General features: G+C 35.0%; 3 protein-coding genes across 8 annotated transcripts; 2 read left to right on the plus strand and 1 right to left on the minus strand.

Moving 5' to 3' along the window:
- Positions 1-1,033: 1,033 nt before the first annotated feature.
- LOC132280141 (phosphoribosylaminoimidazole-succinocarboxamide synthase, chloroplastic) lies at positions 1,034-10,301 on the plus strand. The gene is made up of 12 exons (XM_059782270.1): positions 1,034-1,424; positions 1,808-1,909; positions 2,074-2,203; positions 3,690-3,782; positions 3,873-3,961; positions 4,826-4,906; positions 6,086-6,175; positions 6,319-6,408; positions 6,661-6,711; positions 6,799-6,845; positions 9,736-9,793; positions 9,863-10,301. Exons 1-12 carry the CDS (start codon positions 1,092-1,094, stop codon positions 9,920-9,922), a joined length of 1,224 nt encoding a protein of 407 aa, XP_059638253.1. The 5' UTR covers positions 1,034-1,091; the 3' UTR covers positions 9,923-10,301.
- A 1,335-nt stretch (positions 10,302-11,636) lies between these two features.
- Positions 11,637-38,076, plus strand: LOC132280140 (chaperone protein dnaJ 1, mitochondrial). Of its 6 annotated transcripts, none has more exons than XR_009471476.1 (19): positions 11,637-12,093; positions 12,170-12,260; positions 13,852-13,938; positions 14,255-14,346; positions 16,707-16,790; positions 16,957-16,995; positions 17,208-17,318; positions 17,445-17,486; positions 17,597-17,684; positions 19,167-19,231; positions 19,375-19,437; positions 19,690-19,762; positions 20,438-20,529; positions 22,645-22,716; positions 28,451-28,507; positions 30,133-30,181; positions 30,287-30,356; positions 34,842-34,917; positions 37,595-38,076. XR_009471476.1 is itself a non-coding variant. In XM_059782267.1 (19 exons), the coding sequence occupies exons 1-19, from the start codon at positions 12,037-12,039 to the stop codon at positions 37,620-37,622; spliced, it is 1,341 nt and encodes a 446-aa protein (XP_059638250.1). In that variant the 5' UTR covers positions 11,638-12,036; the 3' UTR covers positions 37,623-38,076. The 6 variants fall into 6 exon arrangements, 4 of the variants coding, with proteins under 4 accessions (XP_059638250.1, XP_059638249.1, XP_059638252.1 ...); XR_009471477.1 differs by having other exon boundaries at positions 37,633-37,706; XM_059782267.1 differs by having other exon boundaries at positions 11,638-12,093; positions 34,837-34,917.
- Positions 38,077-44,206: 6,130 nt separating this feature from the next.
- On the minus strand, positions 44,207-46,826 carry LOC132277677 (protein TRACHEARY ELEMENT DIFFERENTIATION-RELATED 7A-like). The gene is made up of 2 exons (XM_059779518.1): positions 46,682-46,826; positions 44,207-45,192 (listed from the first exon to the last, which is right to left on the minus strand). The coding sequence occupies exons 1-2, from the start codon at positions 46,824-46,826 to the stop codon at positions 44,207-44,209; spliced, it is 1,131 nt and encodes a 376-aa protein (XP_059635501.1).
- Between the last annotated feature and the right edge of the window lie 25,263 nt (positions 46,827-72,089).

Here is a 72,089-nt window from a genome sequence, read left to right on the forward strand (position 1 = left end):
GAAGGAAGACAAGAAAATATAAATGAAATATTTTTAGAAAATAGATCGTGTCATTCTTTTTTGGTTGGACGGAAGGAAGAGAAGATAATAAAATAATACCTTATTTTGTTTGTTATGAGTGAATAAAAGGAAAAGTGTTAATTATAAGAAAAGTTTAGTTAATTTAAAAATATTTATAAGTAAAATTTTGTAATTTAAAAACATTTATAATAGCCTTACCCTTTTTCCTTCTTATATTCCTTTGTATATTACGTCTATATTTGGGGAGATAAATAATTATAAAAAATAAATGATGACTCATGCATTATCTTTTATCTTCTCTCCTTACCATCTATGTACTAAACGAAATAAATTTGTTTCTTCATTCTTATCTTTCATCCACCCTCTTCTTTCATTTTTTTATTTATTATTTCTTACCAAACAGAACATAAAACATTTTTCAAACTATAATTATTAACATTGATTCAACAAACAAAATTTTCAAATTTGTTGATTGAATAAAGATTTCCTTAGTTTGTCACTTATAAAACAATTTTCATTAACTAAAAAAATAAAAAATTGTTTTTAAAAAAATGTAAACAACTACTTTAAAATCAAATATTTTTTAATTAATTTTTAATTTTTTTTTTTTTTTTTCAAAAACTATCAACCAAATAAATTTTGTATAAAATTCTTGATTTTCAGTTATTAAAAAATAAAAAACTGTTATAATAAAACTGGACAAAGCAAATTCTATTATTTTATAAACTTTATATTAATGGGTATTTTGTTATTATAACATTATTTTAATGGTGTGTAGTTTTTAAAATTTTCTTAATGCTCTATTTGAAAAAAAATAAATAAATAAGTAAGAAAACCTAAATTTTCTTAGATTGATATTAAGAGGCATTTTCCACGATATAACATTTATGCAACAGCAGCTTACCATCGTACGATTGACATAGCGCCACATCAGCAACTTAAATTTAAGAGTAAGACGACGCCGTTATAATAAGACCTAGCGTTAAGACACGGCATCCCAAACTGTCAAAATATTGTCTGGTTCTTTTTTCTCTTCCTTCCCCCAGCCCCAAATCTAGAGAGAGAAACAAATGGCGCATCACTGTGGCTTAAACCCTCCCAAAACCCTCAACACTAACTTCTCATCAATCAACAAATTCTTCGCTCCAATCTCATCATCTTCATCTCTCAAAACCACAAAAATAACATCTTTCAAGAAATTCCCCACAATCTCTGTGTCAGCAATGTCGAGCCAACAACAACAGCATCATCATCAACAACACCAACTCTCACTCGAAGCTTTAACCAGCAGTAACCGCAGAGACGAAGTCCTCGACGCTATCGGAAGCTCACTGTCTAACTGTCTCTCTGAAACAAATCTTCATCTCACGGTCCCTGGTCTCAAATCTAAAACCAGAGGCAAGGTAATTTCTCTGCTGACCCTAATCAATTCGCATGTATTTGTATTTTTATTGCAATAATTAAGACGTTGAAATTTATGTGTTTTGTTGTTAATGAAAATAAACTAGAAAAGCCTCCATTTCTATGAATTTGCATGTTGTTGTTGTTTTTTTATTGCAATAATTAAGACATTGAGATTTACGTTTTTTGTTTTTAATGAAATAAACTAGAAAAGACTCCATTTTTTTTTGAGGTTGAAATGAGATTTCTTTTTGTCTTTGCTCAATAAGAAAAATTATTATTTTTTTAAAAGAATTAATTTGAGTTAATCTTCATGTATTTTGTCGGAAACAAAATAGTGGGTTATTATTTTGGATGAAAATTGACCACTGGATTGGTTTTGAAGGTCAGAGATATATATGATGGTGGGGATTATCTTGTTTTGGTTACAACAGATCGGCAGAGCGCATTTGATAGGATTCTTGCTTCAATTCCATTTAAAGGGCAGGTAATTATCAGAAATCATCAGCAAACTAGAGACACCTTTGTTAAATACTGGACTGTTTTTATTGAACAGGGGATTAATATATAAGCATTGTGATTGAGATTTAATATGGTAGCTGAGGATTTTTGTTTTTTTATTTTTTGGTTTGATATTGGGTGTTCTTAAAGGTTCTCAATGAGACAAGTTCGTGGTGGTTCAATAAAACTCGGCATATTACACCAAATGCGGTAGTATCAACCCCGGATAAGAATGTTACAATTGCAAAGAAATGTTCGGTCTTTCCTGTTGAATTTGTTGGTGAGTTACTGCATCTGTATTCATTTTTTAAGTTATCATTTTCCTTACTATATTAAAATGTTTACCATTTGCACCAAGGAATATTTCACTTGCGAGTTGTGGCTAGAAAGAAATAGCATCTCATACATATATCTCTATCATTTTCTGCAGATATATCCTAATCAATGTTCCTGTTAAGAATATGGAAATATATTCTCTGTTTCCTTTAGAAATTTTAGTTGAACTCTAATGTTGATCCAGAGAAAACTGTATTAGTGCTGCAAAAGTAAATTGAAATGTTGATTTTATACCTACCTTAATATATTTTTTAATACTTCAATGTCTCTGTAGTCCATATTTGTTTGCTCCAGAAGATGGGTTGGCGTGAAACTGAATCCATATGATAATTTGTCTTTCACTTGTACTTTATGTCTGGAGTGAACAATTATTGATTACTTGACCTTTTGTTCAAATCTTGTATTATTATCGTTGATATTTTTTTTGCGAAGTGTGGGGTCTGTATGTGGTCATGCATGAGTTATTGCAAAATTTCAAGCGTTTTTTTTTTTTTTTTTTTTTTTTAAAATAAAAAAATTCCATTGCTTTTGAAGAAAAAATTAAATTATTTTATATTTATTTTTTCTTAAAAGTTCTTTTAATTTTCTCCTTTTTTTTTTTTAAAAAAAAGAGTTTGAAACTATTCAAGTTTGTATCAGGCTGGGGTGTCATGGTGATGGCTATGAGCTACCGAAAGAGCTGGAAAGTAAAACGAACCTCTCAAAAACTTCTCAATCAGTGAAGATGTCACACATTTTTATATTGGACAGGATTTATCTCTTACCCAATTCCCATAAATATGCAGTAATTCAAAGACTGCCAAATTATCTTTCCTCTATTTCATCTATGCAACAATTTTGATCCTGATTCATCGTTAGCACGGTATAACTGAGTGAGCTAGTACCTTCTCTTGCAATTGCCGTTGGGTTCTCCTAAAAGTCTCAATTCTATAATTTGGTAAAGAGAGAGGATTCTTCAGTTCTCACATCATTAGAACAGGCCAGGGGACTTATTCACTTAACTGTATACGTTGTTTAACTTAATTCAAGATGATACAAGAAAATAAAGGAATTTGGTAGTGAAATCCCTTAAGAAGAAAATGCTATAGGAAGGTACTTCCAATGTTTCTCAGTCTATCATTTTACAGGCACATTTATGTATTTTGTTATAGTTCAGCAAAATAATGGGATTATAATTATTATGGAAGATATAATTTTGGCTGATGTTACTCAATACTCATAAATAATTCTTGATGGTTAATATAATATGCATGTATTCCGAGTTTCTTGTGATGTGTCAACTTATTGTTCCTGTTGGCTGATTTGATTTTGTGTTAAATGAAAAAAGAAAACTTGTTACTTTTACATACGTGGCATAGTGAAATAGATCTCCTTATTGGAGTGTGGAAGCATATTAAGATCTGCGTATTAATTTTGGTGGTTATTTGTAGTCAGAGGTTATGTGACTGGAAGTACTGATACATCACTATGGACTGTCTACAATAAAGGCATCCGAAGTTACTGTGGCAACGTCCTCCCTGATGGTATGGCTGGAAATTGATGTATATATTATCTCGTATATTTTTTTCTGTAAATCTTTTCACTATTTAATGGTCTATATTAATATGTAATAGGCTTGGTGAAAAACCAAAAGTTACCTGCAAATATTATCACGCCAACAACTAAAGCTGCGGATCATGATGTTCCTGTCACTCCAGAAGAGGTTTGCTTGTCCTAATTTTCCTTTGCTTGTCCTAATTTTTTTTTCCCTAGGTTGTAGCTGAGTAGTTAGTTCTGTGTGACCATCCTACCTTTTCAATTTTAATGTTTCCAAAAGATGCTAATCGGATTACAGTTTTAGTTTCTCTACCCAAAAGGGAAGCAAATAAGGAGAATTATAATAAAGAAAAATTGAACGATGAGAGAAGATGAAGAAATACATTACCTATTGAAAGAGTAGTCAAGTGACTTATGATATTATTGATCAACTAGATAGATTTCATGGGATGAGCTACCTATCTTACCAGTATTGGAAAATTAATTCCCCCTCATGCCTTACCCCTATTCCCCTCATATCTTAATTTCTTCACTGTTTTGTTGTTCATACAAATTAGCTTCGGATTTCTTGTAGGAGTAACTGTAATATTCTACCTATAACTCAGCTACTTTGAACAGACTCCGCCCAATCCAAATGTACAAACTTATAATTTTCCACTTCAGTCGTGGACTTGTAAGCCAAATTAATACATGAATAACCACAAAAGGGTAAGAGATACTAGTTCAGAGCTTTTCTATTTAGGGGCAGTGCTAGATGTTGCAGATTTATTTATTTATTTTGAGTCGCTTAGGTGTCAGTTGGAGCATACTTACTTCATAGTGTTATCCTTTTCCAATTATCTACCCGCAATCATAACCCAATAATTTCATAGGGTAAAGTTTCAGTGATGAGAAGAATTCATCTCTTTTATGCCTTAGTTATAATCAGATACATCTAAGGTAATTTAAACTAATTTTAGATACTCTTTGTTTTGACCTTATTTCATCTACTTGACCGAATGACTTTCTTATGAATTATTTGTCTTTTCAGATAGTTAAACACGGGTTGATGACTCAGGCTGATTACAACGAAGCAAGTACAAAAGCATTAAGCTTATTCGAGTATGGGCAGGTGACTAATCTTGGGAAATTATATTCGGAGTACATCGATCAATATCGAGAAGTTTATTTTATAGCTTTTATTACTACCGTCAATCCAAATTTAATGAGCCATTCATATGGTAGTATCTTATTAAAAAAAGAAAGAAAAAAAAAAACATTTGGAAAAAAAGAGGACAAAGTGAGAATGCCAAAAATAATAAGGCAAAGCCCAAGTTTTTCTTGTTTGCTTAGATTTTTCAAAGCTATATGTATCATTACACACTGTACAAACTGATGTCCTGCAACTATTTATATGCTATGATGTTATTATAGCCTTTTTATTTCAATATGTATATGGAATATCTAACGGGAAATTCACCATAAACTAGACTCATGAACTTGGCTATTAGAGTATGCTTGCACATGATCTCTGACCTTCATACATGGTTATGTTTTAAGTGTATGTGTACAAGGAGGAATCACAGTAATAAAATTTAAGAAAAACGGGTTAATTGTTTTATTAATTGTTATTTTTTTAGCAAGAACATGATGTAGCTGTATTGCTATTAATTTTTTAAAAGCTAAATAGCTAATATAAGCAAGTTGTGCAAACTAAGTTGGATGCTGTGCATCAGCTGCATCAATAAGCGTCCATCGCAATCAATGTTGATTGAGAAAATGTGTTCCATTATTGGTTTTTTCTTTTATTTTATGAATTGCTACTCTTGGTCTCCATCCTATTTTCAGTTTTACGTAGTTTTTTTTTTCTTTTTATTAATTTTTTAATTTTTATGCTTGTGTGTGTGTGTGTGTGTGTGTGTGTGTCAATAACACCCAGTTAAGAATAGGTAACTTAGAAGAATATCACCTAATTTCTTCTGTTAATACATTTGTTGCTGTGTGCCATCTTCATTATCAATCCCCTTTCACTATTAATAATGATTGAACCATTTTCTTGTGCTGTATGCCTTTATTTTTCAGAACCCTAAGTTTGAATAGTTGACTTGTTACGTTTTAGTTATCACTTGTCAAGGGGCTTCTACTGTTAACTAATTTTGATTTCTAACGTTGCCTACTGTACCTGTTACATATTAATAGCCCCAGAATCAAGAACTTATTTATTTTTATTGTGCCTTACAGTTAAGGTTGGTAGATAACATCTCTTAGATTGGCCAATTTAACTAGCTTTGCTATGTAATTGAAATTGCAGCGTGTGGCTTTGGAGCATGGCTTGATATTAGTGGACACAAAGTATGAATTTGGAAAAGGAAGTGATGGTACAGTGCTCTTGCTTGATGAGGTTAGTTTCATATCACTGAATCAGGCCTGCATCACATCTCTCTCTCTCTCTCTCTCTCTGTCCTCCTTCTCCCTCATGGATGTATGTGAGCGCATATACTAGCAGTATCATGATGAGATTGACTTCCTGTCTGTCAAATTTAGGTGCATACACCTGACTCGAGCAGATATTGGATTGGCCGTTCTTATGAGGAATGCTTTCAGAATGGTCTTGAACCTGAAAATGTTGATAAGGTTCATTAATATTCTGTTGATTTTTGCTTGTTATCTCTTTTGCATGTATGTTAATGCATTCATTTTGTGCTAATGCCTCAAAAGGTGTGGGTGGCAACCTTAGATGAGAATGTTGCTTTTCTTCTTTATGGTCGTGTGGATGCATTCTTGTGTTATCTTCCAACTGTTCCATTTTTTAAATATAGAATTCTTGACATGCCTAACGGAGAATTGGGAATTTGCTGACTTCCTAAATAATTGAAATCTTTCTAGGAATTTTTGAGGTTGTGGTTCAAAGATCATTGCAATCCTTATGAAGATGAGGTAAACAAATTCTTCAATTGTGTTTTCTGTTGGTATTTCTTCATCTCATAGTCTACTTCAAATCTTACATGAAAATGCAATGTATAGGTCCTCCCTGATGCTCCTGAAGAACTTGTTTCTGAACTGGCTTGGCGGTATGTCTTCCATGTCATTTTTCTATTTAGTAAGGTCATACTAATGTTTTCATAGAAATGGAGTAAGATGGTAAAAATCTATGGTCGATGGCCTTTGTGCTAATGCTTCATTTCCCTAATTTTTTCCATTCATTACCTTTATACTTCTATGATATCTCCTCGAAGTATTACTCTATAATGTTCATACTTCCAACCATATTATCTATGGTTCATGTTTGAAGTTAGAGCAGCCCCATCAGATTTTATTTTCTCCTCATTTGGTCTTGCCTATTTTCTCTTTGCAATTGTGATTCCTTTTAATTGGTCTCGGTCTTGGTCTTTGATCTTTTTGAGATATTTTAGCCAGCATTTTGTTCGACATTAACATGCCATGGTGAATAAAAGTACCTTATAATTCAATGATGCTCCCTCTTATAAAGTTATAAGACACGTGTGTGTAACACACAAGGGTGCATTTTTCAATTATAGACTGTTCAGCTTTTTCCTCCAAGTTTGAAATGTTGTTAGGGCTTCTTTTTTCTCATGGTTTTCATTAAAGATGACTAAACCAAAGGAGAAAAAAATAAAATTTTAAGAGGTTGTACTGTACATCTAAGTGAATTAACTATTAGTAGAATGAAAGGCCGAATCTGTTTTGCAAGTTTGATAGTGCAATAACACTGAACCCCTCTCTCGCTCTCAACAAATAAGATTTCAAAGCCAACCATTGAGCAAATGTCTTTGTCTCATCACCAAGGGCTTAGCCCAAGTGGTATCCTCTCTTCCTTTCAAATGGAATCCTGGGGATTTGAGTCCCCAATGAGACAAATGTGCACGCGTGCATGACTTACCTACCAAAACAAAATGTCTTAGTCTTTGCAACGGCCCCACTAACCTTTTCTTTTATTTTATTTAGTTTTGATAAGTTTGCTAACTGCTTTTTATGATAGATTTTTTGAAACATCTTGCTCCCTATATTGTTTCACTTGTTCTTTTCTCTCGGCCAGATGTGAAGATACTATGTATGTAATGCAGAATTGACTTGGTGCCTAAATATGAAACAGCAGCAAGAACGAGAGAGAATAGAGTCAATAGACCTTTGTGTCTAGGTAGTCCCCAAGCAGAAGTGCAATCAAAATATTATAGAAAATTTTCAAGAATCATATTTCAGACCTAATTTGAGTAGCTTTTGTACAACGAATGCTACTTTGCTGAAATTTTTCATAAATGATATGGATTGTTCAACTCCCATCACTTAAAATGGAAGAAATGACTCTGCAACATCATTTTGGATGATTAGTTTATAAAAAATTCTGTATTTATTACTTTTTTTCTCTTAAGTTAGTATAAGAGGATTGGTTAAGCTTTTGTACATTGAAAATTTTAGGGTACTTCTGTTTCTAGATTTAAAAATCAAGCAAGAACATAATCACTATTATAAAATTTAATATTAATATAAAGAGTATCATTATTAATTTATTAGTAATATAATTTTATCCAATTTGGAGTTTACTTGTAACATTTTACTGCTTCTACTGCTTTTCCTCTGCATAAAAAATTTATGGAAGGGCTGGAGTTTGTTGGTAACTTTGTATCTTGTTAATCCATAGTTCCATCATGATTAAGGGTAGAATTTTCCTTTCATTTGCATCAAAACGGCTAATAGGTCCATTTGTTAGCGAGACCAAAACAGCAGACATGGATGTGAGTTGTTTCTATTGCGAACAATTGTGGAAAATTGCAAAAGATTGATACTTCGCATCGTTGTGAGAACAATCACACTGACCAGCAAAAGCTAATATCCATTTTTTCCAAAAAGGGGGAGATTAACTGCAATGCTTATTTCCTAATTGTTTTACTTTCTTCTTACTTTACTTGAACTTACAAAATGTTTACTTTGTGTACATTATATAGTCCTTCCCTTTATGTCATTGTGTTATGTTTGAAGAAAATATTTCAATATTACATGAAAAAATAGCTTTATGATTTTTAAACTTTTATTAGTGAAGGATGGGTTTACATTGTCTTAAAGTATTTCCATGCACTTATATTTTTTCTTCTCCTGCCATTTGCATTGCATTTCCAAAATGTTTTTTATTTTGAGCCATTGGAATGACACTCCAAAATGAAATTTGGGTTCTTGATTATAATGCTACTGTAGTTTTGTGATATGCAGAACTTCTTTTTTTTTTTTTTTTTTTTTCAACATTATAAGTAGGAAGTGCAAAAACGTGGTTTTAGAGGGGAACTTTGTCCTTGTGGAGAAGATTTTCCATCAAGAGTATTGTATGCCACAAAAGTAGATTTTCTTTTGGTTCTACCTTATGGTGGATTGGAGGAAAATTGTTCTTGTAACAGTGATATTCTCTCTTTTATTCATGAGGAATCCCTTTAGCTGATTTAATCTGGGTAGTGAAGTTCAAGTCTTTCAGAGGTGATACTTCTTGCTTGCAAATCTGATATGCCAGTTTCCCTTAAGCTTGTGTGTCTGCACACGTGTGCTTATATTGTTTCAACTGAGTTCTTATTTTATTCAATATTGCTATTCAAGGTTGTCTTGATTTAGCATGTCCTAAAAAAAAAGTTTGTTCGTACCTAGTGCACAAGGCTTCCATGTCAAGTAGGGTTTGGGAGATGTAGATGGTAGGCAGCCTTACCCCTATTTCTGGAGAGGCTGACTCCAGGACTTGAACCCGGCACCATTGCAAGGGGTGTATGAGCACTTGACCATCACGCCAGGTCCGACCACTCTTGATTCAGCATGTCCTGAAAAGCAATTTTTTCCCTCTGATTTTGGCCTTGTTTGTTTAAACTTATTGAAATTCTATTGAAGTTTTGTACCATTTGCATTCAGGTATAGCAGATAGCTCATTCATTCTTTATTGGCACTGATATTCCCCTTTGATGGCAGATACATTTTCTTGTTTGAGACGATTACAAAATCAAAATTTGAGATACCAATGTCGAAGGTAAACTTTGCATGAGATACCCCATCATTATATGATTATTGGTGATATAATATTGGTTTCTCCATGCAGGAGCCAATACATGATCGAATATCTCGAAACGTTTCACTGGCGTTGTCATCTCTACAGTAGTTCCATCGAAGTCAACTTATATTTTTGGTGTTCTATGGTGAAACTAGTGTGAGAAGTAGATACAAAATTTTACTGGCACTGCTATCTGAATTGCATTTTTGCTCGTGGGACAACTCTCAATGATGGAGTGGGTTTAACCAGGCCGGATTATTCTTAAACTAGCATACCTTTTGTACATTAAGTTGCACCACGAGTGACTGTGTCTTTCATGTTTATTAGCAGATGATGGTCTAATTGCTGCGCGTGTAACCAATAAATAGTGTCGGTAGATTTAAATTATCAATTTCTCATCTGTTGTTTGCAGTTAATCATGAGCGCTACAATTCTTGTTAAATTTTGCCTCCCAAATGTAGTGGTGAGATCCTTCCTTCCTTTGTTTCTTCTTCTCTTTGTCAACTTTGGATCAATGGTTATGTGCTTAGGTGCTAATAGAGAACAAATGACGATAACCGTGGGTCTATAATGCGACATTTGAGCAACGTGTATGGCATTTTTCTCAAAAACTTGTCATGCTGCTAGGATTTGGGCAGTGTTTTTTTTGATCCAGCAGATTTTCAAGCGAAGAAGAGAAAGTGGAACACGGTTTAGAACAGCTTTACTGTCCCTTCGTCCCTTCCTAGTACATTTTGGTGGCTTGGTCGTCATGATCTCATTCCCTAATTCAGTCTCACCACATGTTTACAAAACCATAGGTGTTTAGGCTTCTCCATGATACCAGCATGGGAACAACAAGGTTATCCGGTATCGCCTGGTATATATTTTGATACATGTATATATTTGTACGTATATTTCGTTTACCTAAAAGCTGTATTTGGATTAAATGAATGGGCAATTGAGTTAAAACAAGTGCTCTGTTTGTGATACAATGGACCAAGTTGTGAACTGCTATAGAGTAGTCATTAAGAAGCCAGAAATGCACCTGACTCGGTTGTCCTGGCTTGCGCATTTTAAGATCTCTGAATGGTAGAATTCTCATCAACCATGCATTTGAATGAGATACCCTCAAACAATTCTTCAGGGCAACATAGTGAAACCTCTTCTTTCATTGCGAGTTTGTTTCCCCTATTTGGAGATTCATTCAAGACAAAGTACAGGTTTTATACAATAAGTAAACAATTGGAAGAAATTTGTATTTTGGACACGCAAATGCTAGAACCAAAAAACCCTAGGATTGGGATTTGTCGATTAACTCTAGCGTCAATGGTCTACAACATTTGACAGGAAATGAATAACAGGGGAATTCACCTTCCTCACAATCTACTGATTGTGGACTCTGTTGTCAATACTCAGCGATCGTTGAAAATGGACATCTTTATAGAGCCTGCAAGGGAATGGTCCTCTTCTCCAACCAACAATCGTTGCCTCTAAAGTCTAGACTGAATGGTTTGGCGAGAATTTACTCTCCCTCGTCGCAGATTGGGCATTAATGGCCTTGAAACTGTAATTAGTTGGACTAGCCATTCATAATTGGTATGCTTATTAACGGATATTTCAAACTCATGTCCATTGGGTTGGGTATATATTGGGCCTGAAGCTGGTCTTCTTGTACTATGTTTAGATATAGTTATGCTACTATGCTTGTGCTGTCACTTTAAGGCTTTTTAGCCCACCTTGGCCACCATTTACATATATATATATATATATATATAGATTTGCTTGACAGTTCGAATTTTATTTATTATTATTTTTAAGTTAAAAGGAAGAACTTTTAAATTTCATATTAACACTTTGCAACTATTCAAAATAAGTTAGATACTGTATTATAAAGTAATATTATTATTTTAAAGAAAAATTGCAATACGTTTCTCAAATTGTCCCCAAGCTGACACAGGGAAGAAGAAAGAATAAAGAAAGGATGTCACTACTTGATGCGTTTGAATTGTACACGTCGTCGTTTCTCTGACCAGTAAAAAATAAGCAACAGTGTGAGAATCTCTGTTGATTCCAAAACCCTTCCTGCAAGACAACGGTTACATAAAACCCTAAATCCCAAATCAAGACTTTGTCGCTCGGGAGTTTTTATTCTAACACCGAATCATCATCTGTTCATGATTTGACTGATGGTTCTTCAATTGGAGCCCTAATTGAATTACATCTCACATTTTCGACTTCAAATGGGCAGATTCAGATGGTTGGCAATAAGCTCTAAGCCTTTGTTGCAAAATTGGATGGTAAATTTAAGAATCATTTGTATTGATCTGATTAGGTTCCAGAAAATGTTTAATTAATTCAACGTATTCATTGCAGTGTCGGCGACATTTGCCGTCTCCTGCCGCTCTGGAATCATCATTTTATCGAGCACACTTGGACAGGAGAATTTCAACGCTTTACCATCGGAGTAAGCAACTGTTCACTATACTCAAGCTCACACACACACACACACACACACATATAGGTTATCATATGCATATTTGAAATACTATAATGTTGGTATTTTTCAGTAATTTTTATTAGTGGCAATTTGGCCTTCAATTATTAGTTCAATGTATTATCTATTAATAAAACACCGATAACCTAAAGCTATAATATTATCTTAATTCTTACGGGAAAAAAAGAGCCAGAGTATGGTTATATCTGTGCTTGTGTTTGACACATTACACATTTTGGAAACCAACAAACTCCACACTCTTCAATAAAAGTCTTATAGAGCTCAAACATATAATAGTCTTAGAAATAATATTATGAACATACGTCAAAGTATCCAACCTCTTTTTCTTTTTTCAAAAAAAATTGACAATATGCACATACCATAGCATCTAATGACACTTTATTTATTTATTTATTATTTTTATAGATGACAAAAATACAATTAGAATGACGAGGTAGGAGAGTAATTGAATATATAATATATTTTGATGACATTTGCATAGATCTTCTAACTTATGTAACTTTAATATAGAAATTATAAATTAATTAAAAGTTTTATTATTGTCTTATTCAATGGACATAAATAAAAATTTATATTTATATTAGTTGTGTCCACGATGTGTCCAAATTATATTTTTAGGATTTGACATATCGTCGTATCCGTATCGTATAGTGTCAGTGTCAATGCTACTTAGCTTGCCGAATTCTCTCTCTCTCTAAACGTGACAATTATATCAATTTGGTTGAGAAAAAAAAAGTGAGAATACACACACAAAAAAGAAAAAAAAAAAAAAAGAAATGAAAAGAGAAGAAAGGTTTTGACTTGACTATTATGACACTATGGGCTGTTTACTGTTGTGAATTATTAATGAATGGTTGTAATGTTCTGTACTGCCCTCTGGCAATACTGTTGGTCCACTACATAACGGCCGTTATGCTTATGGGTGATCTGTATTACAATGTGTCAAATATAAATGAGTTGTATTGCGTAAAGTAAAGCACTTAGGGCCCGTTTGACAACCGTTTCTATTATGCGTTTTTGATTTCATATGAAGCAGAAACAATTTTTGTTGTGCTGTGTTTTATTTCGAAAAAAAAGCATGTTTAGTAATGAAAATTTATTGCACAATGTTTTAAGCAAAAAATGAAAAAAAGTTTGGATAATTGTAAAAAATATGTGATAACATTATATTACCTTTTGAAAGAAAGATCTCTACAGACGTTTGGCTACAATAGAAAAACACTTGAAAACATCTTTTTGTGTTTTTGTTTTTGTTGTTATTCTTCTTCTTCTTCTTCTTCTTCTTCTTCTTCTTCTTCTTCTTCTTCTTCTTCTTCCAGATTTGGGCCATTTTTTGAAGCAGATGTGGTACTGTGTCAAATGTAACAAACATTACCAAACACACTTCTACCACTTTTTTCTGTTTTTATTTTTATTTTTTTTAAACGTATTTGGCAACTAAAAACACGAAACAAAAACGTTGCCTAACATGCCATTACAATAATCCATTTTGTACTATATTTATAACTCACTAATGCTGTGTATGCGCTTCTTTTCTCAGCTTTGTACAGTTGCAGTTTTGTAGGAAGGCCTGCTGATATTGCAACCACAGGAATGCCACAAATGAAGTGTTTTATACATTCTACAGGTTTCGATTTTCCAAACATAAAGGCACTTGTTTTTCATATGAATTCCATTATGATTATCATAGCCTTTTTATTATAATTATTAATATTTGTACTATTTTCTTACAATTATTACTACTACCATCACTTCAAATTCTGAGATTACTAGCTTGTATTCAACTATTTATATGCTTCCTAGTTAATTGATTTGTTTCCAGGATTTTGTTACTCTATTACTCTTTTTTTACTGTTATTACTACTACCATCACTACAAGTTCTGAGATTACCAGCTTATGTTCTACTATTTATATGCTCCTTAGTTAATTGATTTGTTTCCAGGCTTTTGTTACTCCATGGAACGAGATTACTATGAAATTCTTGGTATTTCTAAAGATGCCAGCCGAGATGAGATTAAGAAGGCTTTTCACGAGGTGAGTATATGTTAGTGTTTCTAACTGGACCGTCCTTTAATCTTTTTCCTGGGTTCCTTTATATATAAAATATTTATTATTATTATTATTTTTTGAGTATATTCTTTATATCTGTATCATTTTAGGGTTGCTAGTATGCTACAGTATATATTTATTTTTTGTAGGAAGCTTTTACGTTTTGCTTACGATCACATGTGTTGTTGCATTAGTAAATGTATAACTATTACATGATGTTTTGGGAAGATAACTATTACGTGATGTTCTGAGATCATCTCATACAAAACTTTGGTCAATTCAATCAAGCTTTTACATAGTGCTCTGTATGGAAAATCTTCTGATAGCCAATGCCATCGAATGACCATTGTGATACCTGGTGGTTCTTTTTGGGAGAGAGAACTTGCTCGTTTTGGGGTCTTGGGCTCTAGTGAGAGGGTGAGAAAATCCTTAGTCTTGTGAAAGTGGAATGCATCGCTCAACAGTTGCAGGATATCTCAAATATATTTTAGATTGCGGTGGATCAATCAGCTCCAAAAGGAGCTTCTTACATTCCTCCCCTTTTTATCCAATAGAGGAAATGAACTAATGAAAACAAATTTCTCTCTATCACTTAAACATCAAAATGCCTCCCTTATACTGGTTTATTTTAATTGTCTCTTTCGTATCTAAAGGGCTCATCACCTTTTACAGATTTTGTAGTGGAAGAACTGAACTGAGTGCAGAACAAGCCGCTGCAAGAAGCCACTCGGAATATTTTAGATTGCTATGTAAGCTTCATAGATAATTGTAATTGAAATGGAGAAATCATACTCAATGATAAATAGGGAACAACGTATGATGACTGGATGACATGAGCTAAATGCTTTTAACACTACACTCAATGAGTTCTTGTTTAATCCATTTCCAAATGTTTGAATCTCTTAAAATCACAATAACTCAAAGTAAAGAAAGTATAGTGTTTAAATATAAATCATAGAAACCCAAATTCCCTATAGCTAAAATCTTTTTCTTGGTAAGTGGAATGCCTAAAATCTTTATGTCCCATATGGATGGGTCAGCCACATGAATTCTCTTTTTTCCATTCTTTCCTATTATACACTTATGTGGTATGAGGAATATTTTTGATTTAGCTTTGATTCATGTTGAAATTGGGTTAGATTGCAGAACAGTGTGATTATATATATATTTTATTTATTTATATTGATAAAAGTAGCATTTCATTAAAAAAGCGCTCAAGAGGGGAGCGCACCCAAGGAACAAAATATACAAAAAAGAATAGCTATAGGTTCAAGCTATCTACATATTCCAAAAGACGACCCACGGATTCACAATTTTGCCTGTTAACCCAAAAGAATAAAGAACTCAGAATAGTATATTTAAGATGAGATCAAATAGGAGTTTCCTCCCCGTCAAAAACTCCTATTCCTTTCTCTCCACAAACCAACCATAAACAAAGTGGAGTGATTCTCCAAGCATGTCGGGCTTGGCTACCAGTATGTACCCTCTCCAAGCCTCTATTGTATCCACCGTGGAACCAGAAAGAACCCAACAAACTCCAAAGATAGCAGAGAACATGGCCCAGACATCACGCCCCACAATGCAACGCGAAAGGAGATGCAAAAGGTGTGACTATTTGATTTGGGCATTTGGTAATTAACAGTTTTGGTTCGGCTAGTTAACATGCATGAGCATTGGCAAAACAGGCATAAACCAGGTTGAATGTTGCTAGTCAACCTTGGCTTGAGCTGAAACATCAGATGGTTAGTTTGGCTTGACTTTATTTTACCCTTTGTAATTAATGTAGTTCTTTCATCTAATTCTGTCTTTTCATGCGAGTTTGTTTTCAATGTGGTGTGTGTTAGGCCTACATAAACTTTCTGTTGCAGTATGTTGAAGCTTCTGAATATATATGTGTGTATATATATATATATATATATATATATATATATTTATATTTATATACATATATTAATTAAACATTGTTTTCTTGGTAAAGCTAATTGTAAAAAGAACCAAATTGTATCATTACTGTGCTGTCACCTTATATTGATGGGTACAATTAGTAGTTTATAGCATTTATTGAACTGCTGTTTTTTTCTCTGAATAGCAACCCAGTTTCATAGTTTTCATCACTAGATAAAGGTGAAATTAAAAGTAAACTTGTTGATGAGAGAACAAGGATTGCTTAGTCAATGATGTCAAATAGAATTGGTAACAACCTGCAAGTCTTACATGACATGTATTTATTACCAGTTGAAAAGGCTAATGTTCTTTTTCTTTTTCTTTTTCGTTTTTGGGAAATATCCGTGATTTCCTGCAGTAATTAATTTTCAAGGTTCTAACTTTTATAGCATTTATTGCAGCTTGCTAAGAAGTACCATCCAGATGCAAATAAGAATAATCCTTCTGCAAAGAGGAAATTTCAACAAATAAGGGAAGCTTATGAGGTTTGTGATCCATGTTTTGAATAGTCTTTGTTTTTACTTTCCGATTTTAGAGCCTGCTCACATAGTATCACAATCTTTACAATCTAAAGATTGTGAATAATTTTGCTCTTATATTTCTTTATATGATAATTCCATGCTTCCCTCTGTCGTGAATGTTGAATTTCAGACTTTGAAAGATTCTGAAAAGAGAGGAAAATATGACTGGGTAACAACTCTTCTCATTGTACTATTGTGAATTACAATCTTGTCATTTACATTGCCCCATTTCCTCCTCCCCCTTTCTTCTGCATTCGAATTTGAGGGTTGTAAATTTTAATCAGTAAAAACTTGAAAAATTGCTGCCCCTCAATGTATGTTCCTTCAATTAATGTTTCCAAACTCACTGAGTTATTTTCTTCATCTGTTTGCCAAATGAAGGAGCACTCCAGAGGTCCAGAGGATGTGAAATATGCCACTGGAGATGCAGAGGGGTTTAGATATGCTCATAGAACTCATTTCTCAGAATCATTCCATAAAATTTTCTCTGAGGTATTCTTGTTTTCATCTTCCATGTTAAAATTTCTGTACTGATCTAATTATAAAATACTGAAATCTTCTTTTTTTCCTAGGCTACTGAAATATTCAATGTATTAACAATTTTTTTGATCCTTACAGATCTTTGAAAACGAGACTGGAAATTTTGCAACTGATATTCAGGTACCTTGTGCCTCTGGCCACCACATCACATGAGATTGATTTTCACGATATGTTGGATGAGATTATTTTCTCTAAGGCGCTTGTGCAATATATTGTTTTGGATCTTATAGGTGGAGTTATCCCTTTCTTTTTCTGAAGCTGCTGAAGGATGCACAAAGCATATGTCTCTTGTGTCAAGTGTTCCCTGTGATGTTTGCCGTGAGTAAAATCTGAATCATCTTTGAACCATGTCTTTAGAACGTCCTTTGCCAATAAACTGATCTCTTTATCCTTTGTCAAAATCTGATTTTGGCTTATTATTATAATTATTTTGTTTATTTTATTTTTTTCAGTTTGGAATTTGCCTTATTGTTTATTTATGGTTCTTAACATGAACTAGAAGAAGTATATATTCTTTAAGCCACATTTAGTAATTTGAGAGAGCATTGAAGAGGCTGTGGAGATAATAGGTATAAAAAGGTAATAGGACGTGTCCATTCACAAAAAAATTATTGGTTGTCATGTAATTATAGATGTGTGTCTTTCATTGGTGTATGTTCAACGTGAACATATACTTAGCCTTGTCAGACATTTGCTCATAGTGTCCCCATTCTCTTATTTGAGAAAGCTCTGTGCTGTGAATCTTTGAAGAGGCTTGGAAAACTGTTTATGTGATAAATAATTGCAAATGGTGGTGGATGAATTGTTCTTGATTAAATCCTATAATGTGTTGTGGACTAATGTTCGAGTGAGTGACTTCATGGAGAAATGGTTTAGGTTTCTATGGTACCATCAAAGGTGGCATCTTTCACTTGGATGATGTTGAGGGACAGATTTTTGATTCTATGGTACCATCAAAGGTGGCATCTTTTTTCAGGAAAAAAGAAAAAGAAAAGGTGGCATCTTTCACTTGGATGATGCCGAGGGACAGCTTTTTGATGGTGGAAATCTGATTAATACAAAATTGGATAATTCTGAATCTGTGCATAATGTGTAGTTTAATGGCAGAGACAGTTGATCCTTTATTCTTTCACTATGATGTGGTGAACATTTTGGAATTTCATTTGCTTTCTTTCGTAATTTGGTGGGGTTTTCCTTGATCAGCGTGGGCCTAATTTGGGTTGGTGGGTGGGCATTTGTAACCAGTGATAGTGCATTAGTGATATTGCAAATGCCGCTCTTTTTCTTTTTCTATATATATTTTTTTTTTGGTTGCTTCTGCTGGTGTTTTGGGGGTGGTATTTGGAAGGGGAGTTATAGAAGAATCTTTCACTATATTGAGACTCTGGTTGCAAAACTCAAGCATTGTTATACTATAGGAAGCTTTTTATTCCAGATATCGGAGAACTTTGGGTTTGGATCTATCTTTGTAGAGTTTATGGACTCTTGTGAATTGTTATTGTTTGATGTCTGTTACACATTTCTACATGGGTTTTGCCCTTTCTATGTCTTCAATAAAATTACTATTTGGAATTGATTTAAAAAATCAAATTTTTATTGTTTAGATATGGTGTGATGAAAAAACTTTTTTAGGCTAATGGATGCATGAAATCTAATATTGTGTAGGATGTGGTGTTTCAAGTTAATCACTGCTTTGTTCTTATTTAGGCCAAATTATAGTCTTTTTGTGGTCAGTTGTATACTTGTTTCCCTGTCATAGTAATTGAAATTTTCTTTTCCCTCGTCTTTCTTTGGATGCAGATGGCCGTGGCCACCCACTTAATGCGAAAACAAGAATTTGTCCAACTTGTGAAGGCGTTGGGAGAGTAAGTGCTTTGATGATCCAACGCAATGATTCTTTTTGAGAAAGGAGACTTTGTGAGGAAGACTTTTTGTATTTATCATTTTGAAATCTGACAAGTAATTAAATTATTTCTTTGTTTCCAATACTACATGACTCTTTTATTAGGTTACAGTTCCTCCATTCACAACAGCATGCCATACTTGTAAAGGACTCGGTCGGATTGTTAAGGTCTGATGTCTGAACCTTTTTTCTTTTTGGGCCGAATTGTTAGGATCTGATGTCTATTCTGTTCTTTTTTTCCTTTTTCTTTTGTGTCGCTAAGCAACAAGTTTTGAGCCCCATAGCCCAACTTCAATTTGGATATTATGGTTCCTTTTTTTTTTATTTATCCACAATGCTACAATAGGTTTTGTGTGACGTAACTCCATTGGGTTTGAAATCTGGATGTGATTAACCTTTCATTATAATAAAATGGTGCAGGAATCTTGTACGACGTGCAAAGGATTAGGGGTGGTTGAAGGAATGAAGAAGGTTACAGTTCAAATACCAGCAGGTTGGTGTTGAATGTATTTTCAATCAAATGATTACAAACACTTTAGCCTTGTCTGAAAAATCCTTAAGTACTGAAATTTCTATTTATATGATATCATCAGGGTCAAATCTCATTTTTTTGGTTGGATTAATAAATCATGGCATATATATTACCTTTTTTAGGGACCATATTTGCATGAATACACAATCCTTCCTTCATAAAGCTTGTAAGTTCAAGTTGAGGGGTTGTATGCTGCTGTTGTTACATTTTTTTTTATTTTTTTGAAAGTTACTGCTGTTGTTACTTGTTCTGGTTGTTTAGTTGGCAATGCAATATTGTGGCCATAGTGTAATACTTTTTCATTTTATCAAATATTCTCAGTAACAAGAAGTCAATAACAGACTTTTTTCCGTGTTTAAGATAAATGATAGGTGTCTAAGATGGCTACTTCCTAAAAAGTGAAAAATATTGCTGGAATGGACAAGATACTATTGATTTTGATGTGATACAATGCTCCCTAAATGGTTAAAAAGATTGAAAAACTAGTATATCCTTATGTAACTTGCCTTTCTATATGTGTGTATACTTGTGGCATTTTTATATAATATTAAAGACAAAGAACCATTACGTTTCATTATGACCTTACATTATGAGTTTTTGTTGTTTAATTCACTGATGTCCTTTTAAATGGAATAGGTGTAGATTCTGGGGATACGATCCGTGTACCAAAAGCTGGTAATGCTGGAGGCCGAGGAATACAACCTGGCAACCTATACATAAAATTAAAGGCACAATATACTTTATATTCCTGATCGATTAAAATTCAGATGCTATATGATTTTGCAATTACTACACACTTACTCCTCTGCATAGAAAAGTTATCTTCTGCAAGCTTATCCTTTAGTGATATTGAGGCTGGTGGGTTCAATGACATTGTGTGATAGTTGATACTTGATGGCATGCACCTTCTTTTCTTCTTCTTTTTTCCTCTGTTATGCTCTAAGTTTTAACCTGTGGTTTATTTATATAATTAAAGCAAGCAAAAGATGGCTATTGCGATTTTGCTCTTTAAAGGTAAGAAGCGGTGGACGATATGTGCTCCTCAAATGTCCAAGTGCCAGGCTTGATGATGCTGAAGTAGCATTTGCTTCATAGAACAACTTCCACAAAGAAGTCTTAATAATATTGACTCGAAACCTCTCTTTCTCTATTTCTACAGTCACCATAATGAAGATAAATTAGATAGTAAAAATAATAAATCAGAGATGAATTAAGAAATTCAGAACTTGATAAATGTAAAAGAATAGTTGCTTTATGCCAGTGAATGATTCAAGTGGTGAGATTTAAAATGGTTCAATAATAAAAAAATTTGTAACGTTTAACAAAACTTGTTTGTCCTTGACTTATGCCTTGCCTAGTTATGACAAATGTGTTTTGTAGTCTGATTGGGTAAACATTTGCTCCAATAAGGATGTCAATCAGTGGGACTTTCTTTAGGTTTTTCATCTATGCTTTTCGTGGAACCTCATCTCATGATCACTCTTGCACTGTTATGCAATCAACTTTGATCTCATGAGCTTTGTTGCATCAATCCTGAGTTGGTTTGTAATAGAAATATATTATTATTACTCCTTCCATCCCAAATTATTAGTCCATTTCAGAAATTCCATTTTTTAAATATATGGAAAACTAACCCTTCATAATTTAGAGATTCACTCATTAGCATGTGCTTGGAAGTTTGTGTGTCTGAAGAAGTTCTAAATTTTATGGGTCAAATTTACAAAGGGGACAACTATTATGGGCATCTGAAAAAGGAAGATGGACCAACAACTCAGAAGGGAAGCTGATCTTTAAAAACATTGCTGTTTGAATGACCTGAATTAACAATTAAGTCATTATCAACTGACTCCTAACAGCCTCAACTACCATATAATGAACTAAATTAATAGATTTGTTCAATTTTAAGTCTGCTTATTTCCAATATTTGGAGTGTTGGGGTCAAGATGATTAAGTACTTTTTCATTTTTTTTCCCTATCCAAATCATTCAGTTTCCAAAAGACTGTATCCACTTAAAGAGTTAAATATATTTATGCCAATGTCATAATCTAATGTAATCATAACATCTGACTCCCATCGTTGTTCAAAATTATCTCATCCATCAATTGAATAACATGCTATTCATTTTTCAGGACTCCTTATTCACCTGAAGCTGGGAGTGTCAATTTACACTCGCAATAAAATTTAATTGAAATATTTTCATTATTGACTTCCATCATTTTCCTTGTTTCTCTTTTCCTATTCCTCTCGTTTTCCTTTGTATCATTTCAGTATTGCCATATTTTAGTTACAGGGCTTTATGTATTGCATATGCAGTAATTGTGTGTTTGAATCCAAAGGAAATTAAAGGAGGTAATGCTTGGTTTCCATTTTTATCTTTTCTGTATTACAATTACCTAGAAGCTGTAGGTTTTTATGTGACCTAAATTTATCATCAACACCGGTCATACTCAGAAGATATTCAATTTTGTGATGTGTAATAATTTGCTTGTTTTGTTCAACGTGTATAGACAGCTAGAACCTTTCCCATTCTTTCTTTTCATCGATCTTATGTTCTTTTGAGTTTTAATATATGCATGCTTTCAATTTTAAGTATCTAATGAACTTGTCCAATGGAAGTATGCTATATATGTGATGTATGGAATCTTGTTGTGAGTCCTTTAGTCCTGACAAATCTGAATGTATTGTTCAGCTGCATTCCTACTTAAAAACATTTAATGTATTTTTGTAACAGTAGTTGACTAAAGAAGACTTGTACCTTCAATGTGTTGTTGCTTTTGATTGACCTTTCACCTTTGGAGTTTCAGTATTTGCCTTTTGAATTGTCCTTTATTTTGGTATTTAGGTCGCTGAGGATCCTATTTTTGCTAAAGATGGCGCAGATATATACGTGGACTCTAATATTAGCTTTACACAAGTGAGAACTATTCCTTTGGCATGTGTGTGTGTGTGTATATATTTGGGTCTAATTTTCTGTTTAACAATATGGTGTCATTTGGTTCGCATGCAACATGGTAGTATATTATCTCTCTCTCTCTCACGTTTCTTGATGTGCTTAAACCTATGTGTGTATATAGTTAACATTTGGATACCTAATGATCGTCGGTCAGTGAGAGATCATATTTTATTTAATTGAATCATTGGACTTTGCTTAAATAAAAATCTTCCTTGCGAGCTCCTTCAAGTTGTTTATTTTGTGGTCTCCCGAGTCTACTGTAAGGGGCATCTGAACTTCCCACCTTTAGTGAATAAAAAGAAGATGAGCACCTTATGTTTGTTTTTGTCTTTTTGTGTCACAACTTTCACTAATTAATTGATGAAGACATAATTTGTTTTGTCTAATTATCCCGAACATGCTACCGAGTTGCTTCTCTTTAATTTGATTTTGGATGTGATTTTTTTTTTTGGTGGTGGTGTTTGGGATAAGAGGAGGAGAGAAGAAAGAAGGGGGGGGGGGGGGGGGGGAGGATAAAGAGAGTAATCACTTTTTTGCATGACAAAGCGGTGGATGAATGAAGAGTGGTTGGGCTTCTTATCTTCTACCTTTTTGAGGATATATTGGATTATGTCTAGCGTCCAAGCCCTCACTGTTCCCCAGCAACTTCAAGGCAACCAAAGGGGACGTAGGAAGGCGGGTATATTATAGAGCTAGGGGCAAATCGAAGGTTTGTCCAGTGGGATTGGGCATGGATGAGCCTCGACTGGACAGCATTGATGAAAATATAGGAAAGAAGGTGGAATAAGTTGGTGAAATTTTTTAATTGAATAATATTACCCTTCAATCATTACTTATCAAAAAAAAATTATTACCCTTCAATCATTGTTAGATAGCTTTAAAAAAAAAAACAAAGAAAAAGAAGAAGAAAAAAAGAATGTTGGGGACTTGTTATTAGGACAGCTAATTATATTTTTGTGCACTAGAGATAGCTAAACTCCACATCTTTAAATGAAGGAGAGAGAGAGAGAGGGGAGGGGGTGGGTGGGTTGTGGGATGGGGCTAAGGTGTCGGGCTAATTATTATTTTTTACGACAAACGCAATGAACCGAAGAACAAATCACGATAGAGAAACAAACACACCACACAAAGATTTACGTGGTTCGGCAAAGCCTATGTCCACGGTGAAGATCTGGCGAAAGGTTTCACTACACAAAAATCAGGAGGTTACAAAATTTAGCCCCCAAACCCTAGCTCGCTCTCTCACACCTATTTTTTTTTTTGCGATTTTCAATGTTTCTCAATATCCCACTCCAAACCCTAAACATCCTTAAATATTGGATTACAAGAGAGTACTAAACAGGGTCCACGAAATGCAAGCAAAAGATGGGTCAAAAATTTTCCTGGGGGGCACTGTCCCCGAACCCCTAGAACATTGTGTGGGCTTGGGCCCACACAAAGCTCAATCAACGGGTCGCAATGCAACCCGGAACCAAATTCGGACACAACATCACATTATCATTCAGTAATCTTATCTTTAAGATAAAGATGATGAGGGGGAGAATGAGATATGGGGGGTGGGGGGGTGGGGCTGATTACTTACTAGTCCTAACGCTATGAGATGGCTTACTTAGGTAAGAAGAGGAACAATGATAGTGGTTCGAGTCTTATTTTTTAATTAACTATAGTATTTCATACAGTAATATAGCTTGTTTATCTCAGGCTACAAAATGGTGGTTAATGTCAAAAGGCAATTAGCTCCTCATTTTATATTATATATTTTGGTAATGATACTATAATTTCTTTGGCCAAGGACATGAAGAGGGCTGCAATTTCATCTTGCCATTCGTAATTATTTAGCATATGATAATATATTTAGGACTTAAGTGTCATTATATTGGCTAAATTCGTGTCAAATTGAGTTTTCATTTTGGTTTTATCTTGAGTTATTTTTGGGTCACTGAGCTTGTTGGTCGAGACAGTTTTCTTTAGATTGGATGGTAATTATATTGAAATTGAAATCAATTTAGAATCAAGTAATTAACAGCTTTGTTCACTTGGATTGCACAATAGGAGTAAAATTGCACGAGCAAATCTAGGATTATTGGATTAATTTAAGGGATGTGATTTTCCCACACCACTTTTTTAAACTTGCATTCCACTTGATTTGTTTAATCACTTCAAAGGTTTAATATAATAGGACTTTTTGGTATAATCATGGAGTGTGAGAGTGCTTTTGAAAGACAATTCTGTTATTTCCATTTTTAAAGAAGCAGGTGGAGTGCATGAGTACAAAAATGGCGTTCGAATATCATTTTTCTTATAATTGTGTTTAATATTAGTTCATGTTTGTTTTAGAGGTTTCTGAAGACTTCTAACTTGGCAAAACTAGTGTTCTGAAGGTCTTGGGTTGGTTAAGAAGTGTTTTTCTTAAACATTATACTTGGAAAGATTTTTATTTTATTTTATTTTATTTTTATGGATGCATAGAGGCTATATCAAACTACAAACACATTATTTCCCAATTTTTGGAAAATATACAGTTGATGGGTCTACAACTGATATGCTTTGATACCAGTTGTTGGTACCTAAGATCGTTATCCAAGGCTCTGATGCTAGAGTTAGTGCAAGGTCCAAAGTAGTTCGAGAGAGAGGAGGGCGAGGGGGTTGATTAGATCTTGTCCAATTTCAATTAATAATAGCTAATTATTGAATTATCACAATTATATTTGAAACACAGCTTTATGAATTAGTTAAGTATATAGAGGAGAAATAAAGAAATCATGCAATCACACAAAAAAATACGATTTTTACATGAAAAACCCCAATGGGAAAAAAAAAAAATTGATCTAGTCCGGTCAGATCAAATCCACTATGAGAAAACGATATTACAAGTAGGTTAACAGTTTCCATACTCTAGAATCCCGAGTTACCTCTTGACATAGAGTCTGATCCTCCAAACTTTCTACTTGAGTCTGGCACATTGTCCGCTTGTCAATAGCTCCGCTCCTCACGTGATCTGCTTCTCCAACTAATGATTTGATCTCCAATGACTAGTCTTCCAAGTTATGTGTTTATTGTATAGAAACACTTCGATGTTGATGACGATGTAAGCTGCACAAGAGGATGATCAACACTCTAAATAATAACTCACCATCTAATGCAATATGGTAGATGATGAAAGGCTGACACATTGTCCGCCCGTTCACAGCTCCGCTCCTCACGCGATCTGCTTCTCCAACTAGCGATTTGATCTCCATTGACTTGCTTCCAAGTTATGTGTTTGTTGTATAGAAACACTTTGATGTTGATGACGATGTAACTCCACAAGATGATGATCAACACTCTAAATAATAACTCACCATCTCGTGCAATATGGTAGATGACGAAAACAAAAACATGCTGTCTATGTGATCTCTCTCTATATGATCTCTCAATAATGTCTGTAGAGATCTCTCTGTATTTGTCTATCTATTTTATTTTATTTTCAGGTAAATATCTGTCTATCTATGTTATGAGAGCCTAAAGGTCTTTATATAGTGCTTCAAGTCTAAAGGTATTGGGTTCTTTACTTGTAATCAATGTGGGAAAACCTGAACCTTTTAGGAATCTGTTAAAGTAGTAGCCAAAAGTTGTTCGCGTACAGGTTGACAAATCAAGCGACAACTGGACAAGGCTTGATCGGTGGACAGTTTGATTGACAACCTCATATCTCAGACTTTTCATTCAGACTCAACTTTCGATTGATTGATGCTCTCTGGAATTTACGTGATCTATCAACCTATTTAAATATATTTAATCCAGAACATCCTTTTCATGAATCAAACCGTGTATGCATTGTGCTTTAAAGAATGTTTCTTTAATTTGTGTTCATTTGGGAAAAAAGATTTTTAAAAGATATAAAAAGCATCGTAGGGCTTCCATAACAATAGAAATGAAATGAAGAATGATATCCTAGACTTGAAAGGCCTTTTACACTTTGTGAGATATTTTTGGGAGCTTGATACACGCATACGGTTCCTGAGTTTGAGTGAAAACTTAGAACACGTATATGGCTCCATAAGTTCTATTTGTGCTTGATTGAAGATTTGGAAGAATATTAGTGGCAGAGATTCCACAGCAATTTTACATAGATGATGGTCTGTCTCTCTTTGTCTCTCTCTCTCTCTCTCTTTCTCGTGTGTGTGTGTGGAGTACGAGAGTGGTTCACGTGGCAAATTGGTTGGCCACCAATCACCGTGTAAGAAGGCAGGTTTAAAGTTGTAGTTACGTCGACCATTAGCAATGGTTGGACTTGTGGGGTAGGTGCCTGAGAATGGACTGGGACTACACATGTCAATGTGGAAAAGGTGGGAAATATTGCACGTTAGAGGTAGAAGCTGATGATTCCGACTCGACAACAATCGTTCTGCTTTTTATTTGGCACAGTTAATTGGTTAGCTCTTGATGAACATGAATTCTTCTTCCATTCTTTTCTTTATAACTTATGCTTTTATTATACCCAATTTCTTAAGATATTTTATGAATTTCATCCCATGTTTGTATTGGTCTACCTTTTTGCTTCTTATCTTCTATTTTACTAGTTCTTTTTCTTATTAGTGCATTTTCTGATCAGCCTTATATGGGTGGATTTATGGTAACATAGTGAATGGAGTTATTTAAAATGCATCAACAGAAAGATTTTAGTTTCTCAAGGACCTCAATAAAATAATTTTCCTTATCCTTTACTCTGTCCTCCCTCTTACTTCTTAGTCTGACTCCAATAGCTACTCTTTCTATATATTTTTGAATTTGAATCCCGAATCCCGAATCCCGAATCCCTTCATCTTGAATCCATCCATCCATCCATCAAACATTCCAACTTTAGTCTTTTATGTTAAACTTACTTGACTAGAGGTTTATTATCTCCAAGTTCTCTCTCTTCCCTTCTCACCCAAATGATATACAATCTCTGACCCCCTGATCAAAGTGCTAGGTTTTTGTCACCTCTGTGGGTTTCATTAGTTTGAGTCAGAGCTTTCTCCATACCACTCAATTAATAGGTTATTAGTAATGATGCCCAATAATTTTTGGGATAAAAGAACATTCAATTCTTTTCCAAGTAAAGACTGATGTTTAATAAAAGACAGGTCTAAAGGACATCATACCTGAAATATGTCTATCTGAACTATGTTTGCCTAAAGAGTTGGCAGTTGATGTAAGCTTCTACACGAGTAGTTGTTAACATTATAGTCCCCCTTGAATCAATGCTTTGTTGTGGACTAGAAATTTTTTAAGCATTATTGGGACATAGCCACGTCCTTCGATACAAATTGCCTTTTTGAAGTGAGTAATGTGATTGTCCTTGTAGCTTTTGAAAATTTCTTTGCTCTAGTCATTTTCTTAATTTACCTTGCGGTGGTCATTTTTTATACTTGATTAGAATTCTTTGATGGTCTTCTGCTTATATTTGACATTATTGTTGAAGTGCTAGCAATGTGCTTTAACAAAACTTGTGTTTTTCTCCCTGGTCTGATAGCTTCTCAGATTATCTTAATGTTTTAATTCATGATACATACATATGTATATCCAATCCTAGTTGACTTTACCATATTCAATAGTTTTGACATGTCAAAATGTGGTTTCATGTCTTTCTAACCTAATATATTTGCAAGCAAAACTGAAGTAGTTTGCTAATTTAGTGACATCCAAATTTTTATTTTTTATTTTTGAACAGGCTATTCTTGGTGGTAAGATTGAGGTGCCGACTTTATCCGGGAAGGTGCAAGTGAAAGTATGACTTGTTTCCTTTTTTGCTTTGACGTAATCAAATGGTTTTTTTTCCTTTTTATTTTTGTGTGTGTTGGTTTCCTTAGAGGATACTGCTGGAATGATTTCATGCATGTAATATATTGCTGATGAATGTTTACTTTGTGGGAAGTGCAGTTGAATGTAGCTTTGGAATATTTCATTCCAACTTTTTATTTTGCAGGCTTGACAAAACCTTTTGTTTTTTTGTTTGGTTCTTATTTTTTTCTTTGTACTCCCCCCCCAAACCCAACCCCCAATAACATGAAGTTGAAATTGTGGATAAAATATAATCTCGAGGAACATTGTCATGGCTTCTGCAATCAAGATTAGGTGTTAGAACTAGACAGACAGTAAAGAACTGAATTTGATCTTTATTGTTGAGATATTTACTTGAACTTAAAGAACCTGATTTCAGATGGCTAGGACTTCATGGAGGGTGGTCAATTGAAGGAAATTTGATTATTAGCACTTTTTAGCAAAACCTGGCGGGATGTATGGTGATACGCAAGCTGGGCCTGTATCTCAGAGCAAGGTGCTTTGGATTAGGATCTTATGTTGGAATTTTTTTTTTCCCTTTTTCTTTGGGTGGGAAAAACAATTTGTTTTGGGTGGGTGGGTGGGGTGGGGTGGGGGCGGTGGTTGTCCATAGGGGGTAGTTGAGTATTGTGCATAATGATTTCTTATAGATAGGGAACAAGTCTAAAACACACTCACATATACAAATATAATTTTGAAATGTATATGCATAAGTTCACCAAATAATTGCGGATGTAGATAAAAACGTCTAGCCCTCGCATCAACATTGGAATCTACAGAGTTCTAAGGTAGTGCATGGGAAACAAAGAAGAAGAAGAAGGAGATTGAAAGTGAATTTTAAAAATATGGATTCCTAGATATTATTTCTGAAGAGAATTTTGCTGTGTTGGTTTTGCTCTTTTCCTTCTCACTACATTGTTTCTGAGTTTAAAAAGAGAGAAACGGAGGAAAACTGCACTCTTCATGAAGAAAGGAGAAGTGAAACATGACACTGTTTTAGACTGGATTTCGTTCAAACAGAATATTAGATCCATAAAATATTTCACAAAAGCCTCAATGTGGATCGTCAGAATTGTTCATACCGAGTCCATGGTGATCCCACTAGGATCCTACCTCTCTGTTATTTTTCATACAATCCAGATCTATGTGACAAATTTGAATCATAGGATCCTAAGATCCCGCAGCCTGGGTTGGATGCTGATTACCGTGTATTAGAGTGGTTTATCATGTTAGACCCACAATTTTTCAGTTGGATTTTGTTATTAAAACATTAGTTATAGTAGTTTGATTATTTGACGCCGGACTATTTGCAGGTTTCACTCCTTTTGGCTTCCCTTCACTTAAGTTCTATTTCCCTTTTTATGGCTTTCCCTTTCTTTGTTTTTGTCAAATTATGTATTTATTAAACTAAATTCAATTGATTCTCCATTCTTTTTGTTTATTAATTTTCATTTAAAGCTTATTTTGGTGCCTACTGCTGCCAAAGTTATTTTTTCAATACTGTGCTTCATCATGACAAACATTTAATATAACTGTGATCATTTTTTCTTGCTTTGTATTTTGTCCTATTAGATACCCAGGGGGGTTCAGCCTGGACAGGTTATTGTGCTAAGAGGCAAAGGTACAATAAACCAAACTTTTGCTCTGCTGAAATCTACTTTGATTCGCACTCTCTCTCTCTCTTTCTAAAGTGGACTTAAACTTATGAGTTGTGGTGTTCTGGAAGGCTTGCCAATGCATGGTTTTCTAAAAGACCATGGAGATCAACATGTGCGCTTCCGCATCACCTTTCCTACGTAAGCATTTTCTTTTCTTGCTCTAATCTGTAAGGTCTGTATAGCCATAATATGTTCACACGTTTTGTTTGCTTCTCTTCACTATTATTTTGTCAACCACAACTTCCAGCTGAGCTGTGCATTTGCATGCTACATTAATGGATTATCAGAAGTTGGCATTCGATCATTTTAAAAATTTTATTGGAAGGTAGATCTTCATTTTAGTGTATGGTCTTTTTCGGTTATATTTAAAATTATGACAATGTAACTCAGGAAATGTGAACACTTGATTTTGTTGCTTGTTATGTATTTGAGTGTCAATATCTGATCATGGTTTGTGTAGACTTGTATTAATCAAATCAGTTCATTTGGGTACAAGAGACCAGTATAGCATGCAACTATGCATGGAAATTAGAAAATTAAAAGAGAAACAACTCTTTTACAATGATGTCTGTATAATTGTGAGTTGCAAACATTAAAATTCGAAGTTGCAAGAGAGATATTTCTTTTGGATAGACAGTTCCATATGGTATTTTGCTTGACTGTTTGTCTTTATAAGAAAGACCCTGAACTTAGGATACCTGTATCAGAACTCTGTTCCTTTTCTTTGACCTTTTACCTAAGTTAGATTTTCTATTTTGCAGTGAGCTCTGTTTTTATTTAGTCTAAAATCAAAATAATGCGTCATCATATGATTTATACCTGCATGGGTTGCAAAATCCAAAGGATATTTTCATGGGCAGGCAGTTAAATTTTTTTTCATTACAGTAGAAGTTCTAGTTGCTTAATTGGGTATGCAGATAAAAATTTCAAGGTAGACAACAAAAACATAACAATAAAACCTATCAATTGAAGAGCTAGGGTTAGCAATCCGATTAGGGCGCTTGGCTGAGAATTATTTATGTGTAAGAAGAAGGTAATTCACTGAGACAACAGCCTCTTTGAGGCCTGGAGCAGAGGCTTTTAGAGCAAAGATCACTAAATCAGACCCCTCTTTTTGTCTTCACTGGCACCCTCTTTTATTCCCCTTCTTCTGAAGAAAGTGCTACTTTTACTTATATTATTGATGAAGCCCTAACTTCTTTTGTTTATTGCTGGGTAATCTGGTAGGTTTTTTTCAGTTACAAATAGTGCCTAGCGAATGAATCATGTGAAGGTAACATAATAAGGGATGTAGAGTTACTAATTGTAAAAGCTATGTGAGCTGTGAGGGAAAATAATACTTCAACTTAAGTGTGTGATTTTGAGATTCCCTATTGAATCAGTGAATTTCAATGTGTGCAAAAAGGAGCTGTTTGTGAACAGCTTTATTCCAGTTACTTTTTGATTAGGTTGTTTGTCTAGAAAAGTGAGCTTGAAATCCATGTTGTTTGCTAAAAATGCTTACTGAAAGCACCATTTGGCTTGGTTAATCACTTAACACTGCAAAAATTGAGATGCTAACGTAGGATTGTTGCCTTTTGCATGAAGGTGCACTGTTGCCATTAAGAAATCACTCTCAATTTGTTTGATCAATATAATTTCAAGTTTAAACAACCTTCACATTCCAACCAATAACAGAAAGACATTATCAAAACCACCTTTTGTAGGTATGCTCATTTTAAACCCCCCCCATAGGTTGTTACTCTTGACACTGGGAAGTAGAGAAGCAGAATGTAATTCAAGGGAAAACTTAAAGAATAGGTTGGCTCGCCACTCCTAAAGAATTCATGGGATGGATAAACAGAAAAGGACCTTAATTCTAGCAAGCCAAAGGCCCAAATTTCTTTCAAATTTCATCGAGTCTTACTTATGTTACTTGGATATAACCTTGAATAACAGTAACAGTAACAGGAAACAATTTTCCATCCATAAGTGTATATCAAAAGTAAAATAACAATTTCAAGTTAGACAATAAAAATTAAGCAAGAGATGAAAATTGAAAGCTATATAACTCGTGTTACTACCAGGGACATTGGGACTTGAAAGGGCATCACAAGAGGCAATGAATATACAAATTATATAAAACAGTGATCATTTTGGAAACCAGATTTATTTCTCTCCCCCAACCATATTGGTCTTTCAGGGTAAAACTTCCCCAGTGAAATTAGTTTTAATTGACAAGGTGAGAGAGAGACAGTTTTTGTATGTTGTTATTTGAGCGTCAAATTGCTTAAGCTTTCAGAGCTGGCTATACACACTTTTCTGAACATCATACAGTGCTTTTACAAATTGGTGTGATACTCCATTGACCTACTTTAGCTGCATTGGCAGTGTAGTAGATTTGATCTATAGATGAAGTCCACTTGCCCCAAAGTTTATCCAGCCAGGTTCCCGCTTGAATGCTGGGACGATATTGTCCTTGACTAGTCTTATCTTCCCAGTCTTCATGAGGAAAAGTTTATTTATAAATTGCCACATTTAATAAGTAGTGAATCACCGAGTTACCAATGGAAGTACAAACTCCAAATCTGAAGTTGGATTCAAGATTAAGTACTCATTATCCAAGTATTCATCAAAGCTTGGTGGAAAGTTTTAATCTGTACGATTTTTATGCTTTTGCTCTTTTTTTTTTTTTTTTGTGCGAGATAAATTTAAAAAAAAAAATTCACAAATTTCATTACACAGTACAACCCAAGTTTTGAGTAGGACACATGACTCAATATCCTACCTAACAAAGTTATAATTTATTGAAATTAATAAACTTGATTTCTAAAGGCTTGAATGAGATGAATAATATGTAAATGCTTGAATGAGGCTTCAACACTCATTCACAACTCTGATATTTATATACTAAAAAGAGCATATGTAATATTACAAGAAACATAGTATATGCCTAGATATATGCATAAATAAAGTCAAATCCCATGATTCTAGCTTATCATATCTCGGCTAATATGGTAAGTTACATCCATGATTCTAGCCTATCATATCTCGGCCAACATTTTCCCTCAAGTTGGTTCGTAGAAATTTGAGATGCCCAACTTGGACAATGCATCCTCAAACACGGACTTTATAAATATATAGCCAACGACTATGTTTGGCTGCATTAACTTGACTAGCCAGAAATAACCATGGCATTTTCTCCAAACCACTGTGGATATGTCTTATCTGATTTAGTTGGTGTCTCAGACCATAAACCATTAACAATGTCTCCTCAGAGTATGAGCAACCAACCATGTCTCCTTTGACCATAAACAACCTCTCCTCAAACCATAAACAACCATTACTGTCTCCTCAGAACATTTCCCTTCATACACATGTTTAAAATATGTGGATGGAAGAATTAACACTGTCTCTTCATACCATTCCCCTTCACACATGTTTAAAATATGTAGACGAAAGAATCAATAATGTCTCCTCAGACTATTCCTATTCATACACGTTTAAAAATGTTGAAGGATTTACATATTTAAGTTACACCCTCTCTAATAGCTTAAGCTTTTAGAGTAGATGGTTGTTAACAAGGCCACAAGTGAGGCATGCAATGATACATTTTCATGTAGAACAAAAGCATAATTATGACAGCGTGAAATTAGAAAAAAGAAACTTTTTCATTCTTTAAGCATGAACACTTAATGCATAGTATAGAAATTAGAATTGAATCAAAGTTCCATAAGAGTCTTACTCAATAGATATATAAAAATAAAATTTTACTTATATATATATATATATAGATATATATAAATTTATATTTATAAATAGCCTTGTCCATGAGGGTGGGCCTTGGGGCAATAGTAAGGTTGCTCCATTGTGATTTGGAGGTCATAGTTTCGAAACTAGAAACATCCTCTTCACATGGAGGTAAGGCTACGTACATTTGACCCTCCCCAGACCTCGTAATGGCGGGAGCCTTGTGCATTTGGCTAGCCCCATATAGCCATATACGTGTCCTACTTTTTTCAGGAATTAATGTGTCGATGTATCCGTTGACTTTAAGAGATCATCAAAACAAGAGTAAAGTAGAAGATGAAGAAGGAGAGAAAAAGAGAGAGAGATGGGGAAAGAGAGACAATGAAAGAATACTTTCATCCTTCCACCACATTCTTTTTATAATAAGAATTTTCAGAATTACACATAAGCACCCTACATTATATAAGTAATAACAAATAAGCCCCTGACGACAACAGTATCCGTGTTTTATTGTATCCGTGCCTATGCTACTTAGGAGTATATATTCAACGATAAGTGAAGTGGAAATCACATTTTCTAAGATTATTACCAGCAGCATCAATTTATTAAAGATTTTTTTTTCTTGGCATCTGGTTGTGTTGTGTGAAATCATCAGATGACCTAAGTAAGAGATGCTTCAGTTTACCAATTACTGATATGAGAACTGGAAGTGTCTTCTGCCTCTTCCTTGGATAGTATTTATTGGCCAGCAACATCATGTTCTTTATAATTACCAAAGTTATGAGTGCCACCTCATTGTTTTTCTGTGATATGTTTGGAACTTCTGAACTAGTATTTCCTGGTGAACTTGAATAGATGCATCTCATTTGTGCTTCATCTTATTCTACAGCACAGTAAATGAACGCCAACGTGCTATATTGGAAGAATTTGCTAAGGAGGAAATTAGTCGTGAAAATACTGCAGGAAACTGGTAAGTTCCCCCTCCTCTCAGATGTGCATATACTTTGCCGTTCTTGTTTCCTGTGGGAATTGATAGATATATATTCTTTAGAGGGGTGGGGTTACTATTTTATAATTTTAAAGGTACCATGTGCACAAACAATATGTTGACATGGATTTAAGTGATGTAGGACAAGTGCAGAGAAGAACTTTGATCAAACTGATGCAAGATGAGTGGAAAGATTCACCATCCTACAAACTCCTGTATGAAACTTGATGTAGGGCAGTATCAAAGAGTTTTGTTCTGGGGCTGATTGTGGCCTAATGGGATAAGTGGGGGGATTTTTAAGAGGGTCTAAAAAGTGATATGCGTTTGTGAACAGTTCCTGTTAATAGTAACAGGCTGGTTTATGTTATTTGGATGATAGATTGAATTTTTAGAAATCGGCTTGCAAAATTTTATGCCTTTAGAAAAGGGGTTAAATCAGTTCTGGTTGTGGCGACTTAAAACTTAATAAGGCAGAAAAATATATTGCAACTAAAAAAGTAGAAATATGGACCACTACTATAGCCTAACTCATCAGCCTAAGACTATGGACCACTAGTATAGCCTAAGACGCACAGATGCTGCTCTAAGAGGCCCAAGAATGACATACGCTTTTAAAGAGAAGTATCTGTATGTGACATGTCTGACAGGACACTCCCATACACATGTTGGATGTGTCCATGGTTTAAAATAAATTCTCAATTTCTGACACATAATAACAGAGAACTAATGTAGTTTTATTGTTGAATAGGCTTCCATTTAGTATGAAAACAAATTGTAATTGTAAGAAAAATAAAATTACAACTTTATAATATATTTATATACATGCACCACACACACATATCTACATACGTTCTGTCCTTGTTACATCTTTGATCTTTCTATCTGAGACATGTTGGTTAAAGTTCTATATGATCTGTAAGTTAAAAAATTCTTGTTACAGTCATAGATTGTATATTTGCTTCTGTGATATAATCTTTATGCCCTTCCCCTGTCCTTGACCCTCCAGTGTCCCTGTCCTATTTATTAATTTTTTTAAGATTTACCATGTGAGTATGTCCGTGTTATATCCTGCCCCTTCTCCCCATCCGCATCCTTGCTTACTGGACTGAGTTTCATGCACAATTGTCAGAAAACTACGTTAAATAGAATATAACTATTTATAGGCTGCTGATTTTTCCTACTCTCACTGGGATTTGACTCAAAATATAATAATTTTAAAAAAAATTTGACTTTAACTATTAGGACTGTTCTAGAATTTATTATTATTTTTTTGTGTAGCTGCAGACTGTTCTAGATCAACTAGGACTCCCTCTAAAAACTCATTACAGCTCATGTCTATCGAGCATACTTGACCTAAAGTAAGCTCATTTACCACTACTACATCCCACAAATCTTGAAAGTACCAAAATATCCTTGATGCCCCAATGACTACTAAAAACTTGGTAAAAATATAAATTAATTTGACAGCTACTAGCTTCAATTAATCAAATCATCTCAAAACTTAATTCAGCAAGCAAGTCAAACTCCATGCAAAATTTCCTTTTTACCTCTTTCTTGTTAGTGTGCTCTGTATTTTTTAGTTTCTTTGTATTCTTGGCCTTTTTCTCTTTAAACACTATTCTTCCAGAATCTTGTGCATGCATTGGAGATTAAATAAACATTTAAGGGCTCCATGAGTATTTCATTCTATATGATATAATCATCTGAGCTGGACATGCTTAATGTGCTTTTCATCTATATCTATATTTAAATCCCACTCCTATGGCTCTCCCTAATTGGTATTCTTTTAGGGGTCCTGAAATTTGCCCAATAAATTTTTTTCAGTTTTTGCTTTAATTATTTGAGTAGAAATGTTTGCAAGAAACCTTATATTTGAAAATCATTGCGGTTAAAGAAAGGCCATGGTAATCCCAAGGGGTTGGCTCAAGTGGGTAAGTCATTCCTTGGAGGGGGTGTGTGTGAGTACCAACTACGAAAAAAGAAAAAGAAGAAGGGCCATGGTGTTACACTATCTATGCCTAAGAATCATGCTACCCTGGTCCTAAACAAATCTGCATCATTCGAACGTATTCTATCTGAAGTTCAGACCGTGTTAGTGTAGATCCCTAACTGTCTGATTCAGTAGAGCATTACTGAGTTCATTACAATTTTTAGGTGAGTTAAAATACTGGTTGGGGGCCAAATGCATGCAAAATACTGTTTGTTGTAACGGGGTTCCTAGATGGTATGTAACGAGTATAGTTGCCTGATCACTAGATGTTTTTGTGGATTAGGATGGTGAACTAGATTGTCTTTTTGATACTTTTGTTTGGGACAATATTATATTTTCTTGAGATTATTCTCAGAAGTTTTAACTCTGCATGTTTTACACCCTCAAAGTACTCACTAGATCATCACTATCTTCTGGTTTTGATCATCTTCATGCTTTCAAATTCATGTTACCTAGTTTTCACAGTAATATTTATCTTTAACTCATATTTTGTTCCATTAGCCTTTTAGATTATTTCATTTGCATTGACATGCAGCAATTGAGCTTTTACTGAGATACTTGTTGTTTTCTCTCAAAATGGCATAATCAATTGGTTGATATTTTGACCACATCATTGCATTTTTTAGTCACCATTCTGAATGTGATGAACATTCTGGAAATGGATAACAGGCTTTATCAGCAGCTATCTACTGGTTGAACTCTTACAGGTGGCAGCATATTCTTGAACGTGTGGCGGGTCCAAAATTTATTCTTGAATTCTCTCTTTTTATGTTGATCCTGCTGCTGCTTGGCAAAATCATGGGATGAATCATGGGATGAGAGCAGCTGCTTTATGATTTTTGATGGATAAATCTATGGCAATCATCTTTGATAGAAGGTTACTGCTATCGTCATCCTTAACAATTCTGCTGATGTAGTCCCAGTTATATCGGATTCCTCTGCTGAGAGAGAAGAGTTCTTCGACGGAAGGTTTTCACGTTCATTCACTCTAACTTTTTGTTCTTTTCTTCATTCATCATCAAAGAGTACAACACTATAGGGTTGCTTCTCCTTTTGGTTAGAATACAGTTTGTGTATGTCACACATATGAATTGTTGTATAGAATTGATCATTTTATGATTAATAAAAATGAGGCTTCTTTAATCATTCAACTCTGTTCCCATTCTCGATGTTGAATCTCTCTGAACATATATATATATATATATTTAATTATTTTTAAACTTAACACTGAAGCCAATATATCAGCTGTGCAGCATGTCTTTTTTGTCTTCTAAGAAGTGAAGTAATTCCAATCATTTTATTTGTTTACAAGCAAGGTCAAGTCTGAATTTATAACTTGCTGCCATGGAGGGTATGGAGGATGCTTTTTTGAATTTTTTAACTGTCCTTTCCTCATATGCTTCTTGCATAATTTCCGTTCATCCTAGACGCTGTTTAAAGAAATCTAACAGCAGTTGAGTACCCTTATAGGGATTGATATTGGGCTTCTACTTCTCTGCTTTTGTTGTAACGTCTAGGCAACTATAAAATTTCTACAGAGACTCCTCAAATTTAGATTGCAAGTTTTAGAATTTATTATTATTATATTTATTATTATTAAAGTCAGAGTGCTTGATTATCCGAAAATGATGTCTCCACATAGTTGGATCATGCTCTGCATACGGTTGTAGAGTTGGAAGATACGAATAGCTATTTTTCACCCTGAAAATTGGAAGTAGGTTTCGGGTGGGGGTCTGCCAGTTTGAGACAATTCATTTCAAAGAGGTGATGACAAATGGTGCATTATGGACATCGGAATCCTTTGGGGAGAATATGAATCCTTTCCGAATGGCTATTATGGTATGAATTTTTGTCAATTGATTTTAAATCATCTTCATTTTCAACTTCTCCTTCTGAAATGTAAATTAAGAAAATTTCTGCAATTTTGAAACATTGTCGTTTGGGTTTGTTTCTTTGAATGTGTTATTGGTATTGTGTTATGCAACTACATTCATCTGGTAGGTACATGTTAATATTTCTTTCATCTCATAGTATAAGACACCATGTTTTGATGTAGTGCAATGGAAATCACACTCAAGAAAGTTTTTGGATTCTGCTTTGCTAAAACCATAGGGTCATGAGAATGCTTTGAAGGGCATAGTATATGCTTTTGCAGCTTTTCACATCTTTGGGCATGTCTTTTAAGTTTGGCTAGTTTATGGATCTATCTATCTATCTATCTATCCATAGTTTAAATATTTTCAGGACCTTGAAAAATTCAGTATTTAATGATATGGTATATCTATATTATTTTTTGTTATGGACCCATGCAAGTCATTGAGTTTTCAAATCTTTTCTCAATAAATTTTTTTAATTGTATTAATCCCAAAAGACATGTCTTCTTCTTCTTCTTCTTCCATTTTTTTTTTTTAATTTTTTTTAATTTATTTATTTTATTATTATTATTTTTTGTTAAAGTAATTCAGTTTCCAAATATCACATCTTTTCTTTAATGAAGTGTCAATAATTTTGGAGTAATTTTTTATATATAAATTTTAGATTTTTTTATTAATTAATTTCGGACTATGTGACTTATTCAAAAGTCATTAATATTTCAAAAATTACATTTTTCTCGCTAGGATTTTTATTTTTTATTGATTAATTTCAAGGGACGTGACATGTTGTGAGATTTATATGTACCACTTGCAAGTGAACGAATCTTTGTAAATAGGGTTTACTTGTAAGGGTGTCGTACTCAAGGGACCTGTATAAAATAAGTTTGTCAACAGATTTCTTAAATTCTAAATTAAATTTAGATAAGTCGAAAAAAAAATAAACTGTTGCACCACCAATTAATTGCATCAATTTATTGGAGATATATCATATAACATGCATAGGGAATAAATCATGGCTACAAACACATATTTATTTAGTTAGAAAATAATATAATTTAAAGCTAAGCATGGACTATCTTCGATTGGAATAAACCATTTACTTAACTACTTTACTCTAGGGTGTAACATGATCTATTTTTTCTAGGCATAATCCATCAAATCTCTAACATTATATTTAGAGAAATACCATTGTGTAATCATCTCATTCATAACTACAAGAATCATAACTACAAGAAGTGAATGAGTTGTGTTCAATCACAAGATTAAAATATTTAAGAAAAGATAGAAAAATATTTGTAATTGAATTAAAACTCTAAAACTGATTCTTATTGAAAATTCCATTAAAAACCCTATAGATTACACAATCATGCATGATAAAAATTGTTCTCTAATAATTAAATACATTCAAACCAGTGTGTTAAGCTAGGGCTACATCAGCACCCTAGTAAAGCGTTTTACTAAGCATGACTGGAGTGAAATTCTTCATGGTTGAGGAAGATATCTTCACCGCCATGAATTGATCCATTCCTTCTTCTGAATGCTCCTCTATGCTCTTAGCCTCAAGCTCCTCTGTATGATCCTTCAATGCTGTAGATGACTCCCTTTAAATAATAAAAGATTAGCTTTAAAGTTTTCTTTTCCATATAAAAAAGACATACATAGAAATTTTGTTAAATAAGGACTCTAAAATTTGTACAGACTTTTAGCCTAATTTTGACAAGGTAAATAGCTATTTTAGGGAATCATCGTGAATACAAAATTGTAGCTCTTTGAATTTCCTTTCAACCCACGCGAGAATTTAGCTGTTTTGACGCTCGAGGATAGAGATACAACCAGATTACTAAAATGGGTTCAAGTTACCAACTTCGGCGAAAATTTTCTTTTTGGAGAAGGATTTTTCATTTTCTTCTTCTTTCCATTCTCATCAACTTGTGACTTCTTTTGGACTATTTATAAGTATAATTAAACTTGGATCTTCAACTCGGTCCCACGGAAGGTCATCTTTTAAAATTCAGAATCACGGGTCTTGACTGATTTTACAAATAAAGTCCTGAAATAAATAAAAAAAAAAAAATAATGTAAAATCACAAATAAATTATTATTAAGAAAATAAAACATGCAAGTAAATGGATTAAAATGTGTAACATTCAGCGCGTAACATGACATATCCAAAAGTCACATCTTTTCAAGTTCATTTTGTATTAAAAAGGGCAAAATTCTAAATTCCAATTCCCCCAAAAAAAAACACTTCATCACAAAAGTATTTGTGTTTTAAAAAGTCTATTATGTGTTTGAGAAACAATTAAAAAGTTCTTTTAATTAATTACAAAAGACACGACTCATCCCAAACAAGGCCCGTTCTCCCTCTTCCTACTCTGTATGGTTTACATAAAATGAAACAAAGCCAAATTCTAAAATCATTGTTTTCCTAATCATTAGGGCTCCGATGTAAAATATTTTTAGATATTTGATTGTTGTAAAATATTTATGAAGAAAAAATATTAAAGTCTAACAAAAATAATTTACTTATCAACTTTGGACAAATTATTTTACATGCACCACTCATTAGACTCAACCTCGATCTAAACTTTTGCCAAATACACATACACTCAGTATAGTTAAAATAAAACAAAGCCAAATTATTATGTGTTTTCTTTTTATGTTTTTTTTTATTATTTATTTTTCAATTATATATACATATATCTATTTTATTTTACTTTATATTATTTTAACCTTTTCTCCTCTATTTACTTTTAGAAATTTTTGTGATTTATATATAAAATTTATTTGTTTATCTTAATACAATAGCCTTAAAATGTGCATCACCCATACAATCGAAGTACATTTGCACTGGTCATCCCACCTTCAGTATCATGACTAAAAAAAATTACAATCTGATTCGAAACGTTTTGACATCAAAATTTTCCAATTACAAAATATATATATTTTGATAATTTTGTGACAAACCTGGAGAACATGTAACTCAAATAGAAGGAATAAATTACAGTCAAAAATAAAAAACAACGGAAGGAAGTTTCATAAACTCAGCAAAGCACATAGAGCTCGATCCATTGCAATTGGTGTCAGGTTGTTATTTATTTTAAATGGATATCTATACCAAAATGGGTTGGTTTATTTTAAATAAAGATTGAAAGCTTTTGTTTTGGGAGAGAGGTATAGAGAATACAAATATAGCCTCCCTAATGGACCGCGAGGATATGGTTAAAATTTAGTATCTAAAACGCTCCACATAAATATCTACATATTTACTAGCTTTACAAAACTCGCTACACTTCTTGAATTTTTTTTGAATCTACTAGTTTTTACAAACCCTCCATTCTACAATCCTCCATTCCTCTATACAATACTCCATCATCGTGACATAAGTGTGAAAGCCTAATATAGGGAATACAACCGCTCTAACTCCGTGATCGTGAAGGTCAGCACGATTAAATGAATTTTCTTATTTTATTAATCTCAAATTTTGAGAGGGTAATTGGGCAATTCATTTGATTATTATTTGTCACCTGCAGTGTTATTTGTTATTGTAAAGTTTTCCGAATACCAAATTTTGTTTTGGACATGGTTGTATTGTGATTCAAAATAATTATTTATTTCTTCATTTTTTTTTTTTATCTTTTTGGAGCTTTTACTATTTACAACTCTCTTGTAATTCAATATATAAGATCTTCACCATAGAAATAGCTTTTTGCGGAACCTAAATTTTTGTTTTCTTTGTATGGTATGTGATTGATTGCGTTGTTGATTTGTAACGTTAATCAATATTGTTTACTATACCAACGATATATATATATATATATACTTCATCAAATGAAATTTATTTTTCATAATTATATCATATATATATATATATATATATATATTAAATGGATAATACCAAGGGAGAGTAAAGAAGACCCTACATTTTACCTAACTCAGTCCGATATTGTAGACTTCTTGGTGTTTACAACTCTCTTGCAATTAAATATATAAAATCTTCACCATAGAGGTAGTTTTTTGCGAATCTAAATTTTTGTATTCTTTGTATGGTATGTGATTACTCTTCTATCATATTTATTGATGTTTAAATATTGAAAATACTCAGTAGTTAATTTGAACGCAATTGTTTGACTTTTCAAAAAATAAATAAAATAAAAATGCAAGTGAATCCCAAGTACAGGAATCCACATAGTTCTTCAGCCGCATACTATGAATAATTAAAATGTATGTCAATCCCAATTACAAGAATCCTCATTGTTCTTCATAGGAGGCAAATCCAAATCCATTTACAATTTCTTAGACTCTGTTTTCATTGATTATACCTTTTTTGAGTGTATCATTTAGTGATAGGTTTTATTTGGATTGAATTTAGGTTCGCTTTATTTTGTTTCCATATAAAATATTTTTTTTTGAAAATGAATTTTCTTTTTTACTTAAAAATTCTTTTTATTTTTATTTTTTCAATATTTATCAAAGGTTTAGGTCGAATTCATGGGACGGAGAGTTTAAAATAACTTATCCAAAATTAATATTTTTGTTAGTTTTAATTTTTTTTTCTTTGTAAATATTTTACGACAACCAAATAGTAAAAAATAAAAAAATATTATATGAAAAATATTTTACATCAACAGAGCCTTACATTTAAATAAAAATTACACATAATTATGAGATCCTACCCATTAATCACTAGCCACTTAACCAAGAAGGAATGAGCAGTCTTTGTTCGGATAAACCCACTAATCAACTAAGGTTTGGTTCGTTTTCAAATTCCATTTGTCCAGCAAATAAAGTATGGAAAATGATGTTCCAGTCAATTTGTGCTTGTAAAATATTATCAGTTATTTTAGTCAACAAATACTACAAAATAACTTTATTATATATACACATCAATAAAAGTTGGAACTATGATATGCTAAAATGCAAGTCCACATGAGCAAACATAGAGTCTCTTTGTAGCAGTGTAAGCTATCCTTAATTTTCAGCACTGCTTCATGATTTAGGAGCTCTAATTTGCCTTTCCATCATCCCAATATTTTATATAAAATTTGTATTTAAGCCAATGATTTTTCTTTGTACCAACTCAAGATATGTTTATTTGACTCTATGTGTGAACGAGCGAAAATCGTCAAAATAATTATATAAATAGGTATAATCTATGTAATTATCAAAAGTTATCAAAAGATTTCTCGTACTTTAATATCTAAATAAGTTATTTTTGTTAATTTTAATACCAACTAAAAATATGTGTACTGGACTGAAGCAAGTTATTTGTATAAAAAGGTATAATTCATGTAATTAAATAGGTATAAATTAAATAAGTACATTAAAATACAAAGTTTGTTGGTCCTATAGATAGATATAGGATGTATGGAATAATTAGGTAGAAGTACATTTTGTGCAATAGTGATTATGCATAAGTACTAGTTGCAGCCCCGGTGACACCCGGTTGCGAACCACCATAACTGGAAATGCCTCCAACTTCATGAATTTGGCCATACTCCTCCTCAACTACTACTGCCACAACTTCAGTTTCTTCAGCACACAGCGGAGGTGGCTCTTCGACGCAAGCAGCTGCTGCTGGGACCAGTATGGGCTTCTTTTTCTTCTTCTTCTTCTTAGTTAAGCAGAAGATGTCAACTACAAGGATTGCCAAGAAGAATAAACCACCAAGAGAGACACACACCACTATGACGGTTGTGTGGTTGTTGCCTCCTCCTCCTCCTCCTGGAGGCGGCGGTGGTATTGGAACGTTTGATGGTGATGGTGGGATTGAGTAGTTTGGTGTAGGTATTGTAGGAGGTGGTGCAGCAAGTGGTGGTCCTGGTGGTGTTGCTGGTCCCCATTTTGGCGGTGGTGCACCAACTGGTGGTGTTGTTGGTTGCCAATTTAGGGGTGGTGCAGCAAGTGGTGGCTGACCTGGTGGTGTTGGTGGTTGCAATTTTGGTGGTGGTGCAGCAAGTGGTGTTGGTGGTTGCACTTCTGGTGGTGGTGCAACAAGTAGTGGTTGACCTGGTGGTGTTGGTGGTTGCACTTTTGGTGGTGGTGCAGCAAGTGGTGGTTGACCTAGTGGTGTTGGTGGTTGCAACTTTGGTGGTGGTGCAGCTACTGGTGGTTGACCTGGTGGTGTTGGTGGTAGTGCAAGTGGTGGTTGCCATTTTGGTGGTGATCCGCTAGTTGGTGGTGGTGGTTGCCATTTTGGTGGTGATCCGCTAGTTGGTGGTGGTGGTCCGCTAGTTGGTGGTGGCAAGTGATGTGGTGGTGGTGGAACCAGACCACCACTAGGGTTTGGTGGCGAAGCAACGGGAGGTGGATGGACGCACTGCAGTTGCGCTGTGACACACGCAAGTAGTGGTGGCGGCTGCGCTGGTGGAGGAGGAGAATAGTATGGATAAGCTGTAGGGGTTCTTTTTTACTAGGTAATAAAATAGCAATAAAAAGAGATATCAGAAACACAAATACGAAGGAAAACAAAGGAGATGCTAAGTGTAGGAGGAGGAGAAGAAGACCAACTAACTAGATTAAGATGGTGGTAGGGCGAGTATACAGTATGACAGCTTTTCTTTTGTTCGGGAGAACTTGTTCTTTCTTCATAGGATAGTGCCATTTATAGATCAAGATTCCATTGGTCATCATCCAATGGTCCCCTCTATGCATGGTTCCAATCCGGATTACGTGAGTATCCTGAAGATTTAGGGGGCTGAAGGGTCTAATCCTTTCCTCGAGCCTTGTCCCATGTTGCCATGTCCCTTCTCCCCTAATCAGGGGCATTAAATGTTGCTTGGCCGTCGGTTGGTCAAGCCTGACACAGCATTAATTGTGATTTTAAGGTTTGCTATCACAATGTGTATAATCCCATCATCTTGTTAATTAGGCCTTACCGAGAGCGAAGGCACTTCTTGACTTCTCATCCACCAATCCAAGATCCTCCTAAGTTTCCCAAACATGGATTCCTATAACACAAAGATCCTACCTCATCTCGTGTTAAGGAGCTCCGATCTTTCAGGACAGCATCGTCTGGCGTAACACCAGGATTCGGGATACTTGAGATTTGATCTCTCGAGACTTGATGGGCCTGGTGTGGCGCCAGGATTTAGAATGCTCGAAGATTAGCTTCTCGAGGCTTACTGGGCCTGGGGCGATGCCAGGGCTCAGAGCGCTCGAGATTTGATCTTTCGAGACTTGAGGGCCTGGAGCGATGCCAGGGCTTAGAGTGCTCGAGATTTGATCTTTCGAGGCGTGAGGGCCTAGAGCGATGCCAGGACTTAGAGTGCTCGAGATTTGATCTTTCGAGCCTTGGGGGCCTAGAGCGATGCCAGGGTTTAGAGTGCTCGAGATTTGATCTTTCGAGGCTTGGGGGCCTGGAGTGATGCCAGGGCTTAGAGTGCTCGAGATTTGATCTTTCGAGGCTTGAGGGCCTGGAGCGATGCCAGGGCTTAAAGTGCTCGAGATTTGATCTTTCAAGGCTTGAGGGCCTGGAGCGATGCCAGGGCTTAAAGTGCTCGAGGCTTGAGGGCCTGGAGCGATGCCAGGGCTTAAAGTGCTCGAGATTTGATCTCTCGAGGCTTAAGGGCCTGGAGCGATGCCAGGGCTTAGAGTGCTCGAGATTTGATCTTTCGAGGCTTGAGGGCCTGGGGCGATGTCAGGGCCTAGAGTGCTCAAGGTTTGATCTTTCGAGGCTTTTGACTTTTCAACTTGCCACGGAGGGTTTAGCTAGGGTTGTATTGACTTGTTAACGTGCCACATCAGTGTCTGATAAGTGACACCCACATTTTGCCCCCTGCACGTGTGACGATTCAAAATGAATTATTGCATATGCAAGACTAGGCTTCTAGGTCATTTATTGTTTCGAGGAGGCGGAAGAGACGCGAGCATGAAAGGTCACCTCCAGTTATTAATGCGCCGTCTGTTACCGATTTGATTTTTGGGGGTTCCCGAGGCAAGAGGGCTATTAAAAGGGAAACAGTGACGAAGTAAAGGGTTACTTGTGAAAAGGACTTAAAAAGTACAGAGATTACCTGAACCTCCATCGTTGCCGAAGAAGAGATCTCTGACGACGGCCGCTTGATATACGCCAAAATAATGTAGTGAATGTGCGGTTCAAGAAAAGCCTTTTAGGTCAAATTTAAATTTATAAAACCCACTACCAACACTACTACTAACGTAGCAAAAGTGAGTAGGGATCGTCCCAAGGGATTATACGTGTTGGAATTTAACTTTGACTCTAATGTATCACAAGATTGCAAAGAGAGAGATTGATTGTTTAAACTAAGGTGTAATGAAATTAATATGCAAGTAAAGTAAAGTAGTTAGAGATAGGGATTTAAGAGATATGAAAAGAGGTCTTAGGGTGTTGGAATCACCACTAAGCTCATGTAATTAACCACTTGCTTTTCATTAATGGGGAATACATTATTGTGAACAAAATGCGACTACCAATTGCAATATTAAGCATGGACCATCTAATTTATGTTTGAATTGTCTACCTAAACTAAGTGTAGCACAACCTATCAATTTTAAGCACGACCCATCTAAGTAGCAACAATTGTAGCACACATCAATCTAGAGAATTATGGAATTTGCAATATTAAGCATGAACTATCTAATTTATGTAGGAATTGTCTACCTAAACTAAGTGTAGCACAACCCATCAATTTTAAGTATGACCCATCTAAGTAGCAACAATTGTAGCACACATCAATCTAAAGAATCATGGAATTTGCAATAATAACCCATGGAATATCTAAGCAAGCATAGATTGTCTACCTACCTACAAGCATGAATTAAATTGTAGAACAACCCATCAAGTATAAGTATAAACCATCAAATTAATTGACAAACCCATTCAATGAAACCCCATACTTAGCCATCACTAGATTTTCAATCAACCATACATAGACATGCAATTAATATAGAAAAACTAGTGTAGAGATTAATTCCCAAATAATCACACATAAGACAATATGTAATCAAATAGAGAATCAATAGAAAGAATTAATCCATATGAATCATGTAAGAAATAATTCCTAATTTAATGACACATAGACATGTAAATAAACTAGAGAATTAATAGGAAGAATTAAACCATAGAAATGATAGAAATATACCAAGATTCATGAAATTCACAAGGCTAGAGCACTAATCACAACAATATATATATAAATCCCCAAAAATAGAAATACAAGGGTTTAGATTACACAAGACTTAGGGCTCATCCAAGCCCTAAGTGTAGATCTAGCCAATCATGGAGGAGGTGGAAGTGGTCATGGATCCAAGCTCCAAATATGGCTCCATCTTCTTCTACCTCTTATTCTTCTTTGAAGCTCTAGAGATGGAGAGAGATTGGGTCTAGAGATGGGTTCTTGAGATGTGCCTCCACTTCCCTCTTTTCTTCTAACCCTAATCTCTAACTTTGCTAGAGAGAGAAATAAAAATTACAATGTAAAAATAAAAAGATAAAAAGCTTCTTTACAAATGGGTCTCTTCCATTTATATAGAAGGTCATTTTCTTAGTCACTAAGTCAGGAATATAGTCCTAAAAATATCTAATCCCGTACTATGTGATAGGTGGACTTTTGGGCGCACACGGAATAAGACAGCTCAGTGCCAGCAATGTTTAATCGATCAGAGAAAAAGTTGGATCGATCAGAGAAAAAGTTGGATCAATCCAACTTGGCAGTTTTTCAGCATTGGCCTTTTGCTCCAAATCAATCTCTTTTTGCTCCGGATCATCACTAAGACTTAGTTTGACTCCAAAAAGGCCTTAAGAATCCATTTTTAGCCCATTTTAACATTATTGACCTGAAATAGACAAAAACACGAATAAGTACTAAAACGGGTAAATAAGATAGATAAAGGTCCTAGAACATTCAAGCTTAAGGGGTTTAAAAGTGTACTTTTCTGCACTCATTACACCCCCAAACTTAAATATTGCTAGTCCCTAGCAATGAACTAGAAAGTAAAGGAATGAAATGAATAACTATACAACTATGAACTAAAAAACAATAAATGGATAAAGCCACTTTTATAGGGAACACGATTGCACTTAGCACATGCAACAAGCCTTTTAAACCCCTAGGTTACCCCTAGTGGACGAGTGAAGTCTCGTGAGGGTTTTCAGAAATGATATCCACAAACATTAAGCTCATTCTTTCAAAAGAGGTACCAATATTGCAAACAAGCATTGGGAGAAAACTACTTCAAGTATGCAATTTTTCAACCCTTTCTAAGCAATCTCCCAAAATCTCAACATCAAACAAGCAAGTATGGTCCTCCACACATCAAGACAATGATCATGCAAATCAAAACAACTCTAGAATCCTTTTTGAGTGGACCGGCATCAAATATGTTGCTATCTAAGCTAACTAAAGAATTAATCACATCCTTACCTTCAAACTAGCACACAAATCTAGTACCGATCATCAAGATAAAAAGTGGACCTTTTTATTAAAGCTTTATTGTTCTAGGTACGCTTATTTTTTTTTATTTTTTATTTTTATTTTTATTTATTTTTTATTTTTTCTAGGGATCAAAGATGGAAGCATGGTGCAATGTGTTGATCTATTAAGCTTTCTAGCGAGTCATGAGGTCGAGCGTTAGGTCAATGACTCCCAAACCAGATGGCTTTAGGGCATTAGGCGTTCAAACACCCCTACGGACTTACAAGCTCAAATCAACTAGGCCACGAATCAAGACAACCTCCATCTAATCATTTCCCACTTCTCACCTTTTGGGAGAAGTCCTCACTTTCTTTATTGCTTTTGCAACTTCTTTTTTTTTTTTTTTTTTTTTTTTTTTTTTTTTTTTTTTTAGCAAGTTCAATTATTAACCTAGAGTTTGTGCCCTCCACCTTTCGGCGCAAGAAGTTCAATGCTTGATAAGGCTAGAATCCCGGCTACTTAGTGAAAAGGGGTTGTTATCCACCTTTATCAAGAATGAAAGTTTTCAATGCACTACTAGCTCAATTGAGATATAACCAATTCAATAATCAATAAAGCATGTACCCCACAAATGAATGCTAGTGTGCGCCTGTGCTAGTGTAGAATTCTAGAATGAATCTCAAAACAATCACAAAATCAGGATGATGTGGACCACAAGTGCAAGCAAGATATCAATCTTTCGAAAAATTTACTCCCAAATGGCATCCACAAGGCATACAAGGAGTATTGGACTTCAAGTCAAACAATTTTTAAATTTTAAGCAATATAGTCCACAAAAGATCAAAATCATAGCAAACATCAATCCCAAATCTCAATCATTCAATTAAAACGCAACTTTAAGTAGAATGCAACAAGACACGTTACCCCCAAACTTAAACCGCGCATTGTCCTCAATGTGCAATGAGAACAATGGAAAAAATGAAAAGAGTATACCGTGGTGGTGTAGACATGAAGCCCAGTCATGATCCAATTCGAAAGACGTCTCCCCCAAACTTGGAATCAACAACCTATTTGAATAATCCACATTAGCAAACTCACATCAAATATCAAATGAGATAAGAATAATCAAGCATTCTAAGGCAATATAGCACAAGGTGAAAGAGAGATATGAGATCAAGCCCAAACTAAAGCATAAAGTATGCATGACTACACATAAGGGCGCAATGGTGAATCTTTTTATATTTTTCATTTAATTAAAGCTAGTATATACAAAATGCAAGAAAAACAAAGAATAAAATGCATGAACAAAATATAAAAAGAAAAATAAAGAAGGTAAAATGCAATGAAAGAATATGTACAATGCAAAAAATGAAAAATAATATGTACAATGTAAGTATATATAAAATTTTCTTACTTTTTGTTTTTCATTTTTTTTTTAATGAAAAATAAAATAAAATAAACTAAATAAAATAAAACAAATATTTTTGGGATTTTTGAAATATAAACAAAAATAAAAATAAAAGTAAAAGTAAAAATAAATTTTCAAAACCTACAGAGATGTTCGATCGATCTGACAAAATGCTCGATTGATCTGACAGAGAGGTGAAAATATGCAGGTTTTTGGGTTCAAAAATTTTCTAAGTGTTGGAACTTAAGATCGATCCAATAATAAAGTTGGATCGATCGAAGAACTTCAGATCGATCTTGAAATATTTTCGATCGATGGGACAGAGAGCTTAATTATGCAGGTTTATGCAGGCTCAAAATTTTTCTAAGTGTTGAAACTCAAGATCGATCAAACTTGATGTTTGGATCGATCGAAGGTCTTCTGATCGATCTAATTGAGAACTGTGATCTGAAGATTTTCTTGGATCAATGAGACAGAGAGTGATTTGGATGCAAGTTTGCTGCAGGAATGAAGTTCGATCGATCGAACTCTCATTTGAGATCGATCGAACTTATGCAAAATGCTCAATTTCAACATGAAAGTGCATGCAATCCTTATCACAATTCCTAGCAATGTATATGAACCCAAAGCCAATATCTAGAGTTCGCAAGAAATGAAAAACAAAAAGAAATGAGGGAGGAATAGAGTTGTGAAACTCTACGAATACTAGTGTTTAACATTTCTAACAAGACGTTAGGTCAACTCACTAATCAAACGAATCAAAAACTGGATATGAAACATCCTTATTGACCCTCTTTTGCATTTTCTCATTTGATGCCTCACTTATGACAATGAAATCATCTTATAAAAGAATGACTTGAAAAGAAATGAAAGAGTTGATTTCATTCCTTTCATCCACGGTCTTGAAAACAAAATCAATCATGGTTAGCCTTACCTCAATTTTGTGCACTTGAAGTGTATTTAAAGAATCACTTCCTTTGTGAACTGGCAAGTCAATGTCTTTCAAAGACTCATTTGGAATATCAAGGATCACCTTCTCTTCATCCTTTTTCTCCTCCTCAAAAATCACCATCTCTTCACCTTCCAAGTAAGCTAAGGAGTCCATTAAAGAGTTTATTTCATTTTTGGAGCTTTCAAAGTCAAAACCACAATTTTTATACATTTCAAAAAGGCATTCCTCAAGAGGGTCATTAGAGATAATAGAAGGAAGGCCCTTTTCAACAAGTTCCTCCTCCTTCTCTTCTACCTCTATTGTGGTCAACATCTCTTCACTCTCTAGAGTAGCAAGGTCATAGATAAAATCATAATAAAACAAGGAAAGTCCTCATTAATCATGTTCTGCTCTATTGGATTAGTCACTAACTCACTTGCCACTTCCTCCTCTATACAAGATAGAGTGCTAGGCATTAGCTCACGTGTCTCATCCTCTTCACTCTCATCATCCTCATCTATATACATTGAAGTTCTTGCTATTTTTTCATTTGCCTCTTCCTCTTCCTCTTGACGAGAAAGAGTACTTGCAATTTGCTCAACTTGAGCTTCAAACTTGGCTAACATTTGGGAATGAGAATTAATAAGTGAAGTGTGTGAAATATGCACATCAAGTAATGTTAACACTTTTTCTTCAAATTCGGGTGAATAAGGTGATGGAGGTGGTTCATCATAAAGTGGTGATGGATGGCAATAGTCATAAGAAGGATTAAATGAGTGATCAAGTCCATAATAAGATAATGCATGAAATGAATTGGACTAAATCTCATAAGGATTAAAATACGATGGAGGTGCATAAGGTGAAGGGATATAATTTCCCCCCAAACTTGGATCAAACAATTCCTCCATTCGCAATTAAAGTCCAAATGCAACAAATAATGGCCTCAACAAGGGCCTATGCTTGGACAAAGATAAAGCAATAAAATGAGCCTCAACAATGGCTATCATAAGCATTCAAAGAAGTGAAATAATTAAAATACAAGAGTTCCAAGAATTGCTTACAACGGTCCTTAAGCAACTTTAAATTTTAATTTTAGCTTTAAGCTCCAATTAGTGCTTCAAGTTCCAAAGTTTGCCTTCCTTGTAGTCAAGTACCTAATTGAACAAATAACAATGAGAACAAGAGAAAATAATATACAATGGAAAATAAAATAAAAATAGAAGCAATCAAATGAACACTATTGTCTAGTTTAATTCCAACAAAACCGTTAATCCCAGGCAACGGTGCCAAAATTTGACGACGGCCGCTTGATATACGCCAAAATAATGTAGTGAATGTGCGATTCAAGAAAAGCCTTTTAGGTCAAATTTAAATTTATAAAAACCACTACCAACACTACTACTAACGTAGCAAGAGTGAGTAGGGATCGTCCCAAGGGATTATACGTGTTGGAATTTAACTTTGACTCTAATGTATCACAAGATTGCAAAGAGAGAGATTGATTGTTTAAACTAAGGTGCAATGAAATTAAAATGCAAGTAAAGTAAACTAGTTAGAGATAGGGATTTAAGAGATATGAAGAGAGGTCTTAGGGGCCTAGAATTACCACTAAGCTCATATAATTAACCACTTGCTTTCCATTAATGGGGAATACATTGTTGTGAACAAAATGTGATTACCAATTGCAATATTAAGCATGGACCTTCTAATTTATGTATGAATTGTCTACCTAACCTAAGTGTAGCACAACCCATCAATTTTAAGCATGACCTATCTAAGTAGCAACAATTGTGACACACATCAATCTAGAGAATCATGGAATTTGCAATATTAAGCATGAACTATCTAATTTATGTAGGAATTGTCTACCTAAACTAAGTGTAGCACAACCCATCAATTTTAAGCATGACCCATCTAAGTAGCAACAATTGTAGCACACATCAATCTAGAGAATCATGGAATTTGCAATAATAAGCCATGGAATATCTAAGCAAGCATAGATTGTCTACCTACCTACAAGTTGTAGAACAACCCATCAAGTAAAAGTATAAACCATCAAATTAATTGACAAACCCATTCAATGAAACCCCATGCTTAGCTATCACTATATTTTTAATCAACCACACATAGACATGTAATTAATATAGAAAAACTAGTGTAGAGATTAATTCTCAAATAATCACACATAAGACAGTATGTAATCAAATAGAGAATCAATAGAAAGAATTAATCCATATGAATCATGTAAGAAATAATTCTTAATTTAATGGCACATAGACATGTAAATAAACTAGAGAATTAATAGCAAGAATTAAACCATAGAAATGATAGAAATATACCAAGATTCATGAAATTCACAAGGCTAGATCACTAATCACAACATTATATATATAAATCCCCAAAAATAGAAATACAAGGATTACACAAGACTTAGGGCTCATCCAAGCCCTAAGTGTCGATCTAGCCAATCATGGAGGAGGTGGATGTGGTCATGGAATCAAGGTCCAAATATGGCTCCATCTTCTTCTTCCTCTTCTTTTTCTTTGAAGCTCTAGAGATGGAGAGAGAATGGGTCTAGAGATGGGTTCTTGAGATGTGCCTCCACTTCCCTCTTTTCTTCTAACCCTAATCTCTAACTTTGCTAGAGAGAGAAATAAAAATTACAATGTAAAAATAAAAAGATAAAAAACTTCTTTACAAATGGGTCTCTTCCCTTTATATAGAAGGTCATTTTCTTAGTCACTAAGTCAGAAATAGTGTCCCAAAAATATCTAATCCTGTACTATGTGATAGGTGGACTTTTGGGCGCGCACGGAATAAGACAGCTCGCTACCAGCAATGTTCGATCGATCAGAGAAAAAGTTGGATCGATCAGAGAAAAAGTTGGATCGATCCAACATTGCAGTTTTTCAGCATTGGCCTTTTGCTCCAAATCAGCCTCTTTTTGCTCCGGATCATCACTAAGACTTAGTTTGACTCCAAAAAGGCCTTAAGAATCCATTTTTAGCCCATTTTAACTTTAATAACCTGAAATAGACAAAAACACGAATAAGTACTAAAACGGGTAAATAAGATAGATAAAGGTCCTGGAACACTCAAGCTTAAGGGGTTTAAAAGTGTACTTTTCTGCGCTCATTACACCCCCAAACTTAAATATTGGTAGTCCCTAGCAATGAACTAGAAAGTAAAGGAATGAAATGAACAACTATACAACTATGAACTAGAAAACAATAAATGGATAACGCCACTTTCGTAGGGAACATGATTGCACTTAGCACATGCAACAAGCCTTTTAAACCCCTAGGTTACCCCTAGTGGACGAGTGAAATCTCGTGAGGGTTTCCAGAAATGATACCTATAAACATTAAGCTCATTCTTTCAAAAGAGGTACCAATATTGCAAACAAGCATTTGGAGAAAACTACTTCAAGTATACAATTTTTCAACCCTTTCCAAGCAATCTCCTAAAATCTCAACATCAAATAAGCAAGTATGGTCCTCCACACATCAAGACAATGATTATGCAAATCAAAACAACTTTAGAATCCTTTTTGAGTGGACCGGCATCAAATATGTTGCTATCTAAGCCAACTGAATTAATCACATCCTTACCTTCAAACTAGCACACAAATCTAGTACCGATCATCAAGACAAAAAGTGGACCTTTTTATTAAAGTTTTATTATTCTAGGTGCGCTTATTCTTTTCACTCGATTTATTTTATTTTATTTTATTTTATTTTTTTTAGGGATCAAAGATGGAAGCATGGTGCAATGTGTTGATCTATTAAGCTTTCTAGCGATTCATGAGGTCGAGCGTTAGGTCAATGACTCCCAAACCAGACAGCTTTAGGATATTAGGCGTTCAAACACCCCTACGGACTTACAAGCTCAAATCAACTAGGCTACGAATCAAGACAACCTCCATCAAATCATTTCCCACTTCTCACCTTTTGGGAGAAGTCCTCATTTTCTTTATTGCTTTTGCAACTTCTTTTTTTTTTTTTTTTTGCCCTCCACCTTTCGGCGCGAGAAGTTCAATGCTTGATAAGGCTAGAATCCCGGCTATTTCGTGAAAAGGGGTTGTTATCCACCTTTATCAAGAATGAAAGCTTTCAATGCACTACTAGCTCAATTGAGATATAACCAATTCAATAATCAATAAAGCATGTACCCCACAAATGAATGCTAGTGTGCGCCTATGCTAGTGTAAAATTCTAGAATGAATCTCAAAATAATCACAAAATCAGGATGATGTGGACAATAAGTGCAAACAAGATATCAATCTTTCAAAAATTTACTCATAAATGACATCCACAAGGCATACGTGGAGTATTGGACTCTCAAGTCAAGCAATTTTTAAATTTTAAGCAATATAGTCCTCAAAAGATCAAAATCATAGCTAACATCAATCCCAAATCTCAATCATTCAATTAAAACGCAACTTTAAGTAGAATGCAACAAGACACCTTACCCCCAAACTTAAACCACGCATTGTCCTCAATGTGCAATGAGAATAATGGAAAAAATGAAAAGAGTATACCGTGGTGGTGTAGACATGAATCCCGGTCATGATCTAATTCGAAAGACGTCTCCCCCAAACTTAGAATTAACAACCTATTTGAATAATCCACATTAGCAAACTCACATCAAATATCAAATGGGATAAGAATAATCTAGCATTCTAAGGCAATATAGCACAAGGTGAAAGAGAGATATGAGATCAAGCCCAAACTAAAGCATAAAGTATATATGACTACACATAAGGGCACAATGGTGAATCTTTTTATATTTTTTATTTAATGAAAGCTAGTATATACAAAATGCAAGAAAAATAAATAATAAAATGCATGAACAAAATATAAAAAGAAAAATAAAGAAGGTAAAATGTAATGAAAGAATATATACAATGCAAGAAATGAAAAACAATATGTACAATGTAAGTACATACAAAATTTTCTTACTTTTTGTTTTTCATTTTTTTTTTAATGAAAAATAAAATAAAATAAACTAAATAAAATAAAACAAATATTTTTGGGATTTTTGAAATATAAACAAAAATAAAAATAAAAGTAAAAGTAAAAATAAATTTTCAAAACCAACAGAGATGTTCGATCGATTTGACAAAATGCTCGATCGATCTGACAGAGAGGTGAAAATATGTAGGTTTTTGGGTTCAAAAATTTTCTAAGTGTTGGAACTTAAGATCGATCCAATAATGAAGTTGGATCGATCGAAGAACTTCAGATCGATCTTGAAATATTTTCGATCGATGGGACAGAGAGCTTAAATATGCAGGTTTATGCAGGCTCAAAATTTTTCTAAGTGTTGAAACTCAAGATCGATCGAACTTGATGTTTGGATTGATCGAAGGTCTTCTGATCGATCTAATTGAGAACTGAGATCTGAAGATTTTCTTGGATCGATGAGACAGAGAGTGATTTGGATGCAGGTTTGCTGCAGCAATGAAGTTCGATCGATCGAACTCTCATTTGAGATCGATCAAACTTATGCAAAATGCTCAATTTCAATATGAAAGTGCATGCAATCCTTATCACAATTCTTAGAATGTATATGAACCCAAAGCCAATATCTAGAGTTCGCAAGAAATGAAAAACAAAAAGAAATGAGGGAGGAATAGAGTTGTGAAACTCTACGAATACTAGTGTTTAACGTCTCTAATAAGACGTTGGGTCAACTCACTAATTAAACGAATCAAAAACTGGATATGAAACATCCTTATTGACCCCCTTTCGCATTTTCTTATTTGATGCCTCACTTATGACAATGAAATCATCCTCCAAAAGAATGACTTGAAAAGAAATGAAAGAGTTGATTTCGTTTCTTTCATCCACGGTCTTGAAAACAAAATCAATCATGGTTAGCCTTACCTCAATTTTGTGGTCTTGAAGTGTATTTAAAGAATCACTTCATTTGTGAACTGGCTAGTTAATGTCTTTCAAAGACTCATTTGGAATATCAAGGATCACCTTCTCTTCATCCTTTTTCTCCTCCTCAAAAATCACCATCTCCTCACCTTCCAAGTAAGCTAAGGAGTCCATTAGAGAGTTTATTTCATTTTTGGAGCTTTCAAAGTCAAAACCACAATTTTTATACATTTCAAAAAGGCATTCCTCAAGAGGGTCATTGGAGATAATAGAAGGAAGGCCCTCTTTAACAAGTTCCTCATCCTTTTCTCCTACCTCTATTGAGGTCAACATCTCCTCACTCTCTAGAGTAGCAAGGTCATAGATAAAATCATAATCAAAACAAGGAAAGTCCTCATTAATCATGTTATGCTTTATTGGATTTGTCGTTAACTCACTTGTCACTTCTTCCTCTATACAAGATAGAGTGCTAGGCATTAGCTCACTTGTCTCATCCTCTTCACTCTTATCATCCTCATCTATATACATTGAAGTTCTTGCCATTTTTTCATTTGCCTCTTCCTCCTCCTCTTGACGAGAAAGAGTACTTGCAATTTGCTCAACTTGAGCTTCAAACTTGGCTAACATTTGAGAATGAGAATTAATAAGTGAAGTGTGTGAAATATGCACATCAAGTAAAGCTAACAATTTTTCTTCAAATCTGGGTAAATAAGGTGATGGAGGTGGTTCATCATAAAATGGTGGTGGAGGGCAATAGTCATAAGAAGGATTAAATGAGTGATCAAGTCCATAATAAGATGATGCATGAAATGAATTGGACTAAATCTCATAAGGATTAAAATATAATGGAGGAGCATAAGGTGAAGGGATATAATTTCCCCCCAAACTTGGATCAAACAATTCCTCCATTTACAATTAAAATCCAAATGCAACAAATAATGGCCTCAACAAGGGCCTATGCTTGGACAAAGATAAAGCAATAAAATGAGCCTTAACAAGGGCTATCACAAACATTCAAAGTAGTGAAACAATTAAAATACAAGAGTTCTAAGAATTGCTCACAACGGTCCTTAAGCAACTTTAAATTTTAATTTTAGCTTTAAGCTCCAATTAGTGCTTCAAGTTATAAAGTTTGCCTTCCTTGTAGTCAAGTACCTAATTGAACAAATAATAATGAGAACAAGAGAAAATAATATACAATGGAAAATAAAATAAAAATAGAAGCAATCAAATGAACACTATTGTCTAGTTTAATTCCAACAAAACCATTAATCCCAGGCAACGGCGCCAAAATTTGACGACGGCCACTTGATATACGCCAAAATAATGTAGTGAATGTGCGATTCAAGAAAAGCCTTTTAGGTCAAATTTAAATTTATAAAAACCACTACCAACACTACTACTAACGTAGTAAGAGTGAGTAGGGATCGTCCCAAGGGATTATACGTGTTGGAATTTAACTTTGAGTCTAATGTATCACAAGATTGCAAAGAGAGAGATTGATTGTTTAAACTAAGGTGCAATGAAAAAAAAATGCAAGTAAAGTAAACTAGTTAGAGATAGGGATTCAAGAGATATGAAGAGAGGTCTTAGGGTGTTGGAATCACCACTAAGCTCATGTAATTAACCACTTGCTTTCCATTAATAGGGAATACATTGTTGTGAACAAAATGCGACTACCAATTGCAATATTAAGCATGGACCTTCTAATTTATGTATGAATTGTCTACCTAACCTAAGTGTAGCACAACCCATCAATTTTAAGCATGACCTATCTAAGTAGCAGCAATTGTAGCACACATCAATCTAGAGAATCATGAAATTTGCAATATTAAGCATGGACCATCTAATTTATGTACGAATTGTCCACCTAAACTAAGTGTAGCACAACCCATCAATTTTAAGCATGACCCATCTAAGTAGCAACAATTGTAGCACACATTAATCTAGAGAATCATGGAATTTGCAATAATAAGCCATGGAATATCTAAGCAAGTATAGATTATCTACCTACCTACAAGTTGTAGAATAACCCATCAAGCATAAGTATAAACCATCAAATTAATTGACAAACCCATTTAATGAAACCCCATGCTTAGCCATCACTAGATTTTCATTCAACCACACATAGACATGCAATTAATATAGAAAAACTAGTGTAGAGATTAATTTCCAAATAATCATACATAAGACAATATGTAATCAAATAGAGAATCAATAGAAAGAATTAATCCATATGAATCATGTAAGAAATAATTCCTAATTTAATCACACATAGACATGTAAATAAACTAGAGAATTAATAGGAAGAATTAAACCATAGAAATCATAGAAATATACCAAGATTAATGAAATTCACAAGGCTAGATCACTAATCACAACAATATATATATAAATCCCCAAAAATAGAAATACAAGGATTACACAAGACTTAGGGCTCATCCAAGCCCTAAGTGTAGATCTAGCCAATCATGGAGGAGGTGGATGTGGTCATGGAATCAAGGTCCAAATATGGCTCCATCTTCTTCTTCCTCTTCTTCTTCTTTGAAGCTCTAGAGATGGAGAGAGAATGGGTCTAGAGATGGGTTCTTGAGATGTGCCTCTACTTCCCTCTTTTCTTCTAACCCTAATCTCTAACTTTGCTAGAGAGAGAAATAAAAATTACAATGTAAAAATAAAAAGATAAAAAGCTTCTTTACAAATGGGTCTCTTCCCTTTATATAGAAGGTCCTTTTCTTAGTCATTAAGTCAAAAATATTGTCCCAAAAATATCTAATCCCGTACTATGTGATAGGTAGACTTTTGGGCGTGCACGGAATAAGACAGCTCGCTGCCAGCAATGTTCGATCGATTAGAGAAAAAGTTGGATCGATCAGAGAAAAAGTTGGATCAATCAGAGAAAAAGTTGGATCGATCCAACTTGGCTGTTTTTCAGCATTGTCCTTTTGCTCCAAATCAGTCTCTTTTTGCTCCGGATTATCACTAAGACTTAGTTTGACTCCAAAAAGGCCTTAAGAATCCATTTTTAGCCCATTTTAACATTATTGACCTGAAATAGACAAAAACACGAATAAGTACTAAAACGGGTAAATAAGATAGATAAAGGTCCTAGAACACTCAAGCTTAAGGGGTTTAAAAGTTTACTTTTCTGCGCTCATTAATCTCAAGAAGGTTTAGAGTTCTTTGGTGCATTGTTTGCTTAGTGGAAGGGACTGCTGTCACGGTTAGCAAGAAACAAGAGTCATGCAAGAAGGATTGCCCTCCGCCAAAGGTGCCAGTAGAATCGGAATGGCAACAGGCGCCAGTTTTTGGAAAAAGTGACCTGTTTTGGCACCGGGCGAGCTAGGCTATGGTCACCGGCGAACCACTTGAAGTGGTTGAATTGATGGAGGAGCAAGTTGAAATGAACCTAGCTCCTCGCATCCCTACGGATCCGATCCTGCGATTTGGGGTTGAGCAAGGGCAATATCCATGGTCCTATGTGAACTTCAATAATCACATAAGTCCAGCCTATAGTTGGGAAAAATGGACGGACGCAATCCTTGCAAATCTGGAGTACGAGGCAATCTTGGATGCAGCGAGTTTAACACCGTCTATTAAGCTGTTTCGCCAAAAAAGAGAGGTGCGAGGGCCACTTTCACACCACTCGCCAGCTTCACCGCCAGATCCACAAGTCGTGGCTGCGGAGCATCCTCCGGAATCCCCTCGAACAGGTATCTCGATAGCCAACATAGTATGTAGGCTGCGAGACTGGAAGAATAATCAGCCCAGGGACCTGGAATTCCTTTTCTTCCCTCCTTTGTGAGAGTCTTTTTTGTCATGGGAAAATCCTTAAAATAATATCGCACCAACGCCCCAAGAGTGGCCTTGTGTGTACCCTTGCTTCGCTCAGCATGGCGAACACCCTGTGCGCCCCACAACGACTGAAAATCTTTAGTTTTCTCCAGTGCTGTCTTGAGATCATGAGCCAAAGTCTCTTCAGCTTGCACGAACTCCCAAGACCCAGGATTTTCTACCCCTTGAAAAGGTAAGCCTAACAACTGGCTAACATCCTCAATCGTGGGAGTGAACTTGTAATACCCCTAATTTTGTAAAGGATATAATTGGAATTTACATATTTATTTTTGTGCATTTTAGGTGCTTACGTGACTATATATGTTATGTGGTTTCTGTTTTGTGTTTAATTGGTTAATTGTTTTCTTTACTTGGATTGGTTGTGTAATTGATTATTTTGTTTTTGTCTAATTATTTGCATTAATTGGTTAATTGTTTTTTTTTTATGTTCTTTTATTTAATTAAATTAGTTGTAAATTTTTAAATGTTTTGTTAGGTTAAATTATTAATGTATTTCATTTTAATGTAAATTAGGGTTTTAGTTTGATGGACCACGTTATTGGGCTGATTAGGGTTTAGTTGGGTGTCCATCTTTAATGTAAATAGACGTAAGGTATATATGGCTATATATACTGTTATAAATCTGCTTAGAGTTAAAAGCACCAAAACTATTCACGAACAGCAAGCATATAGAGGGACGTGAAAACAGAGAGAGAAAACTGTAAGGAAAACAGAGGGATTTGTTGTTTGGGTTTCTACTGCGGATTGAAGGACGGGCCTAGGAGGAGGGAAGGTTGCACAATAGGAGATTGATAATGAATTGGACGTCGTCAGAAAACCTTAGAAGACGGCAACAAGGTTTTTATTTAAAGACCACAGAGGCAAGTTCTATTATGTCTCTCTCCCTTTGCCCTGTGTTCTGTGCACCTAGATAGTCTCTAGGGTGTAATTAATCAGGAACCGGAATTTACATGGTTAATATATGCTATATTGATGGCTATTCGTTGTTGAAATTAAATCTGTTACAATTCGTGCAGGTCTGTTTAGTTTTGGTTCCTTAAAGCATGTAAATTCTATTGGAATTTTAGTTACTGTATTTTCTTTCAACAACTGTAAACGAATGATTGGGATGCAACTGGGATTAGATAAGACTCCTAAGTTCAGTAGTGAAGAGGAACAGAGGGGATTGGAATGGAATTGATATTGCAAAATAGTTTTAGTTTTGTTCCTAAAGCATGTTTTGTTTCGGTAACAAATTTAGTTTTAATTTGATTTCAACTTCTGTAAACGAATCATGGGAATGTTACTAGGGTGTTGTAAGACTCTTAAGATGAGTTTTAGAAATCAACAGAGTGGTAGGGATGGTTTAGAGACAGAGCAAACAGACTGAAACAAAGCACCGGAGACTGAAGGCTCTCAAAGGAGGTGAGAGCCGGCTCCATAGAAGTGGGGGCCGGCTCCCACAACAAGTAGAGCTGGCTCTAAGGAGTCCTAGAGCCGGCTCTAGGCTGAAAAAGAGCCTGCTCCAAAATTTGGAGCAGGCTCCCTTTTTATTTTATGATTTGTTTTAATTTTCTACGTACTGTGCTTACTATTAGAGCATGGGTTTTAAATCTGTTGGGTCTGGGGTTCCACAGAGAGTTTGGAAGGCTGAATTTGGGTGTTATTAGGACCTTAAATTGATTAGGGTTTAATTCTAAATTGTCGGGACAAACAGTGTAAAAATTAAGACACTCCCTATGTTGTTAACAAATGGAAGATAAATTAATTGTTGAATTAAATTTCAGCAATTTGATGGAATATAATATGGTCATAAAACTTGCTTTAGAATGCATTCAAGTGCATGATAAGGTCATTTAATTATTAATTTTGATCTATGCATGCTTAGGAGGCTAGTTGCTGAATTATGAAATCGTTTACTGCAACTATATGGTTAATGCTTGGATTTAAATTGCTGAAATATTAAACAATCTTCTGAAATTGTTTTAGCAATTTATTGGATAATATTAGGATTATTTAACCTATTCACATACATGATGGAGTCCCGAACATATTAAATTTGGTCTATGCATGCTCTGGATATTAGTTGTTGATTTATTAAATCGTCTCCTGCAACTATATGGTTAAATGCTTGGATTTAAATTGCTGAAGCTTTAAATATTTTTCTGCAATTATTTGGATGGTGGTTTTTGGGTCTGTAAATTATTGAACTGTCATATATGTTGTAATTTACATGGATATGGAGGTTTGTATGTACCGGTATGGGACGGTGACATACTAGGGACGGTTTAGTTCAAAACGTATAAACCTAACCTAATGGATTAATGGAATGGATTGATTTAAATTGCTGAAACTTTAAATATTTTTCTGCAATTATTTGGATGGTGGTTTTTGGGTCTGTAAATTATTGAACTGTCATATATGTTGTAATTTACATAGATATGGAGGATTGTATGTATCGGTATGGGACGGTGACATACTAGGGACGGTTTAGCTCAAAACGCATAAACCTAACCTAATGGATTAATGGAATGGATTGAAAGATATCGAATCCTAATTGCGACTAAGTCAGATCAGCTGTAACCAAGTTGGATGACTTCCTGGATTAACGGATGGTAGTTAAGTCATATCAACTGAATAAGTTGAGGGACTAACTAGTTGGTTTATTGTATGTCAGTTTAGTAAATAGTTGAACTGCATACCCTGGATTTGGACGGACTTTATATATATGTTTATAGTACCACGAGTTAAGCTTGAGTTTCAGACTCGTTGGTTAGGGTGCGTATATGCAGTGGATGCGTAGCTGGCTATAATAGGTTGAGGTGTACCCTGTTAGGTCTAGGTACTCATGCCCACCTTTGGGTGCATTTTTGCATGTTGCCTTCTATTCAGGTTGAGACCCCCTACATAGTCCAGTGAATGTCCCTTAGTGTGGATATTTATATATGTATGGACTAGATAGCTATTGCTGAGATATCTAGGGTGTATCTGCGTATCGGGTCACTGTCTGGATTGCAGTTAGGATAGAACTTGCATGTGGGCCTGACCCACTCTTATTTTTACAGGTGTTCGTCAGTTCCAGGCTTAGAGCTTGATCGTGCTGAGCAGATACAGTTATTCACTCCACCGACGACGTAGGAGTATTTTTTTTCTCATTATGATCGTTGGTTGTCTTTGCAGTTGTTCATGTTCAGTATTGGAATATTTTTAGTAGGGGTCCACGAGATGGATTCCCGAGTTGTATTAGAAGAAAAGGAGAAGTTGGTGTATTCAAAAGTAGTTCTTGCATATAAAGTTTATTCGGAAGTTTTTTCCATTAAAGGATTTTCATTTTAGTTCTTTTCAGCAAAATTTTATTTATTCCTGTTTCCTACATTGTATTTTGCGTTCGTTAAATTGCTAATTGATTTGATATCCTCGGGTAATCGGGCGTGGGCCTGGCCAACCCGCATCCGGAAATCCGGGGGTATCACAGTTGGTATCAGAGCACTCCAGGATCTAGTGTCCTTAGGAGTGTTTTCGTTATAAGACTTCCGCGTTGCGTCTCCTAAAAACTTAGAGTCATGTTAGGATTCGTTGTATTCTCGTTACGGATCGTTAGGAGGAGTTGATGTCAATTGAATTCTGTAGATACAGAGTGGTTGACACGAGAAGGAGGATGGGGTTCAAGGTGAAAGCGGTACGGACCCAAAGGAGTAACGGAAAAGGTTGTCGAGTTCTTTGCCAGAAGCAGAACTTAGGATCGAAGGTTTAGTTCCAAGGTTGGCATTACTTAGAAATTATACGCCAAGGAAGGATTAAGGTGTAGGTGTTAGGTCACTACTTATCGGGACCAACACAACTTCAGTTGTTCTAAAAAAGGAGACAAACGAAGAGAAGGATTCTGAAGAGAATCCTAAGGGAGGAGATATCAGCGTCTCCAAGAAAGGGGATATTGAAGCTTGAAGATAAAGGATTGCACGAGGGTGCTCTCATTCACCCGTAGTATAGTGAAAGATACTGGTAATGTTGGTGTGAACCAATCTACAGATGGATGAATTTTCATATCATGTCTTAAAGAGTTAATTGAGAAGTACTCTTTAGGAGTTTAGAAATCGGATGGAGTTCTTATTAGAACAAGGATGTGATTTTATCTCTTGTTCAGGAGAGTATGGGGGTTAGGCTGTGACATTATAAGTTGCTTGGCAAAGCCGCGATAGACGGTTTGCATTCCGCGTATAAGGAGGATAAGGGTAAGCCTTTAGAATTTGCTTAGGCAAAAAAATGTTGCTTTTAAACTATGGTTATAGATAGGTTTCAAGGTTGGATGATTACCAACGAAACTACAAAATGAACTTTTGTAACATAATTTGGGAACTTGAGTTCAAAGGAGGTTTTCTTCTTTGGAATGGCATATGTCTTAAGTGGAATTATATTTTGGTTGTTTTGTGTATTGTGTGTACTACGTGTTTCATCTTTGATTGTTATGTGTTTCAATTTTGTTATTACGTGTTTCATTTTTGTTAATTAGTCCGGATTGGGAGTATGGATTGGTTAGGAACACAAGTATGTGATCAACCAACTATTGTGTTGATGACATGGATAATAGCGCTATGTATGCTAGGATTTGTGAAAGTATGGTCATAGGATTGTGCAGAAATACAAACTTCTAGCCAATCTAATGGATCTAGATATGTATCAATATGGTATGCTAGTTAGGATGTGATAGTTAAACTATCAAAACGAATCAAATAATCAAAAAGGATTAGGTTGATATGCTCAATGCTAGGTGGGGATTCATTTTTACAACGCTATAATAATGGTGGTTGTTAGTGTCTTGGGGATTCGTGAGGTTATGGTAGGTAAAGGTCACTGTAATGCCACTATGGTTCGGACGGAGGATTTTTTACTGGTAGGTATTTATTAGAATGACGCTGAGAGAGGATAGTGGGCTGATAAAATCTTTAGCAGTCTATTTGTAATCAAGACATGATTTTTCGAGGGTGTCATTTAGAGGAGTTGCTGGTGTTGCACTCAGAGGAGGAACCAAAGTTTCTACACTATATAAAATGTGGAATTTTTTTTTTTTAGAGTCGTATTTCACAACAGTTTGCTGTTGTTACAACACTGATGATTATATGGAGGATGGGCAAACGTTCCATATTCAATTGAAATGAGAAAAGGAGTCAGTTTGACACTTACCTAGATTAGAGAAATAGGATGTGTCAAGGACAGGAAGGAGAGACTGAACATCTATATAAGGAAGCGGTGCACGGTGTGTGTGGGAAGTCATAGTGAATTGACTTTTGCTGAATGGAATTACTGGCTAATTTTTTTATCGGTATGTTTATCACTAACTGGTGTTGCATAGCTGCAGTGGTAGGGTTAGTTTTGAGGAAAGCTGGTGGTACCAGACCAGTTTGTACTTTCTGTAAACAAACAGGAAGGAGAATATAAGGACTGAGATTCACACCTTTTAGTTCTTTATTTTGGTTGGGATGTTGGTAAATTTTTATATTAAATCAGCTCAATCCTGGTTTATTTTGGACTGGTAGGATATCAGTTCATATGAGTAGGGGGGATACAGGACGACTTAGATGCATCGAAGTGGTAATTCATGCTTTGCATTGAATTCGGTCTGGTGGAAAGGAATAGGGAGGTGGACGTTCTCAATAACTGATAGGATATTCAGGTCTTTCGATTCTTTGTTGAGTTCATAGTTAAAGTTATAGCTTGTATAATAAAGACACTTGCTATTACCAAGGTACTAAAGAAGGTTAACTCCAAATATGGGAGCTGACCCTAGTAGAGGGGTTACCTTGCTCAGATAGAGCTTAAGGTACTAGAGAAGGGTTTGTTGATTCTGTGAATAATGTCAGAGTGACTGAGATGTAAAATTCAAAGATTTTCTCGAGGCACTCAGATGATTATAAGGAACATCAAGACATTAAATGTCAGTTCTAGTGAACAGGTTTGAAAAGAGACATGTATATAACTGTCTATACGGTGACACCTATTAGATAAGGGGTGTAGAACTCGTCAGGAGTGGATGGTTAGTCGAGAATATCGACATCTATTGGAATTTTAATTCTATATGGATTAAGAGTGGTGGATTGAACACGTTTGCTGATGGACATTTATTCTCGTAATGTTCGCTTTTTGACTTCGCATTAGTTCTACATTCTACTAATCATGGAGGTATAGCTGTGCTTCATATCTCTAGACGGAGGATTTGATCGAGAATATATATTTGACCATGAAGGAGATGCTTGGGATAGATATCCTAGGTTTTTATGAAAAGTTAAAAGTGCTTATTTCACTTCTTATATTGTTAACACAAGAAGGTTTGTATGACCATAACCACATATCTGTTGGGTTGTAATGGTAGTGAGGGTTGTACAATAAAAACCTTGGCTTCATTACCGGAAACATCGAGGAAAAATACTCTTCTTTGTAATGGATTGCGCGCCGTTTGGAGGTGGCAGTAGGTTTTGTTAATCGTTACACTCCTACATTAGCGTTTTCTATCAGGAAAAAGTTGATTGGGATGTCTTCTATATCAGAAGCAAAAGTGCGTTTTTGAGGAAAGTCAGTTATTATGTCTTAAATTAACGTTTCATGGATGGTGGTTCTCCATTTAGGCGATAGCCTATCGATTAGTGTTTTTAAAATATTGGGATGGGATGCATAGAAGTTTTACATATCTATGCTATAGAACTTGGAGGACTGTGGATCTTTACCCTGTATAAAAATATTGGGCAAGGATGAGTAGTTGCTACATACAACTTATGTGTTGAATAATTTTTATGTTTCCTTCATATTGGACCCATAAATTTTCTTGGAGGTTTTGGAATTTCGTGGAACTCCTACACAGAGGCAGCATCCACAATGGAATGTCAATGAATTTTAATGAAAATATTTCAGAATTTCGTGAATTCTGAGGACAGAATTTCGTGAATTCTGAGGACAGAATTCCGTTTGTTAGGGGGGAAGAATGTAATACCCCTAATTTTGTAAAGGATATAATTGGAATTTACATTTTTATTTTTGTGCATTTTAGGTGCTTACGTGACTATATGTGTTATGTGGTTTCTGTTTTGTGTTTAATTGGTTAATTGTTTTCTTTACTTGGATTGGTTGTGTAATTGATTATTTTATTTTTGTCTAATTATTTGCATTAATTGGTTAATTGTTTTTTTTTTTTTTTATGTTCTTTTATTTAATTAAATTAGTTGTAAATTTTTAAATGTTTTGTTAGGTTAAATTATTAATGTATTTCATTTTAATGTAAATTAGGGTTTTAGTTTGATGGACCACGTTATTGGGCTGATTAGGGTTTAGTTGGGTGTCCACCTTTAATGTAAATAGACGTAGGGTATATATGGCTATATATACTGTTATAAATCTGCTTAGGGTTAAAAGCACCAAAACTATTCACGAACAGTGAGCATATAGAGGGACGTGAAAACAGAGAGAGAAAACTGTAAGGAAAATAGAGGGATTTGTTGTTAGGGTTTCTACTGCGGATTGAAGGACGGGCCTAGGAGGAGGGAAGGTTGCACAATAGGAGATTGACAATGAATTGGACGTCGTCGGAAAACCTTAGAAGACGGCGACAAGGTTTTTATTCAAAGACCACAGAGGCAAGTTCTATTCTGTCTCTCTCCCTTTGCCCTGTATTCTGTGCACCTAGATAGTCTCTAGGGTGTAATTAATCAGGAACTGGAATTTACATGGTTAATATATGCTATATTGATGGCTGTTCGTTGTTGAAATTAAATCTGTTACAATTCGTGCAGGTCTGTTTAGTTTTGGTTCCTTAAAGCATGTAAATTCTATTGGAATTTTAGTTATTGTATTTTCTTTCAACAACTGTAAACGAATGATTGGGATGCTACTGGGATTAGATAAGACTCCTAAGTTCAGTAGTGAAGAGGAACAGAGGGGATTGGAATGGAATTGATATTGCAAAATAGTTTCTGTTTTGTTCCTAAAGCATGTTTTGTTTCGGTAACAAATTTAGTTTTAATTTGATTTCAACTTCTGTAAACGAATCATGGGAATGTTACTAGGGTGTTATAAGACTCTTAAGATGAGTTTTAGAAATCAACAGAGTGGTAGGGATGGTCTAGAGACAGAGCAAACAGACTGAAACAAAGTACCGGGGACTGAAGGCTCTCAAAGGAGGTGAGAGCCGGCTCCATAGAAGTGGGAGCCGGCTCCCACAACAAGTAGAGCAGCTCTAAGGAGTCTTAGAGCCGGCTCTAGGCTGAAAAAGAGCCTGCTCCAAAATTTGGAGCAGGCTCCCTTTTTATTTTATGATTTGTTTTAATTTTCTACGTACTGTGCTTACTATTGGAGCATGGGTTTTAAATCTGTTGGGTCTGGGGTTCCACAGAGAGTTTGGAAGGCTGAATTTGGGTGTTATTAGGACCTTAAATTGATTAGGGTTTAATTCTAAATTGTCGGGACAAACAGTGTAAAAATTAAGACACTCCCTATGTTGTTAACAAATGGAAGATAAATTAATTGTTGAATTAAATTTCAGCAATTTGATGGAATATAATGTGGTCATAAAACTTGTTTTAGAATGCATTCAAGTGCATGATAAGGTCATTTAATTATTAATTTTGATCTATGCATGCTTAGGAGGCTAGTTGCTGAATTATGAAATCGTTTCCTGCAACTATATGGTTAATGCTTGGATTTAAATTGCTGAAATATTAAACAATCTTCTAAAATTGTTTTAGCAATTTATTGGATAATAATAGGATTATTTAACCTATTCACATGCATGATGGAGTCCTGGACATATTAAATTTGGTCTATGCATGCTCTAGATGTTAGTTGTTGATTTATTAAATCGTCTCCTGCAACTATATGGTTAAATGCTTAGATTTAAATTGCTGAAGCTTTAAATATTTTTCTGCAATTATTTGGATGGTGGTTTTTGGGTCTGTAAATTATTGAACTGTCATATATGTTGTAATTTACATGGATATGGAGGATTGTATGTACCGGTATGGGACGGTGACATACTAGGGACGGTTTAGCTCAAAACGCATAAACCTAACCTAATGGATTAATGGAATGGATTGATTTAAATTGCTGAAGCTTTAAATATTTTTCTGCAATTATTTAGATGGTGGTTTTTGGGTCTGTAAATTATTAAACTGTCATATATGTTGTAATTTACATGGATATGGAGGATTGTATGTACCGGTATGGGACGGTGACATACTAGGGACGGTTTAGCTTAAAACGCATAAACGTAACCTAATGGATTAATGGAATGGATTGAAGATATCGAATCCTAATTGTGACTAAGTCAGATCAGTTGTAACCAAGTTGGATGACTTCCTGGATTAACGGATGGTAGTTAAGTCATATCAACTGAATAAGTTGAGTGACTAACTAGTTGGTTTATTGTATGTCAGTTTAGTAAATAGTTAAACTACATACCCTGGATGTGGACGGACTTTATATATATGTTTATGGTACCACGAGTTGAGCTTGAGTCTCAGACTCGTTGGTTAGGGTGCGTATATGCAGTGGATGCGTAGCTGGCTATAATAGGTTGAGGTGTACCCTGTTAGGTCTAGGTACTCATGCCCACCTTTGGGTGCGTTTTAACATGTTGCCTTCTATTCAGGTTGAGACCCCCTACATAGTCCAGTGAATGTCCCTTAGTGTGGATATTTATATATGTATGGACTAGATAGCTATTGCTGAGATATCTAGGGTGTATCTGCGTATCGGGTCACTGTCTGGATTGCAGTTAGGATAGAACTTGCATGTGGGCCTGACCCACTCTTATTTTTACAGGTGTTCGTCAGTTCCAGGCTTAGAGCTTGATTGTGCTGAGCAGATACAGTTATTCACTCCACCGACGACGTAGGAGTATTTTTCTTCTCATTATGATCGTTGGTTGTCTTTGCAGTTGTTCATGTTCAGTATTGGAATATTTTTAGTAGGGGTCCACGAGATGGATTCCCGAGTTGTATTAGAAGTAAAGGAGAAGTTGGTGTATTCAAACTAGTTCTTGCATATAAAGTTTATTCGGAGGTTTTTTCCATTAAAGGATTTTCATTTTAGTTCTTTTCAGCAAAATTTTATTTATTCCTATTTCCTACATTGTATTATGTGTTCGTTAAATTGCTAATTGATTTGATTTCCTCGGGTAATCGGGCGTGGGCCTGGCCAACCTGCATCCGAAAATCCGGGGGTATCACAGAACTCTCCCCACGCAGTAATGAAAGTGTGTGAGTTTGAGCTCCATCGCTAGGTTAATTCCCATAAACCTGCAGTGTACCACCGACTCGACATGGTGTAGGAAGACATGGGACGGTCTATGGGGCGCTATGTCCATTGCTCGTACGTGTCTACCATATTTCTACAAATGTTCCTGTACGAGAGGTTCCAATCTTATGCTCCCATCCCAGCAGACCTGGCTGTGGATGAGGAGTTGGTGCAAGGCATAAGATGGCATGGTCGGACGCCACGAGGACGGCTAGGATATGCCCTGGACCAAAGCTTCCAATTCATCAGTCGCCTTTATGCGGTGGACCTACCTGGGGCTAAAAGTCTGCCCATGTATTTTGATGATAATGAGCACATTCCAGCGGGTGCTCATCGCCTGAATACAAGCGAAGTGTTGGTGTTCTTCTTAATAAGCACCCCTGGCTACTTGCCCGCGATATGGGAAGGGGGCCAAATAGTAAAGACATATAACCCTCGCAGAGTCCCTCTGCAATTTGGTTACGATAGGGGGGTACTCTCGCAATACATCTTTGTGGAAGGCGAGGACTCTTACGAGAGTAGCTTCGCGAGGTTTGTAGTGGATCACATTGGGCTACTCCGCGAAGGAATTGGGAGTG

The sequence above is a fragment of the Cornus florida genome, unplaced genomic scaffold (assembly GCF_030987335.1).
Source record: "Cornus florida cultivar Cherokee Brave unplaced genomic scaffold, ASM3098733v1 CherokeeBrave_3.0.0_Hap2_Chr10, whole genome shotgun sequence".
NCBI lineage: Eukaryota > Viridiplantae > Streptophyta > Magnoliopsida > Cornales > Cornaceae > Cornus > Cornus florida.

Coding starts and splice junctions, on each gene's coding strand:
- LOC132280141 (XM_059782270.1), top strand. CDS start 1,092: ATGGCGCATCACTGTGGCTTAAACCCTCCCAAAACCCTCAACACTAAC. Junction 1,425..1,807: donor AATCTAAAACCAGAGGCAAG/GTAATTTCTCTG, acceptor TTGGTTTTGAAG/GTCAGAGATATATATGATGG. Junction 3,783..3,872: donor TGGCAACGTCCTCCCTGATG/GTATGGCTGGAA, acceptor AATATGTAATAG/GCTTGGTGAAAAACCAAAAG.
- LOC132280140 (XM_059782266.1), top strand. CDS start 12,037: ATGGGCAGATTCAGATGGTTGGCAATAAGCTCTAAGCCTTTGTTGCAA. Junction 12,094..12,169: donor CTTTGTTGCAAAATTGGATG/GTAAATTTAAGA, acceptor TATTCATTGCAG/TGTCGGCGACATTTGCCGTC. Junction 16,791..16,956: donor AAATAAGGGAAGCTTATGAG/GTTTGTGATCCA, acceptor GTTGAATTTCAG/ACTTTGAAAGATTCTGAAAA.
- LOC132277677 (XM_059779518.1), bottom strand. CDS start 46,826: ATGGAGGTTCAGGTAATCTCTGTACTTTTTAAGTCCTTTTCACAAGTA. Junction 45,193..46,681: donor CGGCGCATTAATAACTGGAG/GTGACCTTTCAT, acceptor GAACCCCTACAG/CTTATCCATACTATTCTCCT.